At 46.9% G+C, this 60,948-nt stretch overlaps 1 protein-coding gene across 2 annotated transcripts; it reads left to right on the forward strand.

Moving 5' to 3' along the window:
- The first annotated feature begins 24,500 nt into the window (after nt 1–24,500).
- Nucleotides 24,501–57,193, forward strand: ILF3 (interleukin enhancer binding factor 3). 2 transcript variants are annotated; one of them, XM_069767111.1, is made up of 20 exons: nt 24,501–24,633; nt 35,179–35,245; nt 35,332–35,561; nt 35,663–35,849; nt 35,943–36,090; nt 37,302–37,393; nt 37,843–37,938; nt 39,001–39,112; nt 39,215–39,312; nt 39,431–39,542; nt 39,698–39,808; nt 41,488–41,687; nt 41,770–41,913; nt 41,996–42,133; nt 42,393–42,566; nt 42,655–42,778; nt 42,864–42,923; nt 55,754–56,164; nt 56,555–56,671; nt 56,786–57,193. In XM_069767111.1, the coding sequence occupies exons 2-20, from the start codon at nt 35,243–35,245 to the stop codon at nt 56,920–56,922; spliced, it is 2,694 nt and encodes an 897-aa protein (XP_069623212.1). In that variant the 5' UTR covers nt 24,501–24,633; nt 35,179–35,242; the 3' UTR covers nt 56,923–57,193. The 2 variants fall into 2 exon arrangements, with proteins under 2 accessions (XP_069623212.1, XP_069623213.1); XM_069767112.1 differs by lacking the exons at nt 55,754–56,164; nt 56,555–56,671; nt 56,786–57,193 and adding an exon at nt 44,125–44,630.
- The last annotated feature ends 3,755 nt before the right edge of the window (nt 57,194–60,948 follow it).

Genomic DNA, 60,948 nt, shown 5'->3' on the forward strand with positions numbered 1-60,948 from the left:
GCGTCACAGGTCGGATTGGCACCGACTTTCATGACGCATACGCTGTGTCACAGGTCGGGAAGGGGTTAAGATTTGACCAGCGATTTCTCATTTTTACAACGAAATTTACAAAACCATTTTTTTTAGGGACCACCTGACATTTGAAGTCACTTTGATGGGTCTATATGATAGAAAATACCCAAAAGTGACACCATTCTAAAAACTGCACCCCTCAAAACCGCATTCAAGATGTTTATTAACCCTTCAGGTGCTTCACAGGAATGTTTGGAATGTTTAAAAAAAAATGAACATATAACTTTTTTTCACAAAAAAATTTAATTCAGACCAATTTTTTTTATTTTACCAAGGGTAACAGGAGAAATTGGACCCTAAAGTTGTTTTGCAATTTTCCTGAGTACACTGATAAACCATATGTGGGGGTAATCTTCTGTTTGGGCGCATGGCAGAGCTCGGAAGGGAAGGAGCGCCGTTTGACTTTTCAATGGAAAATTGGCTGGAATTGAGATTGGATGCCCCTGATGTGCATAAAAAGTGGAAACCCTCCACAAGTGACTCTATCTTTAAAACTAGACCCCCCAAGGAACTTATCTAGAGGTGTGGTGAGCACTTTGAACCCCCAAGTGCTTCACAGAAGTTTATAACGTAGAGTTGTAAAAATAAAAAATCATAGTTTTTCCACAAAAGTGATATTTTTGCCCCCATTTTTTTATTTTACCAAGGGTAACAGGAGAAATTGGACCCCAAAAGTTATTATGCAATTTGTGCTGAGTACGCTGATACCCCATATGTGGGGATAAACCACTGTTTGGGCGCATGGCAGAGCTTGGAAGGGAAGGAGCGCCAGATTTTACTGTTATGGTTTGCAAGTGCCATGACCCACTGGGAGAGCCCATGAGGTGCCAAAACAGCAGAACCCCCCCCATAAGTGACCCCATTTTATGAACTACACCTGGATCGTCCCCACGTAAGGGCAACGGGGTACTCGGTACCGGGTCCTTCAGTTCCCTCAGAGAGGATGTCACGGTGGCCTGACCCGGACCGTGGCCCTATGAGGGGTGCCCAATAAAAGGCAGAGTTCATAGATAACGGTAGTGTTCATGACGCCACCTGTAGTATTCGGTCAGAGTGACCGACGCTGCTTAGGGGTCCGCTGGGGTGATGGAATGGCAGCTAGATGGTATACCTTCCCACAAGTGAAGTGTATCCCCAGGGCTTCCCAGAAGTGTAGATGATGATGGTGGATGGTGCAAGGCGCGGTGAATAACGAGGACACAATGGGTGCAGTCTCTTTACCTTTACTGAAGGCTTCAGCATCCACAGTCCAGAGTGCCGGATGACAGGGTAGGCAGGGACCGGCCGGTCTGATGGCAATTCCAGAGTCCCCTTATCCAGGTGGAAATCAGTAGCCTTCCTACTAGCGCTCGTGCGTTGTAGTACCCCCCCTGCTGAGCAACTCGGTAAGGTCCTCACAACTTTTGTGGATGTTATGTCTTTCTCTCTCTGTCCCCCAGATGGATAGGACAAACCCGTATGACGGTGGTGGCCTGAGGCTATTTTATAGGGACCTTAGAGACGCCCCTCCTCCGCAATTGCCACCGTGTCTGCTTAGGTGTTTAGGTCGGACAGCCAACTTGGAATTGACTGCCCTGCCGGTCTCTGAAGTAAAGCGTAGAGTCTATTACTCCCTCGGTGTTCCGGCCACCGGCCCGCGCTCCAGAAGGAGGCAGCCTCTCTTAGAACAGGACTCCTTCTGGTTTTTGTTCTCCTTTTTGCTGTGACTTCGTGGCTCACTCCCCACAACACAATTCTCTTTGTGTCCTTTCTTAGGATGCTGCCGCATGGGTTGCAGGCGCAGCTCCGTGTCTTTCTTTTTTAACCAATAAATTTTTATTGAGAAATTGCATGTCAAACAACATATCAGAAAACTTCAGAAAGAGGAAGGGGAGGGAGGGAGAGAAGGGAAAAAGGGAAGGGAAGGGGAACAAAGGGAAAAACCCAGTACATAATACTTGAAGACCACAGCATAATCAGTACAAAATACACAATTACAGTGCCAGATACAACAAAAAGTTAAAAAAAACCATGCGATTTAAATGAGGGCAAGAGCAGACTGAGAGATGTAGGTCGAGGACACCCAGGGGTCCCACCATGAGAGGACCTTAGTTTTCCTCGATAAACCCTGAGCCATAATAACCTCATAGCAAAAGTGTAGATCAATCTTGGAGATCAGTTCGGCTCTGGAAGGGAGATCCGAAGACTTTCAGTACTTCGCCATACATTGTCTGGCAGCAACTAGGACATTAGAGACTATGGGCCGGAGAGGGGAGGGGAGGTCAATAAGGGAAATGCCCAGGACAGCGAGCTGACCACTCAGCGCGAGGGGGAGACGAGTCAAATCAGCAATCAATGCCTCCACCCAGCGCCAAAAAGCCTGAACCTGCGGGCACGACCACCAGACATGAGAGGAGGACCCCATGGCGCCACACCCCTTCCAGCAAAGAGGAGAGGAAGACGGGGAGAACTTCGCCAAGTGGACAGGGGTAAGATACCAATGCAGCTGAATCTTTTTCACCTGTTCCAAGTGGCCAAGACACGAGGAGAACTTGGAGGGATGTACCATTGCAAACCGCCAGTCCTCCAGGGAGGCCTCAAAGCCCAGCGAGGACTCCCAGGAAGTCATAAAAGGAAACTTGTCAGTAGTACCATATGATATGAGGGCTTTATAAATAATGGAGATGCCATGGGGCAATATAGTGGCTGGTCTGAAGAACCTATGAGCCGGGTCTTCTGTCAAAGGCGGGGGTGCCCCGAACGACCGACGTGACCTGAGGAAGCTACGGAGCTGAAGGTATTGGAAAAAGTCAGTATTAGTAAGGGAGAATCTCCCTGAGAGGTCCTCAAATGACAGCAGGCCATCCGAGCCGAATAAGTCAGCTCCGTGTCTTTCTGTCTTACTGAGCCTCTGATGTTCTTCTTTACCCCTCTGTCTGCCTGACAGGTATTCCCTGGGCCGAGCCCAGTCTGCTTCTCTCCCTCTCCTTCTGACTAACTTCCTAACCAACCCACCAGTTTTACCCTGTGTGAGGAGTGGCCTAGTGGATAGAACCCTTAGCTCCCCCTCGTGGACTGGCGTGTGAAGTGTGCTGTGTGTTTTGTGATACCTGGCAGGGTGAACTCCTTTGGTGCCATGAGACGTAACATCACTCCCCCTTGGTGGACGACATTACTGCAACGACCAGGACTCTGGGGCGCTGCACACCTCTCAATGAATTTATCTAGGAGTGCAGTGATCATATTGACACCATGGGTGTGTCACACAATTTTATACCATTGGGAAGTGAGGACAAAATAACTACATTTTTACTACCAAAATTTTGTTTTAGCCAAAGATTTTACATTTTCGCACAATAAGTGGGTAAAAATGGCAACAAAATTTGTTCCACAATTTCTACTGAATGTGACAATACCCCATATGTGGCTGTACAGTGCTACTTAGCCATGCGGAGAGACTCGGGAGGAATGGAGCGCTATTTGCCTGTTCAAGTAAATGGGTCTTTGCACTTGTCAGTGTTTCCATGGACCGTGTGCCCATGGGCAAAACACACTGACATGTCCATTTTTTAATGTCAGCATGGGCCATAAAACGTCCCGCACACGTGACATGTGACACGCATCGGCGCCAGGGAAAAAGCGTTACAGTAAGCACTGTTACCCGGCGCCAGGTGCTGAACACGGCTCTCCTCATTCTTCTCTGGTCTGCTGGCGATTGGCAGGAGCAGGGGAGAATGATGAGAGTTACATCAGAGTAATAAAAGAGACAGCCAGCGGCGGCTGATGGGACTATTACTCCATCAGCCTATCCCTGCTGCTGCTAATAACAGTGACAGCTGGAACGACGGATGGGAGTATTCATCTGCCTCCTCACCTCGCCCCCTATCTGTCAGAGTCCCACAAGGTTCAGTTCTAGGACCCCATTTACACCTTTGGCCTGGGACAGCTCATAGAATCTCATGGCTTTCAGTATCACCTCTACGCTGATGACACACAGATCTACATCTCTGGACCAGATATCACCTCCCTACTAACCAGAATCCCTCAATGTCTGTCCGCTATTTCATCCTTCTTCTCCGCTAGATTTCTGAAACTTAACATGGACAAAACAGAATTCATCATCTTTCCCCCATCTCACGCGACCCCCCCCAACGAACCTATCCATTACAGTAAATGGCTGCCCACTCTCCCCAGTCCCACAAGCTCGCTGCCTCGGGGTAATCCTTGATGCTGATCTCTCCTTCAAACCACATATACAAGCCCTTTCCACTTCCTGCTGCCTTCAACTCAAAAATATTTCACGAATCCGTTCATTCCTCAACCAAGAATCTGCAAAAACCCTAGTCCATGCCCTCATCATCTCCCACCTCTACTACTGTAACCTCCTGCTCTGTGGCCTCCCCTCTAACACTCTTGCACCCCTCCAATCTATTCTAAACTCTGCTGTCCGACTAATCCACCTGCCCCCCCGCTATTCCCCAGCTTCTCCCCTCTGTCAATCCCTTCACTGGCTCCCCATTACCCAGAGACTCCAGTACAAAACCCTTACCATGACGTACAAAGCCATCCACAACCTGTGTCCTCCATACATCTGTGACCTCGTCTCCCGGTACTTACCTACCCGCACCCTCCGATCCTCACAAGATCTCCTTCTCTACTCCCCTCTTATCTCCTCTTCCCACAATCGCATACAAGATTTCTCTCGTGCATCACCCCTACTCTGGAACCCTCTACCACAACACATCAGACTCTCACCTACCATCGAAACCTTCAAAAAGAACCTGAAGACCTACCTCTTCCGACAAGCTTACAACCTGCTGTAATCACCGATCTACGAAACCACTGCATGACCAGCCCTACCTTCGCCTACTATATCCTCACCCATCCCTTGTAGATTGTGAGCCCTCGCGGGCAGGGTCCTCTCTCCTCCTGTACCAGTTGTGACTTGTATTCGTTAAGATTATTGTACTTGTTTTTATTATGTATACCCCTCCTCACATGTAAAGCGCCATGGAATAAACGGCGCTATAATAATAAATAATAATAATAATCAGCCGTTCCTGCGCTGTAAATAAATAAATAAGGTAATTTAAAACAAACCCGGCGTGGTTTCCCCCTATTTTTGATAACCAGCCAGACAAAACTCACTGCTGGGGGCTGCAACCCTCAGCTGTCAGCTTCAGCAAGGTTGGTTATCAAGAATAGAGAGGTTATCAAGAATAGAGGGGTTCCCACACCATATTTTTTAATTATTTAAATAGCTGAAAAAAAAACTGCGTGGGGTCCCCCCATTTTTTACAGCCAGCTTTGCTAAAACTGACAGCTGGGGGCTTGTATTCTTAGGCTGGTAAGGGGCCATGGATATTGACCCCCTGCAGCCTAAAAATAGCAGCCCGCAGCTACCCAGAAAAGGTGCATCTATTAGACGTGCCAATTCTGGCGCTTTGCCCGGCTCTTCCCACTTGCCCTGTAGCGGTGGCAAGTGGGATAATAGTAGTGGGGTTGATGTCAACTTTGTATTGTCAGGTGACATCAAGCCCAAGACTTAGTAATTGAGAGGCGTCTATAAGACACCCATCCATTACTAATCCTATTGTTGTATGCAAGTACGGACTGGGGCTGAAATTCTAGTCCTGGCGTTTGAAATCACACAGGCCCATGTTGTCCCCGTCTCCTAGAACCAGATGGGATATATTACTAATATTACCCTGGATAGAGGAATGGAATATTTTCTACAAAACCAATATTTTTAATGATACCAGAGGCCTGCAGGAATAAGTGACGGAGTCAGCGACTTTGTGCTCCGTCACAACTCTTAGCAGTATGAGTGTCTTGAGAACACCAATTCTATTAACAACATAGCAGACAAGGCAGCCCATGACCAGACAGGCCCTTCTGGCATTTGCCAGAATTTCCAGATGGCCAGTCCGGCCCTGGTTGTATGGTAAAGACACAGCCAGAATAAAGTCTTTTATTTGAAAAAAATGACACAGACACCTTTTATTATTTTTATTATTGTTAATTAAACCATACTTACTGCAACGCCTAATCCAAGCGGGATGACTTGACGTTTTTATTGGAATCATTTTCGGGCACACGACATTTTTTGATCGCTTTCTATTCCGGCAGCATGAACAAAAACCAGCAATTCATGAATTTCTTTTCGGGGGGGGGGGGGGGGGGGGAGGAGGCGTTTATACCGTTCCATGTGTGGTAAAATTGATAAAGCAGTTTTATTCTTCAGGTTAGTACGAAAGACGCACCCCAAATTTGGGGTGAAAATTGCATAAAAAAAGATTTTTTATAAGATGGGGGTCCGTCTTATTGTTCGAGTTTACAGTATCATACCTGAGGGCTGGCGGTGGCAGAGCAGGGTCACAAGAGGCATGGTGTCCGCAGAGGTTCGGTGATGCGGTGGGCGATATGGCGTGCACCTGAGCAGGGTCCCTTCCTGTTTAGGTGGGCGACGCCACGGCCTGGTGTCCATGGGGGGGGGGGTTGCAGCAGTGCTGTGGCGGCAGCAGAGGTGCGGGGATGATGAGGCGCAGTGAGCGGTATGGCGTGAGCAGGGTCCCTTCCAAAAGTGAGGTGACGCTGCGGCCCGGTATCCAAGGTAAGCAGCAGAGCCGGGTGAATAATGGCGTTATCGGTGGCGACGGCCATCTTCCTGAGGCCGCGCGTGCGCAGATGAAGTGCTCTGCTTCCCGGGGCTTCTGGAAAATGGTCGCTGGAGGCCACGCGTGTGCAGATGGAGATCGCGGCGGCCATTTTCCTGAAGCCGAGTACGCAGATTTAGATCTTGGTTTCAGGAAAATGGCCGCCGCGATCTCCATCTGCGCACGCGTGGCCTCCCGCGGCCATTTTCCTGAAGCCACGGGAAGCAGAGCACTCCATCTGCGCACGCGCGGCCTCAGGAAGATGGCCGCCGCCACCGATGAAGCCATGATTCACCCGGATCTGCTGCTTACCTTGGATACCGGGCCGCTGCGTCACCTCACCTGTGGCAGGGACCCTGCTCACGCCATACCGCTCACTGCGCCTCATCATCCCCGCACCTCTTCCGCCGACGCACCTCTGCCACCGCCACACCACTGCCGGTAAGCCTGCATTCCAACTATAAGACGCACCCCCCATTTTCCTTACATTTTTTTTGGGGGGGAAAGTGCGTCTTATAGTCCGAAAAATACGGTATATCATTTTTTATGTTTTGGCACTTTTATACAATAAAAACTATTTTATATAAAAAATAATTATTTGTGCATCTTTTTATTCTAAGAGTTATAACTTTTATATTTTTCTGGTGATGGAGCTGTATGGGGGCTAGTTTTTTGCGTGTTCGATCGCAGTATTTCAGGGGTTAAAGTGCCGTGAGCGGTCTGTGACTGCTCCTGGCAACTAGTACCGGGTGCCAGCTGTCAGAAGTGGTGATCCACACTAATCATGGAATCCATAGAAGTGTCCTCCTGTCACGCTGTGGCGGTCTTCTGTAAGGAAGATGGGCCTCAAACTGTTCCTAGAGCTGGGACCCTAACTATCCCTGTCCCGGGGGTACTCTTAAAGGTAGAGAGGCCTGAGTCTCCGACCTTTCTATGCTCCTGTAAAAACTTGAATCTGTCCCCTCCCCCACTCTATGAGGCGTGGGACAGGTATAAAAGGTAAACCAGAAAGAAACAAAAGACAGGGATAACAGAAAACCTCTAGCATAAAACAGCACTAACCAACAAAGAGAGGAATAGAGGAGGATAGGGTCAGGGAGGAATTAACTGAATGAGAAAAGGGAGGCCCCTTTCACACATCAGTTTTTTGCCATCAGTCACAATCTGTTGGATCGACGGATCAGTCGCAGATTGTGAAAAACTGATGCAACGGATCCGTTTTTTAATGGATCCGACTTACAGATCTGGCTAAATAAATCGGAGCATGCTCAGTTAAAAAAAACAGAATCCGCCGCCGGATTCTGTCATTTGATGGATCCGGCACCATAGGCTTCCATTCTGGCAAACGACGGACGGCGATGGATCCGTCGCTGTCCATTTTTTCAACGTACACAAAAAAACTTTACTTTGTCCGTTGGCCAGCGGACAAACAATTTTCGATGGATCCGGCAAACGACGGATGAAACGTGAGGCCATCTTTCGCAATCCGTCGCTAATACAAGTCTATGAGAAAAAATGGATCCGGCGGCATCAGGCGTATCAATACCGTGTGTTGCTTTTGGAAAGACAATTGCGTTGAACAATCTACAATTGGTAGCGAGGATGATGTCTCTGCTCTTCCAGACCTTGTACCTCCTGTCCAAGTGCTATGCGTCATTTTACTTCTGGTGTGCAGTCGCCATCGCAGTTAATCGTGGAGCCAAGGAACATGTAATCGTCAACCATTTTGATCTCCTCACTGTCCACCTTGATATTGATGTTAGCAGTTTAAGCTGTTGTCATGATTTTTGTTTTCTTCACGTTCAGATAGAATCCGAATTTCTCACTGTTTTCCTTAACCCGCAAAATAAACTTCTCCAAATCCTTACTGTTCTCTGCCAGCAGGGTCGTGTCGTCTAAATATCGTAGATTGTTGATGTTTCTACCATCGATCTTCACTCTGATGTTGCTCTCATCCAAGCCTACATTCCTCATGACCATTTTTTCGTATTTTGCTAGTGACAGAACGCAGCCTCGTCAGGCGCCTTTACCAGTGTCCAACCAATCTGTGTCTCCATATGTCATCGTTAGGCCACGTTCACACGTTCAGTATTTGTACGCCAAAACCAGGAGTGGGTGATATATACAGAAGTGTTGAATATGTTTCTATTAGACTTTTCCTCCGACTGTTTCATTCCTAATTTTGGCTTACAAATACTGAGGTAAAATACTGACCAAATTCTCAACGTGTGATCGTGGCCTAAGACGGACAAGGTGCAGCGCTGTCCAAATTACGTCCAGACATTTCCACAATTCGTCATGTTCAATTCTGTCAAAAGATGACTTCTTCTTGGTGTTGTAATTTCAATATTGAGCTTTTGAGTTTTCACATTTTTTTATCATCTTTGCCGGATGCCAGTAGATTAGGCTTTCATCATCTGGTCCCAGTCACAGCGCTACATCGCTCAGAAGAAGGGGCATAAGACAGGTCTCTCAATGTACTACTTGGGTGTATATATAGATATATATACGGTATATACACTGACAAGATCACCTCTGTTGTGAATTCTGTGGCTGAGTTCACTTCTGTGGTCACAAGTGGTATTGCAGTCTCTGGGCTTCCTCCCTCAGGTGTTTTGGTGAGCTCGTTGGCTGCCTTGCTATTTAGCTCCACCTGAGTCTGTCTTCCTTGCTCCTTGTCAATGTTCCAGTGTTGGATCTGAGCTACTGCATCTTTCCTTGGGCCTGCTGCTCTGCTAGATAAGTGCTTCTAGTTTGTTTTCTGTTTTTTTCTGTCCAGCTTGTTATTATCTTTTGCTGGAAGCTCTGAGAAGCAAAGGGGTGCACCGCCGTGCTGTTAGTTCGGCACGGTGGGTCTTTTTGCCCCTTTGCGTGGTTTTCGTTTTAGGGTTTTTTGTAGACTGCATAGTTCTCTTTGCTATCCTCGCTCTGTCTAGAATATCGGGCCTCACTTTGCTGAATCTATTTCATTCCTACGTTTGTCTTTTCATCTTGCTAACAGTCATTATATGTGGGGGCTGCCTATTCCTTTGGGGTATTTCTCTGAGGTAAGTCAGGCTTGTATTTCTATCTTCAGGCTAGTCAGCTCCTCAGGCAGTGCCGAGTTGCATAGGTAGTTGATAGGCGCAATCCACTGCTGCTTCCAGTTGTGTGAGGATAGATCAGGTACTGCAGTCTACAGAGATTCCACGTCTCAGAGCTCGTCCTATTGTTTTGGGTTATTGCCAGATCTCTGTATGTGCGCTGATTACTGCACGCTGTGTTGCCTGATTGCCAGCCATAACAGTACAAGGAGCCTTTCAATGATTTCCAATAGAGGGAAAAAAGAAATCCTGACATCATTTTTTTTTCTTAGCTCTGTCTTCAGTCTTTTTTTTCCCCTAGACATTAGAGTGCTTCAGGACACAGCTGTGGACATGGATATTCAGGCTCTGTGCTCCTCAATGGATAATCTCGTTGTAAATGTACAAAAGATTCAAGATACTATTGATCAGAAATCGATGCTAGAACCAAGAATTCCGATTCCTGATTTGTTTTTTGGTGACAGAACTAAGTTCCTGAGCTTCAGAAATAATTGTAAACTATTTTTGGCCTTGAAACCTCATTCTTCTGGTAATCCTATTCAACAGGTTTTGATTATTATTTCTTTTTTGCGCGGCGACCCACAGGACTGGGCGTTTTCTCTTGCACCAGGAGATTCTGCATTGAGTAATGTTGATGCATTTTTCCAGGCGCTGGGATTGCTTTACGATGAGCCTAATTCAGTGGATCAAGCTGAGAAAAATCTGCTGGCTTTATGCCAGGGTCAGGATGATGTAGAAGTATATTGTCAGAAATTTAGAAAATGGTCAGTACTCACTCTGTGGAATGAATCTGCACTAGCGGCTTTGTTCAGAAAGGGTCTCTCTGAAGCTCTTAAGGATGTAATGGTGGGATTTCCTATGCCTGCTGGTTTGAATGAGTCTATGTCCTTGGCCATTCAGATCGGTCGTCGCTTGCGCGAGCGTAAATCTGTGCACCATCTGGCGGTATTGTCTGAGAGTAAGCCTGAGCCTATGCAGTGCGACAGGACTATGACTAAAGTAGAACGGCACGAACACAGACGTCTGAACAGACTGTGTTTCTATTGTGGTGATTCTACTCATGCTATTTCTAATTGTCCTAAACGCACTAGGCGGTTCGATAGCTCTGCCGTTATTGGTACTATACAGTCCAAATTCCTTTTGTCCATTACCTTAATGTGCTCTTTGTCATCATATTCTGTCATGGCGTTTGTGGATTCAGGCGCTGCCCTGAATCTGATGGATTTGGATTATGCTAAACGTTGTGGATTTTTCTTGGAGCCTTTGCGGTGTCCTATTCCGTTGAGAGGAATTGATGCTACACCTCTGGCCAAGAATAAGCCTCAGTACTGGGCCCAGCTGACCATGTGCATGGCTCCTGCACATCAGGAAGTTATTCGCTTTTTGGTACTGCATAATTTGCATGATGTGGTCGTGTTGGGGTTGCCATGGCTACAAACCCATAATCCAGTATTGGATTGGAACTCTATGTCGGTAACCAGCTGGGGTTGTCAGGGAGTACATGGTGATGTTCCATTTTTGTCTATTTCGTCATCCATTCCTTCTGACATCCCAGAGTTCTTGTCGGACTTTCAGGATGTATTTGAAGAGTCCAAGTCTGATGCCCTTCCTCCGCATAGGAATTGTGATTGTGCTATCGATTTGATTCCTGGTAGTAAATTCCCTAAGGGTCGTTTATTTAATTTGTCCGTACCTGAACACACCGCTATGCGCAGTTATGTGAAGGAGTCCCTGGAGAAGGGACATATTCGCCCATCGTCGTCACCATTGGGAGCAGGGTTCTTTTTTGTAGCCAAGAAGGATGGTTCGCTAAGACCGTGTATTGATTACCGCCTTCTTAATAAGATCACTGTTAAGTTTCAGTATCCCTTGCCATTGATTTCTGACTTGTTTGCTCGGATTAAGGGGGCTAGTTGGTTTACTAAGATTGATCTTCGTGGTGCGTATAATCTGGTGAGAATCAGGCAGGGAGATGAATGGAAAACGGCATTTAATACGCCCGAGGGTCATTTTGAGTATCTGGTGATGCCGTTCGGACTTGCCAATGCTCCATCTGTTTTTCAGTCTTTTATGCATGACATTTTCCGTGAGTATCTGGATAAATTCTTGATTGTTTACTTGGATGACATTTTGATCTTCTCAGATGATTGGGAGTCTCATGTGAAGCAAGTCAGAATGGTTTTCCAGGTACTGCGTGCTAATTCCTTGTTCGTGAAGGGATCAAAGTGTCTCTTCGGTGTGCAGAAAGTTTCATTTTTGGGGTTCATCTTTTCCCCTTCTACTATCGAGATGGATCCGGTTAAGGTTCAGGCCATCCAGGATTGGACTCAGCCGACATCTCTAAAAAGTTTGCAGAAATTCCTGGGCTTTGCTAATTTTTATCGTCGCTTCATCTGTAATTTTTCTAGCATTGCCAGACCATTGACCGATTTGACCAAGAAGGGTGCTGATTTGGTTAATTGGTCTTCTGCTGCCGTGGAAGCTTTTCAGGAGTTGAAGCGTCGTTTTTGCTGTGCCCCTGTGTTGTGTCAACCTGATGTTTCTCTTCCGTTCCAGGTCGAGGTTGATGCTTCTGAGATTGGTGCAGGGGCGGTTTTGTCACAGAGAGGTTCTGGTTGCTCAGTGTTCAAACCATGTGCTTTCTTTTCCAGGAAATTTTCTGCTGCTGAGCGTAATTATGATGTGGGCAACCGAGAGTTGCTGGCCATGAAGTGGGCATTCGAGGAGTGGCGTCATTGGCTTGAGGGTGCTAAGCATCGCGTGGTGGTTTTGACTGATCATAAGAACCTTACTTATCTTGAGTCTGCCAAGCGCTTGAATCCTAGACAGGCCCGTTGGTCGTTATTTTTTGCTCGTTTTGATTTTGTGATTTCATACCTTCCGGGCTCTAAAAATGTGAAGGCGGATGCTCTGTCTAGGAGTTTTGTGCCCGACTCTCCGGGGTTATCTGAGCCGGCGAGTATCCTCAAGGAAGGAGTCATTGTGTCTGCCATCTCCCCTGATTTGCGGAGAGTGTTGCAGAAATTTCAGGCTAATAAACCTGATCGTTGTCCGGCCGAGAAACTGTTCGTCCCTGATAGGTGGACTAGTAAAGTTATCTCTGAACTTCATTGTTCGGTGCTGGCCGGTCATCCAGGAATCTTTGGTACCAGGGAGTTGGTTGCTAGATCCTTCTGGTGGCCATCTCTGTCACGGGATGTGCGTGCTTTTGTGCAGTCCTGTGGAATTTGTGCTAGGGCTAAGCCCTGCTGTTCACGTGCCAGTGGGTTGCTTTTGCCCTTGCCGGTCCCGAAGAGGCCTTGGACACATATTTCGATGGATTTCATTTCTGACCTTCCCGTTTCTCAAAAGATGTCTGTCATTTGGGTGGTCTGTGATCGCTTTTCTAAAATGGTCCATCTGGTGCCCTTGGTTAAATTGCCTTCCTCCTCTGATTTGGTGCCTTTGTTCTTCCAGCATGTGGTTCGTTTACATGGCATTCCTGAGAATATTGTTTCTGACAGAGGTTCCCAGTTTGTCTCGAGGTTCTGGCGAGCCTTTTGTGGTAGGATGGGCATTGACCTATCTTTTTCCTCGGCCTTCCATCCTCAGACTAATGGCCAGACCGAACGAACCAATCAGACCTTGGAAACATATCTGAGATGTTTTGTTTCCGCTGACCAGGATGATTGGGTGTCATTTTTGCCGTTGGCTGAGTTCGCCCTTAATAATCGGGCCAGCTCGGCTACCTTGGTCTCTCCATTTTTCTGCAATTCTGGGTTCCATCCTCGTTTCTCTTCAGGACAGGTTGAGTCTTCGGACTGTCCTGGTGTGGATTATGTGGTGGACAGGTTGCAGCAGATCTGGACTCAGGTGGTGGACAATTTGACCTTGTCCCAGGAGAAGGCTCAGCTGTTCGCTAATCGCAGACGCCGTGTGGGACCCCGACTTCGTGTTGGGGATCTGGTTTGGTTATCTTCTCGTCATATACCTATGAAGGTTTCCTCTCCTAAATTTAAACCTCGTTTTATTGGTCCGTATAGGATTTCTGAGATTCTCAATCCGGTGTCTTTTCGTCTGACCCTCCCAGACTCCTTTTCCATACATAATGTATTCCATAGGTCGTTGTTGAGGAGATACGTGGCACCTATGGTTCCATCTGTGGAGCCTCCTGCCCCTGTTTTGGTGGAGGGGGAATTGGAGTATATTGTGGAGAAGATTTTGGATTCTCGTGTCTCTAGACGGAAACTCCAGTATCTGGTCAAATGGAAGGGTTATGCTCAGGAAGATAATTCCTGGGTTTTTGCCTCTGATGTCCATGCCCCAGATCTTGTTCGTGCCTTTCATGTGGCTCATCCTGGTCGGCCTGGGGGTTCTGGTGAGGGTTCGGTGACCCCTCCTCAAGGGGGGGGTACTGTTGTGAATTCTGTGGCTGAGTTCACTTCTGTGGTCACAAGTGGTATTGCAGTCTCTGGGCTTCCTCCCTCAGGTGTTTTGGTGAGCTCGTTGGCTGCCTTGCTATTTAGCTCCACCTGAGTCTGTCTTCCTTGCTCCTTGTCAATGTTCCAGTGTTGGATCTGAGCTACTGCATCTTTCCTTGGGCCTGCTGCTCTGCTAGATAAGTGCTTCTAGTTTGTTTTCTGTTTTTTTCTGTCCAGCTTGTTATTATCTTTTGCTGGAAGCTCTGAGAAGCAAAGGGGTGCACCGCCGTGCTGTTAGTTCGGCACGGTGGGTCTTTTTGCCCCTTTGCGTGGTTTTCGTTTTAGGGTTTTTTGTAGACTGCATAGTTCTCTTTGCTATCCTCGCTCTGTCTAGAATATCGGGCCTCACTTTGCTGAATCTATTTCATTCCTACGTTTGTCTTTTCATCTTGCTAACAGTCATTATATGTGGGGGCTGCCTATTCCTTTGGGGTATTTCTCTGAGGTAAGTCAGGCTTGTATTTCTATCTTCAGGCTAGTCAGCTCCTCAGGCAGTGCCGAGTTGCATAGGTAGTTGATAGGCGCAATCCACTGCTGCTTCCAGTTGTGTGAGGATAGATCAGGTACTGCAGTCTACAGAGATTCCACGTCTCAGAGCTCGTCCTATTGTTTTGGGTTATTGCCAGATCTCTGTATGTGCGCTGATTACTGCACGCTGTGTTGCCTGATTGCCAGCCATAACACACCTCCAAGCTCCTCAATAACCACTATATATACAGTATATACACTGACAAGATCACCTCCAAGCTCCTCAATAACCACTATATATATACAGGATATACACTGACAAGATCACCACCAAGCTCCTCAATAACCACTATATATATACATTATATACACTGACAAGATCACCACCAAGCTCCTCAATAACCACTATATATATACATTATATACACTGACAAGATCACCACCAAGCTCCTCAATAACCACTATATATATACAGTATATACACTGACAAGATCACCACCAAGCTCCTCAATAACCACTATATATATATACCGTATATACACTGACAAGATCACCACCAAGCTCCTCAATAACCACTATATATATACAGTATATACACTGACAAGATCACCACCAAGCTCCTCAATAACCACTATATATATACAGTATATACACTGACAAGATCACCACCAAGCTCCTCAATAACCACTATATATATACAGTATATACACTGACAAGATCACCACCAAGCTCCTCAATAACCACTATATATATATACAGTATATACACTGACAAGATCATCACCAAGCTCCTCAATAACCACTATATATATATACAGTATATACACTGACAAGATCACCACCAAGCTCCTCAATAACCACTATATATATACAGTATATACACTGACAAGATCACCACCAAGCTCCTCAATAACCACTATATATATACAGTATATACACTGACAAGATCACCACCAAGCTCCTCAATAACCACTATATATATACAGTATATACACTGACAAGATCACCACCAAGCTCCTCAATAACCACTATATATATACAGCATATACACTGACAAGATCACCACCAAGCTCCTCAATAACCACTATATATATATACAGTATATACACTGACAAGATCATCACCAAGCTCCTCAATAACCACTATATATATATACAGTATATACACTGACAAGATCACCACCAAGCTCTCAATAACCACTATATATATACAGTATATACACTGACAAGATCACCACCAAGCTCCTCAATAACCACTATATATATACAGTATATACACTGACAAGATCACCACCAAGCTCCTCAATAACCACTATATATATACAGTATATACACTGACAAGATCACCACCAAGCTCCTCAATAACCACTATATATATACAGTATATACACTGACAAGATCACCACCAAGCTCCTCAATAACCACTATATATATACAGTATATACACTGACAAGATCACCACCAAGCTCCTCAATAACCACTATATATATATACAGTATATACACTGACAAGATCACCACCAAGCTCCTCAATAACCACTATATATATACAGTATATTGTTATGGCTGGCAATCAGGCAACACAGCGTGCAGTAATCAGCGCACATACAGAGATCTGGCAATAACCAAAAACAATAGGACGAGCTCTGAGATGTGGAATCTCTGTAGACTGCAGTACCTGATCTATCCTCACACAACTATAAGCAGCAGTGGATTGCGCCTAACACTACCTATGCAACTCGACACTGCCTGAGGAGCTGACTAGCCTGAAGATAGAAATACCAGCCTGACTTACCTCAGAGAAATACCCCAAAGGAATAGGCAGCCCCCACATATAATAACTGTTAGCAAGATGAAAAGACAAACGTAGGAATGAAATAGATTCAGCAAAGTGAGGCCCGATATTCTAGACAGAGCGAGGATAGCAAAGAGAACTATGCAGTCTACAAAAAACCCTAAAACGAAAACCACGCAAAGGGGCAAAAAGACCCACCGTGCCGAACTAACAGCACGGCGGTGCACCCCTTTGCTTCTCAGAGCTTCCAGCAAAAGTTAATAGCAAGCTGGACAGAAAAAAACAGAAAACAAACTAGAAGCACTTATCTAGCAGAGCAGCAGGCCCAAGGAAAGATGCAGTAGCTCAGATCCAACACTGGAACATTGACAAGGAGCAAGGAAGACAGACTCAGGTGGAGCTAAATAGCAAGGCAGCCAACGAGCTCACCAAAACACCTGAGGGAGGAAGCCCAGAGACTGCAATACCACTTGTGACCACAGAAGTGAACTCAGCCACAGAATTCACAACAGTACCCCCCCCTTGAGGAGGGGTCACCGAACCCTCACCAGAACCCCCAGGCCGACCAGGATGAGCCACATGAAAGGCACGAACAAGATCTGGGGCATGGACATCAGAGGCAAAAACCCAGGAATTATCTTCCTGAGCATAACCCTTCCATTTGACCAGATACTGGAGTTTCCGTCTAGAGACACGAGAATCCAAAATCTTCTCCACAATATACTCCAATTCCCCCTCCACCAAAACAGGGGCAGGAGGCTCCACAGATGGAACCATAGGTGCCACGTATCTCCTCAACAACGACCTATGGAATACATTATGTATGGAAAAGGAGTCTGGGAGGGTCAGACGAAAAGACACCGGATTGAGAATCTCAGAAATCCTATACGGACCAATAAAACGAGGTTTAAATTTAGGAGAGGAAACCTTCATAGGAATATGACGAGAAGATAACCAAACCAGATCCCCAACACGAAGTCGGGGTCCCACACGGCGTCTGCGATTAGCGAAAAGCTGAGCCTTCTCCTGGGACAAGGTCAAATTGTCCACTACCTGAGTCCAGATCTGCTGCAACCTGTCCACCACAGAATCCACACCAGGACAGTCCGAAGACTCAACCTGTCCTGAAGAGAAACGAGGATGGAACCCAGAATTGCAGAAAAATGGAGAGACCAAGGTAGCCGAGCTGGCCCGATTATTAAGGGCGAACTCAGCCAACGGCAAAAATGACACCCAATCATCCTGGTCAGCGGAAACAAAACATCTCAGATATGTTTCCAAGGTCTGATTGGTTCGTTCGGTCTGGCCATTAGTCTGAGGATGGAAGGCCGAGGAGAAAGATAGGTCAATGCCCATCCTACCACAAAAGGCTCGCCAGAACCTCGAGACAAACTGGGAACCTCTGTCAGAAACAATATTCTCAGGAATGCCATGTAAACGAACCACATGCTGGAAGAACAAAGGCACCAAATCAGAGGAGGAAGGCAATTTAACCAAGGGCACCAGATGGACCATTTTAGAAAAGCGATCACAGACCACCCAAATGACCGACATTTTTTGAGAAACGGGAAGGTCAGAAATGAAATCCATCGAAATATGTGTCCAAGGCCTCTTCGGGACCGGCAAGGGCAAAAGCAACCCACTGGCACGTGAACAGCAGGGCTTAGCCCTAGCACAAATTCCACAGGACTGCACAAAAGCACGCACATCCCGTGACAGAGATGGCCACCAGAAGGATCTAGCAACCAACTCCCTGGTACCAAAGATTCCTGGATGACCAGCCAGCACCGAACAATGAAGTTCAGAGATAACTTTACTAGTCCACCTATCAGGGACGAACAGTTTCTCGGCCGGACAACGATCAGGTTTATTAGCCTGAAATTTCTGCAACACTCTCCGCAAATCAGGGGAGATGGCAGACACAATGACTCCTTCCTTGAGGATACTCGCCGGCTCAGATAACCCCGGAGAGTCGGGCACAAAACTCCTAGACAGAGCATCCGCCTTCACATTTTTAGAGCCCGGAAGGTATGAAATCACAAAATCAAAACGAGCAAAAAATAACGACCAACGGGCCTGTCTAGGATTCAAGCGCTTGGCAGACTCAAGATAAGTAAGGTTCTTATGATCAGTCAAAACCACCACGCGATGCTTAGCACCCTCAAGCCAATGACGCCACTCCTCGAATGCCCACTTCATGGCCAGCAACTCTCGGTTGCCCACATCATAATTACGCTCAGCAGCAGAAAATTTCCTGGAAAAGAAAGCACATGGTTTGAACACTGAGCAACCAGAACCTCTCTGTGACAAAACCGCCCCTGCACCAATCTCAGAAGCATCAACCTCGACCTGGAACGGAAGAGAAACATCAGGTTGACACAACACAGGGGCACAGCAAAAACGACGCTTCAACTCCTGAAAAGCTTCCACGGCAGCAGAAGACCAATTAACCAAATCAGCACCCTTCTTGGTCAAATCGGTCAATGGTCTGGCAATGCTAGAAAAATTACAGATGAAGCGACGATAAAAATTAGCAAAGCCCAGGAATTTCTGCAGACTTTTTAGAGATGTCGGCTGAGTCCAATCCTGGATGGCCTGAACCTTAACCGGATCCATCTCGATAGTAGAAGGGGAAAAGATGAACCCCAAAAATGAAACTTTCTGCACACCGAAGAGACACTTTGATCCCTTCACGAACAAGGAATTAGCACGCAGTACCTGGAAAACCATTCTGACTTGCTTCACATGAGACTCCCAATCATCTGAGAAGATCAAAATGTCATCCAAGTAAACAATCAAGAATTTATCCAGATACTCACGGAAAATGTCATGCATAAAAGACTGAAAAACAGATGGAGCATTGGCAAGTCCGAACGGCATCACCAGATACTCAAAATGACCCTCGGGCGTATTAAATGCCGTTTTCCATTCATCTCCCTGCCTGATTCTCACCAGATTATACGCACCACGAAGATCAATCTTAGTAAACCAACTAGCCCCCTTAATCCGAGCAAACAAGTCAGAAATCAATGGCAAGGGATACTGAAACTTAACAGTGATCTTATTAAGAAGGCGATAATCAATACACGGTCTTAGCGAACCATCCTTCTTGGCTACAAAAAAGAACCCTGCTCCCAATGGTGACGACGATGGGCGAATATGTCCCTTCTCCAGGGACTCCTTCACATAACTGCGCATAGCGGTGTGTTCAGGTACGGACAAATTAAATAAACGACCCTTAGGGAATTTACTACCAGGAATCAAATCGATAGCACAATCACAATTCCTATGCGGAGGTAGGGCATCAGACTTGGACTCTTCAAATACATCCTGAAAGTCCGACAAGAACTCTGGGATGTCAGAAGGAATGGATGACGAAATTGACAAAATGGAACATCACCATGTACTCCCTGACAACCCCAGCTGGTTACCGACATAGAGTTCCAATCCAATACTGGATTATGGGTTTGTAGCCATGGCAACCCCAACACGACCACATCATGCAAATTATGCAGTACCAGAAAGCGAATAACTTCCTGATGTGCAGGAGCCATGCACATGGTCAGCTGGGCCCAGTACTGAGGCTTATTCTTGGCCAAAGGTGTAGCATCAATTCCTCTCAACGGAATAGGACACCGCAAAGGCTCCAAGAAAAATCCACAACGTTTAGCATAATCCAAATCCATCAGATTCAGGGCAGCGCCTGAATCCACAAACGCCATGACAGAATACGATGACAAAGAGCACATTAAGGTAATGGACAAAAGGAATTTGGACTGTACAGTACCAATAACGGCAGAGCTATCGAACCGCCTAGTGCGTTTAGGACAATTAGAAATAGCATGAGTAGAATCACCACAATAGAAACACAGTCTGTTCAGACGTCTGTGTTCTTGCCGTTCTACTTTAGTCATAGTCCTGTCGCACTGCATAGGCTCAGGTTTACTCTCAGACAATACCGCCAGATGGTGCACAGATTTACGCTCGCGCAAGCGACGACCGATCTGAATGGCCAAGGACATAGACTCATTCAAACCAGCAGGCATAGGAAATCCCACCATTACATCCTTAAGAGCTTCAGAGAGACCCTTTCTGAACAAGGCCGCTAGTGCAGATTCATTCCACAGAGTGAGTACTGACCACCTCCTAAATTTCTGACAATATACTTCTACATCATCCTGACCCTGGCATAAAGCCAGCAGATTTTTCTCAGCCTGATCCACTGAATTAGGCTCATCGTAAAGCAATCCCAGCGCCTGGAAAAATGCATCAACATTACTCAATGCAGAATCTCCTGGTGCAAGAGAAAACGCCCAGTCCTGTGGGTCGCCGCGCAAAAAAGAAATAATAATCAAAACCTGTTGAATAGGATTACCAGAAGAATGAGGTTTCAAGGCCAAAAATAGCTTACAATTATTTCTGAAGCTCAGGAACTTAGTTCTGTCACCAAAAAACAAATCAGGAATCGGAATTCTTGGTTCTAGCATCGATTTCTGATCAATAGTATCTTGAATCTTTTGTACATTTACAACGAGATTATCCATTGAGGAGCACAGAGCCTGAATATCCATGTCCACAGCTGTGTCCTGAAGCACTCTAATGTCTAGGGGAAAAAAAAGACTGAAGACAGAGCTAAGAAAAAAAAAATGATGTCAGGATTTCTTTTTTCCCTCTATTGGGAATCATTGGTGTGGCTCCTTGTACTGTTATGGCTGGCAATCAGGCAACACAGCGTGCAGTAATCAGCGCACATACAGAGATCTGGCAATAACCAAAAACAATAGGACGAGCTCTGAGACGTGGAATCTCTGTAGACTGCAGTACCTGATCTATCCTCACACAACTATAAGCAGCAGTGGATTGCGCCTAACAACTACCTATGCAACTCGACACTGCCTGAGGAGCTGACTAGCCTGAAGATAGAAATACCAGCCTGACTTACCTCAGAGAAATACCCCAAAGGAATAGGCAGCCCCCACATATAATAACTGTTAGCAAGATGAAAAGACAAACGTAGGAATGAAATAGATTCAGCAAAGTGAGGCCCGATATTCTAGACAGAGCGAGGATAGCAAAGAGAACTATGCAGTCTACAAAAAACCCTAAAACGAAAACCACGCAAAGGGGCAAAAAGACCCACCGTGCCGAACTAACAGCACGGCGGTGCACCCCTTTGCTTCTCAGAGCTTCCAGCAAAAGTTAATAGCAAGCTGGACAGAAAAAACAGAAAACAAACTAGAAGCACTTATCTAGCAGAGCAGCAGGCCCAAGGAAAGATGCAGTAGCTCAGATCCAACACTGGAACATTGACAAGGAGCAAGGAAGACAGACTCAGGTGGAGCTAAATAGCAAGGCAGCCAACGAGCTCACCAAAACACCTGAGGGAGGAAGCCCAGAGACTGCAATACCACTTGTGACCACAGAAGTGAACTCAGCCACAGAATTCACAACAGTATATACACTGACAAGATCACCTCCAAGCTCCTCAATAACCACTATATATATACAGTATATACACTGACAAGATCACCACCAAGCTCCTCAATAACCACTATATATATACAGTATATACACTGACAAGATCACCACCAAGCTCCTCAATAACCACTATATATATACAGTATATACACTGACAAGATCACCACCAAGCTCCTCAATAACCACTATATATATACAGTATATACACTGACAAGATCACCACCAAGCTCCTCAATAACCACTATATATATATACAGTATATACACTGACAAGATCACCACCAAGCTCCTCAATAACCACTATATATATATACAGTATATACACTGACAAGATCACCACCAAGCTCCTCAATAACCACTATATATATACAGTATATACACTGACAAGATCACCACCAAGCTCCTCAATAACCACTATATATATACATTATATACACTGACAAGATCACCACCAAGCTCCTCAATAACCACTATATATATACAGTATATACACTGACAAGATCATCACCAAGCTCCTCAATAACCACTATATATATACAGTATATACACTGACAAGATCACCACCAAGCTCCTCAATAACCACTATATATATACAGTATATACACTGACAAGATCACCACCAAGCTCCTCAATAACCACTATATATATATACAGTATATACACTGACAAGATCACCACCAAGCTCCTCAATAACCACTATGTATATACAGTATATACACTGACAAGATCACCACCAAGCTCCTCAATAACCACTATATATATACAGTATATACACTGACAAGATCACCACCAAGCTCCTCAATAACCACTATATATATACAGTATATACACTGACAAGATCACCACCAAGCTCCTCAATAACCACTATATATATACAGTATATACACTGACAAGATCACCACCAAGCTCCTCGATAACCACAATATATATACAGTATATACACTGACAAGATCACCACCAAGCTCCTCAATAACCACTATATATATACAGTATATACACTGACAAGATCACCACCAAGCTCCTCAATAACCACTATATATATACAGTATATACACTGACAAGATCACCTCCAAGCTCTTCGATCACCAAAGAAAACCTATCTACCACCACCAATCTTCTATTGCAGGCAGACTGGATGCCCGTTGCTGGTAACAATGAGCCTAGTGAAGCTTCATGGGTGCGGTTTATAGAGTAAAAGCCACAAAGCAAATTTTGCATACTTAGGCAGTGCTTATAAAAATATACAAAAGATGTTACAAAGTGGATAAGACAATAATACAGTATATACAGTCACATAGAAAATAAAAGGGATAAACAAAAGTAAGTTACTAGACCTGATGTCATAGGAATGGTGCAGATCTTGCGTGGGGGATACCTGTGTCTAGAAAATGGCGCAGACCTTACAGCTCGCTGTATCTCCCAGCACTGAACATGGGTTATGGGCCAGAACACGCTTTTATCAGATACCAGCCACTTCCACCTACCTCCCTGAGATGGGGGCTGATAAATAAGGTGAGGTCTTAGATATGAAAAGTGATGAGATCCCTGATGTTAAGGCTACCTGCCCCCCTGGAGGTCCTAGGCGGGAGATTCACAGTTCATAGTGGAGCCATGTTCCTTCGCCAGGCCTTGTGCCATCGGCGCCCTACAATGATGTTACGGGTGGGTGTCAGAGGGAAGATCTCCCATTTCCAAGCTCTTAAAGGGGGTGTCCATTACTTTTCTATCGATGGCCTCTATTTACGAGGCGCGGCACGTTTGCCAGTCATATGCTGGCAGTAACCGGATGTACTCGGCTGTATAATGGCCGCAGCGGGGAACTGCACATCGACCCCCTATTCAAATTAATAAAAAAAATATGGCGGAATTCCCATTTTTTTTTCACCATTTCGCCGCACTTACGATTTCTTTTGCAATTTTTCTGTACATTATATTGTATAATGAACGGTGTTGTTCAAAGCTACAACCTGTGGACCCATACGAGGAAGAAAATAGGAAGGACGCGCAAAAACGGAACGTTTGTTGCTTAGCAACAAAGGTTGTACGTTGTGGGTGACAACCCCCGAGCTTGTGCTCTGGTGGAGACCTTTTTAGTGTTTTTCTTTAATAATAATGAAAAAAAAAAAAAACATGCTGGGACTTGTAGTGCCACAATCAAAGTCTAATCTATATCATTCAAACGAAAGCCATTTTTGAACTAAATACTTTATTGTGTTTTTTTAATTTCTCCCAATTATCCCCCATGACACAGCTCTTTCCATTGAGAATTGACTGAATCCTCCGATCTCTATGGAAGCCTTCATTGTTCTCTTATTAGCCCGCACATCGTGATTGCTCGCCGCCATCTTGGCACGCAGCGTCACTCATCCTCTCATCCAATGAGCATCCTCCATGCGTTGCACGCCTCGACTGTGATTTCTTACCGACCAATAGGTGTTATCTACGTCATCGCTGCGGGGGCGGGGCCTAAACTTCTACTATATAGGCGCTCGCAGCCCGCCGCTTTCGGTCTAACCCACATTGCCGGGCGCTTCCATCCTTTCGCGCCAGTCGCTGGTGTCACGTGAGGGGGATTAGCCAATCACACTTCGGCTCCGCCTCTTTCCACCGACCGTTTAGCTGCGCAGTCAGGCCTCACATCGCCGGGTAAGTCTGAGCCGGTTTCCGGTGTTTTCTGACGGTAATTCACGAATTTCTGAGGTAAATACTGGTTTATTCTACAATAGGGACTAGTGAGTGCAGTCAGAGGTTTTTACAAATAGAATAAAAAATGCTGATAAAATGGCTGCCGCCATTTTCTCTTGTGAGGGGTCCGGCGCCATTTTGTCTTGTTCCGCGGGCATTGTTCTCTCCGGTGCTGGTTTAATCACGGTCTAATCTCCGTACTCGGGTACATGTAACCTCCCTGTTTTCTTCAGCATGGCTGCGGGTGCGGGGGGAGAAGGGAGTGAGGCGGCGCGGGGTTTCCGGCCCAGTCTGGCAGGGGCTTTGTCTCAGCCGCGGTGATCAGTAGCTTCCTGTTCACACGTGCGGCGCTATTGTGCGAGCTCTTAAAGGGACACGCACCCATTACTTCATCATTTCTCCCACTGCAGGTATGTACAACTTGTGATCCCTGCTACTCTCCTTGTGTCCATACCCTGGGGTGCTGACATTATTGACTTTTTTTTTTATTTTTTAAGGGCTTTGTTCCAACACTATTTTCCTCGGCATGAACAAATAAAAAAAATAAAGAAAAATAAATTCACTCCTTTTACTGTGTGCAGTAACCGCTCCAGTCTTGGATTGTTGCAGTGGGGACACCATTGCAACAACTAACATAACTGCTGCAGCCAATCAGAGATCTGCGTCTATGTTCCACATCAGCAGAGCTCTGGGATTGGCTGCAGCGGTCATCCTGCAATCAATCTCCCTGATGATTGGTGCAATAAAAGTCCCCCAAACAGCAATGAAGTGCAGGGAGGGAAGTGATGTCTGATCATTGCAGTCTTTTGACTTTAGTCCTCACCAGTGTTCGGCGGTGGGAAATATCACCGCTTATTGGGCAGGGAAGGTGGCTGCCGGATGTCTGGGATCGTCTCCCCTGTAAAATAGAAGGGATGGGGAGGACTACACCTGTCCATGGGATGGGGGGGACCCACTGCCAACTTTTTTTTTTTTTTTTTGTCAACCTATTGAAAAGATTGTCCAAATACTACTTAGTTGATGGTTGAGTCATCAGTGTCTGACCGTTTGGACCTGGCACCCTGCTGATCAGCTGTTATCGGTGTTGCAGACTGAAAATGCTCGGCTGCTGAGTGAGTTGCTCCGTTGTCTGATAGTGGCCGCTGCAGGATACGACTCATCCGCCTCATTGATTTGAATGGGAGGCGGATGTGTAGTACCCTGCCGCAGCCACTATTGGGGGGAGGCGGATGTGTAGTACCCTGCCGCAGCCATTATCGGGGGGGGGGGGGGAGGCGGATGTGTAGTACCCTGCCGCAGCCATTATCGGGGGGGAGGCGGATGTGTAGTACCCTGCCGCAGCCATTATCGGGGGGGGGGAGGCGGATGTGTAGTACCCTGCCGCAGCCACTATTGGGGGGAGGCGGATGTGTAGTACCCTGCCGCAGCCACTATCGGGGGGAGGCGGATGTGTAGTACCCTGCCGCAGCCACTATTGGGGGGAGGCGGATGTGTAGTACCCTGCCGCAGCCATTATCGGGGGGGGGGGAGGCGGATGTGTAGTACCCTGCCGCAGCCATTATCGGGGGGGAGGCGGATGTGTAGTACCCTGCCGCAGCCATTATCGGGGGGGGGGAGGCGGATGTGTAGTACCCTGCCGCAGCCACTATTGGGGGGAGGCGGATGTGTAGTACCCTGCCGCAGCCATTATCGGGGGGGGGGGGGGAGGCGGATGTGTAGTACCCTGCCGCAGCCATTATCGGGGGGGAGGCGGATGTGTAGTACCCTGCCGCAGCCACTATTGGGGGGAGGCGGATGTGTAGTACCCTGCCGCAGCCACTATTGGGGGGAGGCGGATGTGTAGTACCCTGCCGCAGCCACTATTGGGGGGAGGCGGATGTGTAGTACCCTGCCGCAGCCACTATTGGGGGGAGGCGGATGTGTAGTACCCTGCCGCAGCCATTATCGGGGGGGGGGGGGGGAGGCGGATGTGTAGTACCCTGCCGCAGCCATTATCGGGGGGGAGGCGGATGTGTAGTACCCTGCCGCAGCCATTATCGGGGGGGGGGGAGGCGGATGTGTAGTACCCTGCCGCAGCCATTATCGGGGGGGGGGAGGCGGATGTGTAGTACCCTGCCGCAGCCATTATCGGGGGGGGGGAGGCGGATGTGTAGTACCCTGCCGCAGCCATTATCGGGGGGGGGAGGCGGATGTGTAGTACCCTGCCGCAGCCATTATCGGGGGGGGGGGAGGCGGATGTGTAGTACCCTGCCGCAGCCATTATCGGGGGGGGGGGAGGCGGATGTGTAGTACCCTGCCGCAGCCATTATCGGGGGGGGGGGGAGGCGGATGTGTAGTACCCTGCCGCAGCCATTATCGGGGGGGGGGGGAGGCGGATGTGTAGTACCCTGCCGCAGCCATTATCGGGGGGGAGGCGGCTGTGTAGTACCCTGCCGCTGCCACTATCGGGGGGGGGGGGGGGGGAAGCGGATGTGTAGTACCCTGTTGCAGCCACTATCGGGGGGGGGGGGGGAGCAGATGTGTAGTACCCTGCCGCAGCCACTATCGGGGGGGGGGGGGGGAGCAGATGTGTAGTACCCTGCCGCAGCCACTATCGGGGGGGGGGGGGGGGAGGCGGATGTGTAGTACCCTGCCGCAGCCATTATCGGGGGGGGGGGGAGGCGGATGTGTAGTACCCTGCCGCAGCCATTATCGGGGGGGGGGAGGCGGATGTGTAGTACCCTGCCGCAGCCATTATCGGGGGGGGGGAGGCGGATGTGTAGTACCCTGCCGCAGCCATTATCGGGGGGGGGGAGGCGGATGTGTAGTACCCTGCCGCAGCCATTATCGGGGGGGGGAGGCGGATGTGTAGTACCCTGCCGCAGCCATTATCGGGGGGGGGGGAGGCGGATGTGTAGTACCCTGCCGCAGCCATTATCGGGGGGGGGGGAGGCGGATGTGTAGTACCCTGCCGCAGCCATTATCGGGGGGGGGGGAGGCGGATGTGTAGTACCCTGCCGCAGCCATTATCGGGGGGGGGGGAGGCGGATGTGTAGTACCCTGCCGCAGCCATTATCGGGGGGGAGGCGGCTGTGTAGTACCCTGCCGCTGCCACTATCGGGGGGGGGGGGGGGGGAAGCGGATGTGTAGTACCCTGTTGCAGCCACTATCGGGGGGGGGGGGGGAGCAGATGTGTAGTACCCTGCCGCAGCCACTATCGGGGGGGGGGGGGGGGGGAGCAGATGTGTAGTACCCTGCCGCAGCCACTATCGGGGGGGGGGGGGGGGAGCAGATGTGTAGTACCCTGCCGCAGCCATTATCGGGGGGGAGGCGGATGTGTAGTACCCTGCCGCAGCCATTATCGGGGGGGAGGCGGATGTGTAGTACCCTGCCGCAGCCATTATCGGGGGGGAGGCGGATGTGTAGTACCCTGCCGCAGCCATTATCGGGGGGGAGGCGGATGTGTAGTACCCTGCCGCAGCCATTATCGGGGGGGGGGGGAGGCGGATGTGTAGTACCCTGCCGCAGCCACTATCGGGGGGAGGCGGATGTGTAGTACCCTGCCGCAGCCACTATCGGGGGAGGAGGATGTGTAGTACCCTGCCGCAGCCACTATCGGGGGGGGGGGGGAGCAGATGTGTAGTACCCTGCCGCAGCCACTATCGGGGGGGGGGAGCAGATGTGTAGTACCCTGCCGCAGCCATTATCGGGGGGGAGGCGGATGTGTAGTACCCTGCCGCAGCCATTATCGGGGGGGAGGCGGATGTGTAGTACCCTGCCGCAGCCATTATCGGGGGGGGAGGCGGATGTGTAGTACCCTGCCGCAGCCATTATCGGGGGGGGGGGGGGAGGCGGATGTGTAGTACCCTGCCGCAGCCATTATCGGGGGGAGGCGGATGTGTAGTACCCTGCCGCAGCCATTATCGGGGGGGAGGCGGATGTGTAGTACCCTGCCGCAGCCATTATCGGGGGGGGGGGGGAGGCGGCTGTGTAGTACCCTGCCGCAGCAATTATCGGGGGGGAGGCGGATGTGTAGTACCCTGCCGCAGCCATTATCGGGGGGGGTGGGGGGAGGCGGATGTGTAGTACCCTGCCGCAGCCACTATCGGGGGAGGCGGATGTGTAGTACCCTGCCGCTGCCACTATCGGGGGGGGGGGGGGAAGCGGATGTGTAGTACCCTGTTGCAGCCACTATCGGGGGGGGGGGGGGGGAGCAGATGTGTAGTACCCTGCCGCAGCCACTATCGGGGGGGGGGGGGGAGCAGATGTGTAGTACCCTGCCGCAGCCACTATCGGGGGGGGGGGGGGGGGGAGCAGATGTGTAGTACCCTGCCGCAGCCATTATCGGGGGGGAGGCGGATGTGTAGTACCCTGCCGCAGCCATTATCGGGGGGGAGGCGGATGTGTAGTACCCTGCCGCAGCCATTATCGGGGGGGAGGCGGATGTGTAGTACCCTGCCGCAGCCATTATCGGGGGGGAGGCGGATGTGTAGTACCCTGCCGCAGCCATTATCGGGGGGGGGGGGAGGCGGATGTGTAGTACCCTGCCGCAGCCACTATCGGGGGGAGGCGGATGTGTAGTACCCTGCCGCAGCCACTATCGGGGGAGGAGGATGTGTAGTACCCTGCCGCAGCCACTATCGGGGGGGGGGGGGAGCAGATGTGTAGTACCCTGCCGCAGCCACTATCGGGGGGGGGGGGGAGCAGATGTGTAGTACCCTGCCGCAGCCATTATCGGGGGGGAGGCGGATGTGTAGTACCCTGCCGCAGCCATTATCGGGGGGGAGGCGGATGTGTAGTACCCTGCCGCAGCCATTATCGGGGGGGGGGGGGAGGCGGATGTGTAGTACCCTGCCGCAGCCATTATCGGGGGGAGGCGGATGTGTAGTACCCTGCCGCAGCCATTATCGGGGGGGAGGCGGATGTGTAGTACCCTGCCGCAGCCATTATCGGGGGGGGGGGGGGAGGCGGATGTGTAGTACCCTGCCGCAGCCATTATCGGGGGGGGGGGGGGGGAGGCGGATGTGTAGTACCCTGCCGCAGCCATTATCGGGGGGGGGGGAGGCGGATGTGTAGTACCCTGCCGCAGCCATTATCGGGGGGGGGGGGGGGGAGGCGGATGTGTAGTACCCTGCCGCAGCCATTATCGGGGGGGGGGGAGGCGGATGTGTAGTACCCTGCCGCAGCCATTATCGGGGGGGGGGGGGGGGGGGGAGGCGGATGTGTAGTACCCTGCCGCAGCCATTATCGGGGGGAGGCGGATGTGTAGTACCCTGCCGCAGCCACTATCGGGGGAGGAGGATGTGTAGTACCCTGCCGCTGCCACTATCGGGGGGGGAAGCGGATGTGTAGTACCCTGTTGCAGCCACTATCGGGGGGGGGGGGGAGGCGGATGTGTAGTACCCTGCCGCAGCCACTATACGGGGGGGCGGATGTGTAGTACCCTGCCGCAGCCACTATACGGGGGGGCGGATGTGTAGTACCCTGTTGCAGCCACTATCGGGGGGTGGGGGGGAGCAGATGTGTAGTACCCTGTTGCAGCCACTATCGGGGGGGGGGGGAGGCGGATGTGTAGTACCCTGTTGCAGCCACTATCGGGGGGGGAGGCGGATGTGTAGTACCCTGCCGCAGCCACTATCAGGGGGTGGGGAGGCGGATGTGCAGTACTCTTATTATACTCACATGCAGGGCCATTCTGTCTGGGGGGTCTCTGGTCTTGGTCCGGCACCTCTTTTCTTGCTATGCCGTCCTCCTTCTTGCTTCGTGTGGATGACTTGTACGTCATCCAGTCTCCTCCACATCGTTCCCCTGCACAGGCGTACTTCTCTTCCTTGACTAAGGCAGGGTAAGGTATTGCGCTGGCATCGGGGCTCTTTGACCTTTCCCGGCACATACGTACTGCAGTACTTTCCTTTGCCCTCAATAAGGCAGAGAAGTACTCCTGCACGATGACACGGGGATGCTGGGAAAGTTTAAGGGACATATTCATCCCATGTATACACCAGTCATGATGTAGAGTAATGGGCACCAAATGAGTCTGTTGCTGGGTAAAAAAGCTTTGTGATGCCCAGGTGTGGATGGGACGGCACATGTTGCGGCACCAGCAGCAGCTTCCTCACTAGTGAATCCGCCCCTAAGCGTCTGATCACTGTGTAATGCCTGGGGCTTACTCTACAACAAAACTCACTTGTAACACGTGCAGTTCTCGTGAGTCAAATGTTTCCATTCATACAGTAAGCTGACCATCTTGTATGAAAACTGCCCCCACAACCACTAAAGGGTGCAAACTATTGCTGTAAACACTTGCATAGGGTTGGTTCCCTCCACTAAAAGCCAAGTGTCCATGGAGTTGGAGCTAGTTGTTAAAGGAAACCTATCACCCCCCAAAATCGATGGTGAGGTAAGCTTGCTGTCATCAGGGGCTTATCTACAGCATTCTGTAATGCTGTAGATAAGCCGCTGATGTTACCTGAAAAAGGAGAAAGAGGTTAGATTATACTCACCCAGGGGTGGTCCCGCTCCGATGGGTGTCTCAGGTCCGCACCGGCGCCTCCCATCTTCATTCCATGACGTCCTCTTCTGGTCTTCATGCTGTGGCTCCGGCTCACTTTGTCTGCCCTGTTAAAGGCAGAGCAAAGTACTGCAGTGCGCAGGCGCCGGGAAAGGTCAGAGGCCCAGCACCTGTGCACTGCAGTACTTTGCTCTGCCCTCAACAGGGCAAAGTGCGCTGGAGCCGCGGCGTGAAGACCAGAAGAGGATGTCATGGAATGAAGATAAGAGGCGCCGGAGTGGACCTGAGACACCCATTTGACCAGACCGCAGCAGGACTGTCCCTGGGTGCATATAATCTAATCTTTTTCTCCTTTCAGGTTACATTGGGGGCTTATCTACAGCATTCCGTAATGCTGTAGGTAAGCCCCTGATGACGGTGAGCTTACCTCACCTTCGATTTTGGGGGTGACAGGTTCCCTTTAAACACCTCTTCAACTCTATTAGAAAGCACAAGAATCTGCCCATTACAGTATGGTGGCCCTCTAGAGGAGATAGGGGCTAGACCAAGCAGCAAAAGATGTGGCTTAATCTCGGGCATATGTTAGCTGTTGGGGCTTACTTACACGTAAATCGTTTTATTCTCACGCCTCAAGGGTTGTCCTGTTTGACCCCGATAAATTAAAAACTTTTACTCTGCTCCCATGCTGTTGGCAGTCCAGCAGGTTCGGCACCAAATCAGCGCCAGTTACTGTCCCCTCCTTGGTATGAATTGAACATGAAGAGGCCATAGCTGTATCTCACTTCATGTGCAATCTGTACGAAGGCAGGGACACTGATGCCAGTGCTGATAGGTTGCTGGGTACCACGTGTCATAACGGGACAAGAGCCACCACTAGGCTAGAACAGTGCCCAGGAGATGGTGGTTTTTTTTTTTAAAGGGAACCTGTCACCCCCAAAATCGACAGAGCTAAGGCTTCTTTCACACTAGGGTCGGCCCGTCGCAGTGCGTCGGGGCGAGGTTACCGACGCTAGCGTTGTAAGCGCCGCACAACGGGTGCAGCAGATGCTGATTTTCATCGGACCCGCTGCCCCATTGTGAGGTGCGGGGAGTTGGGGGAGGAGTTCCGGCCGCGCATGCGCGGTCGGAAAAAGCGGTCCGTCGACAGCGAAAAAAGTTACATGTAGCGTTTTTTGTGCCGACGGTCCGCCAAAGCACGACGCATCCGTCGCACGACAGATGCGACGTGTGGCAATCCGTCGCAATGCGTCAATACAAGTCTATGGGAAAAAACGCATCCTGCAAGCACTTTTGCAGGATGCGTTTTTTTCTGCAAAATGACGCATTGTGACGGATTGCAGTTAGCGCTAGTGTGAAAGTAGCCTAAGCCCATCAGCATCAGTGGCTTATCTACAGAATTCCCCCCCATGTACCCTGAAAGATGAGAAAAAGAGGTTAGATTATACTCACCCAGGGGCGGTCCAGTCCAATGGGTGTCGGCCTTCTACATCAGATGACGTTCTCTTCACGTTGTGGCTCCAGTGCAGGCGTACTGTGACCTGTTGAGGACAGAGCAAAGTACTGAAGTGCGCAGGTGCCGGGTCTTTCTGAATTACAGAATGCTGTAGATAAGCCCCTGATGCCGGTGGGCTTAGCTCATCTTCGATTTTGGGGTTGACAGGTTCCCTTTAACTGGGCCAAACATTCATAAGAAGGGGGTTGTCCTAGTAGTGGACAATCCTTGCTCCACTGGCTGGTGTAGTCGTATGCCTCCTAACTTGGTGGCTATTGGGGCTATCTTGATTGGTGTCTGCTGTGAGCTGGCGTACGTGTCTTTTATAATTTACACCAGTTTTTGTTAACAAGCATGAGAATTTTTAGGGCTCAGTAACTATGTTCCTTTCACATAGGTGTATCCACAAAAAGTAGCTTGCTCAAAAATACATGGCCCTTTCTATACAAATCTATCACCCCCCCCCTTTTTTTTTTTTTCTTTTTTTTTTTTTTTTATAACCAGACATTGAACTGCAGTCTGCTGATTTTTCTACTGATGCTATTGTCAGGCAGCCCTATATAAGAGATGTGACCCATCTATGTTGGCACTAGTGGTTGGGTATACTGGATTATATCTTGCGTGACTGTTTTGTTTTTGAGATGGGCAGTCACTCGGTTTGTCGGTCATCTGCTTTGCTGTGTATAGACCTTTCGGCTGCACGCACATCTTTAGTGGTGGGAGATGGGAAGATTGAGCTGCTGATATGTAGTGTCCCATCTTTCCTTAAATCCCTGCAGATTTTTACTTTCCTCTTGATGATGGGGCGGTGTATCATCTGAATGGCCTTTGTTCTGTGATATTATAGTGCGGGTAAACATACCTTGCCTGTGTCCTGGCCTGGTATCTCCCCTGCAGTGAGCACTGCAGTACTGCTTATCCTGCGTGTGCACAGGGCTCTGAGATCCTTCACATCAGCCCGGCTTCGGGGCTTTGCCTATGTCTGGCTGCTTGTCTGGTTTGTCTCCCTAGTTAGTAGATTAATTTCTTCACCTTCATCATCGTCCTACAGATAAATGTGTCTGATTCTGGTAATCACCTTATATTCTAGCAGGGTATTATTTTCACCCGTGCACACAGAGCTCTGGAGGTCACAGCAGCTTTGTAATGTGTAGATCAGTGAAGCATGTACATTCACACCAATGGATTACTGCATGCTAACAAATGTCTCGGAACAAAGACGTCATCTTGGGCACACTGGCAGTGGTGTATTGCTAGGATGCCCACCAGTTGTGCTGTCACTGTCCCCTTCTGAAAGATGCGTTTCAACCCAATGACCAATCTGCTTTGTGTGCTGCCTATTATGCAGGTTGTTTGCAAATAATAATTTTTAACCCGGTTGTAAGCAATGTCCAGTCCCTGTCTGATAATATTATCATGCCATTTATTACATGGCGCTTTACATGTGAGGGGTATACATAATAAAAACTGGTACAATAATCTTGAACAATAAGTCACAACTGGTACAGGAGGAGAGGACCCTGCCTGCGAGAGCTCACAATCTACAAGGGATGGGTGAGGATACAGTAGGTGAGGGTAGAGCTGGTCATGCAGCGGTTTGGTCGATCAGTGGTTACTGCAGGTTGTAGACTTGTCGGAAGAGGTAGGTCTTCAGGTTCTCTTTGAAGGTTTCGATGATAGGCGAAAGTCTGATGTGTTGTGGTAGAGGGTTCCAGAGTAGGGGTGATACGCGAGAGAAATCTTGTATACGATTGTGGGAAGAGGAGATAAGAGGGGAGTAGAGAAGGAGATCTTGTGAGGATCGGAGGTTGCGTGCAGGAAAGTACCGGGAGACGAGGTCACATGTATGGAGGAGACAGGTTGTGGATGGCTTTGTATGTCATGGTTAGGGTTTTGTACTGGAGTCTCTGGGTAATGGGGAGCCAGTGCAGGGATTGACAGAGGGGAGAGGCCGGGGAATAGCGGGGGGACAGGTGGATTAGTCGGGCGGCTGAGTTTAGAATAGATTGGAGGGGTGCGAGAGTCTTCGAGGGGAGGCCACAGAGCAGGAGGTTACAGTAGTCGAGGCAGGAGATGATGAGGGCATGGACTAGGGTTTTTGCAGATCCTTGGTTTAAGAATGTACGGATCTGTGAAATATTTTTGAGTTGAAGTCGGCAGGAAGTGAAAAGGGATTGTATATGTGGTTTGAAGGAGAGATCAGTGTCAAGGATTACCCCGAGGCAGCGAGCTTGTGGGACTGGGGAGAGTGGGCAGCCGTTTACTGTAATGGATAGGTTCGTTGGGGGGGTCGTGTGAGATGGGGGGGGGGGGGGTTGGGAAGACTATGAATTCTGTTTTGTCCATGTTAAGTTTTAGAAAAGTCTAGCGGAGAAGGATGAAATAGCGGATAGACTGTTGCCTGACATTGGGCACAAAGGGACAGTGGCACCCTGTGTGGTGCTGGGTGGCCAGGACAATCCCTGTGGAAGTATAAGTAGATATTTCTGTGATCCAATTTAGAGCCTTTATTTGATCATTTCAGATCTGTGAACCACCTTGTAAAGGATCCTGTTAACTCCTCTTTCCCATCTACCAAGGCTGCTACAATGGTAAGTGGTCATACACAGCAGTGACTTGCCATGAGGATCTGTAACACCCCGGATGTGCTCCTAACTTCTTGCCTTCACACTTTCAGCGTCCCATGCGCATCTTTATGAATGATGACCGCCATGTCATGGCCAAACACTGCGTGGTGTATCCAACCCAAGAGGAGCTGGAGGCGGTGCAGAACATGGTTTCTCACACAGAGAGGGCTCTGAAGGCCGTGTCAGACTGGATCGACGTGCAAGAAAAGGTGATCACTGGTGACGCTGTTCAGCCAGAACCTGTTCCTGCTGAGGAACCAACAGAAGAGGGCAAGGAAGGGTAAATGTCCTCTCCCACTCTATCTACTGACAGCAGGCTCAGTTGTTGCAATATATATTTGATCTGTAAACTTACTCTCTCTCCCCCCCCCCCCCCTCCAGCAATAATGAATCTAAAGCCGCCGAGAACTCCACAAGGACGCTTCGTGGTGTGATGAGGGTAGGACTTGTTGCCAAAGGCCTACTCTTGAAGGGGGACCTCGATCTGGAACTGGTTCTCCTATGCAAGGACAAGCCCACCATCTCTCTCCTGAAGAAAGTCTCGGACAACCTTGTTGTGCAGTTCGCTGTAAGCCAGTCTATTGTTTCCTTGGCAACGTAAGTCCTTCATCTTTGCCGCAGACCGGGTGGGGGCTGACCTGTGGTTTGGTTTTATTTATAGACTGTTTCCGAGGAGAAATATGACGTTCTGCCCAACATCAGAGAGGCGTCTATTGTCATTAAGAACACCAAGGAGCCGCAGCTGACTCTTAACATCCGCCTGACTTCCACTCTGGTCCGTGAGGAGGTGGAGAAGCAGAGCGCAGGAGGTACGAATGGTAGAGAAATGGCTGGAACCCAACACTTATTACCCCCTTACAAAACCCACACTCTTCCTTTCCTGTCGTGCCCATCCTCCTCTTACCTCTCCAGACCCATGTAATGTGCTGTACCCTTCCACATAATCAGTTTTGATTGCATCTGATTAATTTATAACCGCGTTAGCTGATCAGCATCTATACTGTAATACTCCCCCCTCTTCTGGGCCTTGCTGTCAAGTGTGTTGTAACTTAGTTGTGCCCTCAGTGGATATTAGTCTCTTGCATACAGTGGTGACAGGGTCTGCCTTAACTTATGATCTGTAGGCCCAGTTGATGCTGTATCCAGTTATAGTTGAGGATGTATTTCTAGTTATTGCATGTTTTATATATGGGCTGTGTGTGTTGCAGCAGGAATACCCAAAGGAGTCTCTCTCCATCCAGAGAGACTACTTTACGTGTTTAAATCCAGCAGGTATTTGAGTTTTTGGACAAAGTTTAAAAACAAACAAGTGTGGGTCCTATATGAAGACGTTCCCAGTAAATGGGCTAGCCTTATCTAAACTCTGGTGTTATGACATGGTCTTGCTGCAGCACAGACAGCTTACGACATGATGTTCTTGTATATTGCTATGTGGTTCTGACATTTGATCACGTATCAAGACTTCTAGTTTGTCGATTTTTAGGGACGCTGGACCTTTGACCAACAGGACTCTCTCTGTCATGGGCTGTGGCCAGGGCAGTCGAGCTGGGTGGAAGGTTTAGTTTAGTTCCTGCAGTCAGCCAGCGGCCGAATTCTTGCCTTTTTTTTTTTTTCTTTTTAATCTCTCTTAATTTATTTTCTTCATCTATCCCTCTCGTTGCTTTAAAGCAGCATTCTGACATTGTTGCACCTTTTCGGCACCAAAGTAAACCGCAAAGTGTCGGCCGAAAAACTCAGATTTGACTCTAACGCTCCTCTGATTTTCAGTTGTGTTTTTAGCTTTTGCTCTGATCATATGCAGACTGCTGCTTTATTGCATTAGGCATGTTATTACTAGTTAGTTGGAAAGCAGGAGACGAGGGATGCCCGAACTCCTCTTCTGTTAGCGCAGGTCACTATGGTATTATGTCAGCAGTAGTACAGAGAAGCCCCACTGCCCTCTGGAAGCTGCCTCATCCCCTGTCCACGTGACAGACAACCCCTTGGTCAAACCGTGCCTTGTCTTCTTATCCATGAATAGAAACGCTATCAATCAGCGATCCTCCGGACGTTCTGGACAGGCAGAAATGCCTTGCTGCATTGGCGTCACTCCGACACGCCAAGTGGTTCCAGGTTTGCATTTTATTATTTCTGTCTTAAAAGTAGTACCTTGCCATTTTATTTTTTTTGTATACCATTTTATTTTATTTTTACGTAAAGCAGCTCACATGTTTTGATTTTTTTTAGATGATATTATAAGCAAACACCAGAGCAGTAGCTGTGCCAAAATGGCTCCTGTCACCTCACAGGACAGCCATCCAGGAGCGCAGTGACCACTATTACACTCACAAGGATACATAATGCTTAGATATTAGTTGCTGCTTTGTTCTAAGAGTAATCTTGCCATAGCTACACTGTAATTGCTAATGTAACATACATAAGGCTTATCCTTTTTTTTAAACATAGCTTACATTTACCCTTGACAAAGTAGCACTATATGTCTTTAATATATTTTTATTTTATTTTTTTCTGGCTTGTACTGGTGTAACTTTGAATACTAACCGGCATCTTCCTTGTCCCAGGCTAGGGCAAATGGGCTTAAATCCTGCGTTGTTGTTATCCGTGTGCTGAGAGACTTGTGCACTCGTGTACCAACCTGGGAACCTTTAAGAGGATGGGTATGTATGACAATAGCGGATGTATTATAGCGCCATTTATTCCATGGCACTTTTACATGTGGGGTATACTTAATAAAAACAAGTACAATAATCTTAAACAATACAAGAAATGACTGGTACAGGAGGAGAGGTACATTAAAGGTACCTTCACACATAACTATTTAGTTAACTATATCGTTGCAACGTCACGCTTTTGGTGACGTAGCAATGATCCCGCTAGCGATCTCGTTATTTGTGACAGCGACCCAACGATGCAGCCCCTGCTGGGAGATCGTTGGCCGCTGGGGAATGATCAGGACCTTTTTTGGTCGCTGTCGTCGCTGGATCGGCGTGTGACGCCGATCCAGCGATGTGTTCACTTGTAATCAGGGTAAATATCGGGGACGTGACAGACATCGGAATGTGAGTATGTACTGTTTTTTTTTTTTTTTTTTTTTAACTTTTACTATGGTAACCAGGGTAAATATTGGGTTACTAAGCGTGGCCCTGCACTTAGTAACCCGATGTTTACCCTGGTTACCCGGGTGCTGCAGGGGAACTTCGGCATCATTGAAGACAGTTTCAATGATGCTGAAGTCTTTCCCCTGATCGTTGGTCGCTGGAGAGAGCTGTCTGTGTGACAGCTTCCCAACGACTTACCAACGATCATGGCCAGGTCGTATCGCTGGTCGTGATCGTTGGTAAGTCGTTTAGTGTAACTGTACCTCTAGATAGTCACCAAGCTGTGGTCTTCAGCTTCCAGCTCTGGTCCCTTCTTGGTCATGTTGCTCTCCCAACTTGCCCAATCACATTGGGGTTTGTGTGATCCAAAAATTACTTTTACACTTTAACTATAAATAATGAAACAAAGGCTGCAAAGGCTTCCATTGTTAAAGACTTGGACCTCTGTGTGATCTGGTCATGTCAGAATCAAGGGGCATGGACCAAGGCACAGAGCGGTGCTGGAAAGCAGATGGTGTCCCTTAGCTTTTGTGATGTCTGCATATAACCTGTGTGTTTTCACTGACTTTGATCAATTGAGGTTTTATGTAATCTGACTTTTTGTATACATTTTCCTCTTAGCCTCTTGAGTTGCTTTGTGAAAAGGCTATTGGAACAGCCAACAGGCCAATGGGTGCGGGTGAAGCCTTCAGGAGAGTCCTCGAATGTCTTAGCTCTGGAATATTAATGCCAGGTTAGTGTGTGTGTATAATTTTTTTTCCCCCAATGCCTGCTGAACAGCACATATATAGTTAAGTGATGTTGACTAAATGCATTAATGGCCCTGTGTCTGCAGACGGTCCTGGATTACACGATCCCTGTGAAAAAGAAGCTACAGATGCTCTTGGACACCTAGAAAGACAACAGCGGGAGGACATAACTCATAGTGCACAGGTATGGGGATCGTCTTCCTTGGGGCATCGGTGCTTGACTGCAGTAGTGGAGATGAGGGTTTTCCTTCTGTAGTTTTGTGCTTAGTTTCACTTGTATCCATTTTACTTTTCCACTATAGCATGCCCTCAGGCTCTCAGCATTTGGCCAATTGCACAAAGTTCTGGGGATGGACTCTCTGCCCTCAAAGTTGTCTAAAAAGTCAAAACCAGAGCCTGTCATTGACTACACAGGTGCGTATCTAGTATCCTTAGCTTGGACTTGCTTGCAGTTTGTCCGAAATCACTCGGCCATGGTGTAAACTGCAGATGACTCCGATCATTTCATTGCTTTTCAATAGTTTCTGCCATCTGCTTTTATTGATGTGGTTTCATGCTTTACGTTACAGTCCAGATTCCTCCCAGCACCACTTATGTTATTCCAGCCCTAAAACGACCCATAGAGGAGGACGGAGATGACAAATCGCCAAGTAAGAAGAAAAAGAAGATTCTGAAGAAAGGTATTTGAGGGGTGTTAGGCAGGGTGCTACCAGTGCTATGTACCTTGTACCTCTGGGTCAGGAGATTTCAACTCCACACCTCACTAGCTCCAGCAGGAAACTTGGTATTAAGATCTAGGAAGTACTCTAGCTTTTCTTGGCATATTTACAGTGTAGCTTTTTTAACATTTTTGGCAGGCTTTTTTCATTAGTATGTACATGCATTCCCCCCCAGAAGTACTATGGCATGCAGCTTAGAACTTCCTCAATCTTAATTTTTATATTAATTCAGTGTCAAACCTGAGACTCGCCCACTGATCACAGGTGATCATGTATCCTAGTTATACAGGTCCTTCTCAAAAAATTAGCATAAAGTGTTAAATTTCATTATTTACCATAATGTAATGATTACAATTAAACTTTCATATATTATAGATTCATTATCCACCAACTGAAATTTGTCAGGTCTTTTATTGTTTTAATACTGATGATTTTGGCATACAACTCCTGATAACCCAAAAAAGCTGTCTCAATAAATTAGCATATTTCACCCATCCAATCAAATAAAAGTGTTTTTTTAATAACAAACAAAAAAACCAACAAAAAATAATGTTCAGTTATGCACTCAATACTTGGTCGGGAATCCTTTGGCAGAAATGACTGCTTCAATGCGGCGTGGCATGGAGGCAATCAGCCTGTGACACTGCTGAGATGTTATGGAGGCCCAGGATGCTTCAATAGCGGCCTTAAGCTCATCCAGAGTTTTGGGTCTTGCGTCTCTCAACTTCTCTCAACTGACGTCACCGCTCTGCTTTCCGGCTCCCAGACAGTACAGGAGGAGAGCAGAGAAGCAGAGCGCAGCGCTGGAGGACAGACGGCTGTAGGTAAGTATGTAGTGTTTGGTTTTTTTTACTTTTAGCATGGTAACCAGGGTAAACATCGGGTTACTAAGCGCGGCCCTGCGCTTAGTTACCCGATGTTTACCCTGGTTACCGGCATCGTTGGTCGCTGGAGAGCGGTCTGTGTGACAGCTCTCCAGCGACCAAACAGCGACGCTGCAGCGATTCGGATCGTTGTCTGTATCGCTGCAGCGTCGCTAAATGTGAAGGGGCCTTTACCCATGATGGGGGTTTTGAGTAATGAACCAGGCAGGGAGTTTATAAAAGCCTCAGGTATCTTTTGCATGTGTTTAGAGTTAATTAGTTGATTCAGAAGATTAGGGTAATAGGTCGTTTAGAGAACCTTTTCTTGATATGCTAATTTATTGAGACAGGTTTTTTGGGTTATCAGGAGTTGTATGCCAAAATCATCAGTATTAAAACAATAAAAGACCTGACAATCTTCAGTTGGTGGATAATGAATCTATAATATATGAAAGTTTAATTGTAATCATTACATTATGGTAAATAATGAAATTTAACACTATATGCTAATTTTTTGAGAAGGACCTGTACAGCGATATTTAAGACGAGGATGTGCCTTAAATCAATTGGCCTTCCTTTTAATATAGGCTAATGAATTTGGTTTTCCACTGTAATTTCTAGACGTTTTGTGAAGATGTCTGATCCATTTACAGATATGAGGATTAGGCTGTTGGGTTAATGATCAGAGCAGATTGAAATGGTTGTCTCAGAAGTTGGGTGATGTTGGGATGTGGGCACTGCAGTGAGAAGCTGAGGTAAACATGTCCTTCTGTACAGATGACAAGAACGAGCCACCTCAAGTTATGAATGCCCTGATGAGACTGAACCAGCTGAAGCCAGGCCTACAGTATAAACTGATTTCCCAAACCGGCCCTGTCCACGCTCCCGTCTTCACAATGTCTGTGGAAGTGGAAGACAAGAACTTCGAGGCCTCAGGGCCATCGAAGAAAACTGCAAAGCTTCACGTAGCCGTGAAGGTATGTGCGGGCGTGTGGGGCTTCGGGGCTGTCTGTTTCTACTTGGGTGGGTGGTGTGAATGATTATATAACTTAATTTTAGGTTTTGCAAGACATGGGACTTCCTACAGGGATGGAAGAAAAAGATGAGGGGTCTGAGGAGACAGAGCAGAAACCAGTGGTCCAGACTCAGGCTCAGAATGACTCTGCTCAGGGGGATGGTGCTTCCCCTACAGACCAAAGCGAGGTAGGGTGTCTTGCCTGTAAGCTGTTTGCTTGGGGGTTTGCTGTTAGTTTGGATGCTAAATTTGTATGTGATGCCTCTTTAGAGTGCGAAACAGCAAGGACCTATACTCACAAAGCATGGAAAGAATCCAGTCATGGAGCTTAATGAAAAGAGACGTGGCCTAAAGTACGAGCTTATATCTGAGACTGGAGGCAGCCACGACAAGCGATTTGTCATGGAGGTAAAGTTTACACTTGTGGTTAATTTAAAATAAATAAATTAAATAAATCTACATAATAGAGGCACCATCTATCTTACATGTCACACATGGAATTTACATCACCGCTAACAGACTATATCTGTGTGCCCTGTATTATGTACAACTTGGCAGACCATGGAGTCTATGTCTGTACAAGGTCTACTGTTAAAGTTAGTGGCATACTTTTTTTTCTTTTTTTAAATCCAATTTATTTTATTTATATTTTTTTTTATTTCTAAAGGTGGAAGTAGATAATGTGAAATTCCAAGGCTCCGGCTCCAACAAGAAGGTGGCCAAAGCCTATGCTGCACTGGCTGCTCTGGACAAACTCTTCCCGGACTACAATACATACGCCGAAGCTCCCAAGAAGAAGAGGCCTCCAATGATGCCCAGGGGAGGTCCCAGAGGAGGAAAGGTAAGATGCACAGGATTAACTTAATCTCTCAACATAATATTTCTCGTGGGTTTTTTTTTTAAAACTTTTTTGCCCACCTAATAACCAGGGCTTTAACATGATGTACAATGAAGTGCCCCCACCTCAGGGCATGCGAGGACGAGGCAGAGGGATGAATCGTGGCAGAGGAAGGGGACGTGGCTTCGGAGGCAATCATGGCTACATGAATTCCGGTAATTGAAGAGGCTGCTTTCAGATATCTTAATAGTTGGATGTCTCTGTGGGTGACAATGGCTTATTATAAAAATCTGTTTTCAGGTGGTTATGGCAGCTATGGAGGAAACTACAACTATCAAACTTCTGCAACAGCCGGATACAGTAAGTATCTTGTGATTGTCAAACTGGTAAAATTGTTTACTTTTCTGTGAAGGCGTGTGACTGTTATTGCCCCTATTTGCCACTTTGAGTCCTGATCACCTGCTTTGTCAACAATAGTAGTTTTTAGGTTTTTTTTTTTTCTTCCCCCTCTCCCTGCTGGTCTTATTGAAAAACTTCCCAATGGCTCTCCTTACACCTACCATACTGACTCATGAACTTGGTGGAAAGTAGGAGCGTTCTCTGTCCACTTCACTCCCATATACTTTATATTTTTTTTTTTTTTTTTCCCCCTCACGATGTATGCCTCTAATTGGAGAGGACCGGAATCCTTCTGGAAAGGCCACTTCTGTCATGGCATTTAGAGCCTGTTTTGTCCTGAAAGTAGACGCGTTACTGCACTTTATTACACCGGATGTTATGGCTACACTATTAACCTCCTGTTTTCACTTTGCATATTTGGCTGTTCTAAAACTCTGCCCTTTATGGAAAGTGTAAAACTGGCTAAAATAAGCTGCTTTTACTGTGAATGGTTTGACATTTTTTTTGGCACAATCTTCTGATGTCATCATTATGTGGTTGCTTTGTTTGCATTTGACCGTTCTTTGTCCTCTCTGTAGTGCACAACATGGCTTCTCTGTGCAAATGCAACCTCCATACTGTGACATACGAAGCTTCTGTCACCATATCCATGTCTTACAAATGCTACAGAAATCATATAAGGAGCAGCTTATGTGTTGGTTGGCTTTCAGTCTGCCCTCTGCCTTCACATCTGAGAAGCAGTCCTAGTGTTTTAGCTTGTCCTTCCACCAGTGACTGCTGCTGGTAGAACTGGCCTGCATCATGTTCACACTGGTGCAGCCCTAGTCACAACTGCTTCTTTGGTGTGCAGGTGGGGTGGGTGTATTCAGTAATAATGTGCGTTAATTCTGTCAAACCACCTCTTCCTTTTTTTACATTTCTCTGCTTTGGTTTAATAGTGTGAGAAATCTCTCCTCACACTCCTGAATATAGAAATACAAAGCTTTCCTCCATCCCCGTCACCATCTGGAGGAGCCCCCCACATAAGACTTTTTCTTTTCTTATGGGGGGAGACAGAAGCAGAGAAATCTAAAACAAATGAAAACATAAATTATCTGGCACTATGGCCGATCTACAGAGGATTCTAATTTTATTTCTCTCTGCTGTCTCCCCCTTTTTGTAGGTGACTTTTTCACAGACTGCTACGGTTATCATGATTTTGCATCTGCTTAGACCATCTATAGCGTATTGCACCCACCCTCTCAAAAACCCACAAACCAGCTCATTAATTACGACTGTCTTGAGCTCCAAGATGAAAAGCTCTGCTGTGGCTTTTTTTTTTTTTTTTTAATTTTCACATGAATTTATTTGGGGACTGTTCACTTCAAGCTTACAGACCGTAGCCTGCGACTTCCTAAAATTGTGCAGTTTTGAGCCTTTTTTTTTTTTCTCGAACTTTAATCACAAGTGGAACTTGCTTTGTTCAAGTCGGCGGTTGAAGTGTCTCTTGGCCAGTCATTTCTCTGTACCTTCATGATCGGATGTTGACCCCACATAATTACTGGAGATCCCCCTCCCATCCCCTGCCCCCAGGCAAATATAATTTTTGCGTAGTGGTTTTTATTGTCAGAAATTTGCAGTTTTTTATTTTGCGTGTTCATAATGTTTTAATAAATCTTGTATAAACTAGTGTGGAAATTGCAATGTCATTAAGATGAAGTGATGTGAGATTAATTGACACTAACCTGTGATACTTTATTGGGGAGGAACCTTTTAAGAAGGCGGCTCCAGTCCTGCTGCCATACTGCTGGCATCAATGTGTGGCAGGTGGGTGTCATACAGCTGCTGCCTTCTCCATCCAAAACAGGATTTCAATATTCTAATATACAGAATGAGAAACTGGCGACAACTGATGCAGTCATCAACCGATGGGATGTCCCACACCCAATGTTGATGGCAGCTGTCCAGTAAACACAGCTGAGGGCAGCAGTGCAGTTTGTTTTTTTTCCTCGTGCTCTCCCAAGCTTCGAAGAATTTTATCAACAGCAATTGTAATTTAATTTTTTTTCCCATGAATTAGGCTACATTCACATTAGCGTTGTGCGGGGCAGCGTCGGGCGCAGCCGCGGCGACATATGCGGCATGCGCCCCTATATTTAACATGGGGGGCCGCATGGACATGCATTGTCTTGCGTTTTGACGCATGCGTCATTTTGGCGCAACTGTCAGGGTGCAGAGGACTCTGCATGATGCAGTTTTCTGCGCCAAAAATCATGCAAAAATGAATGCATGCGTCGCAAAAAGCTGCGTTGTGCATGCGTATTTGCATGCGTTGTGTCGGCGATGCTGCCCTGCACAACGCTAATGTGAACATAGCCTTAAGCATTTTGAGAATGATCAGTCTTGGCAGAGAAGCAGGTTTCCCTGATAAGTACAGAGTACAATTACTCTGTTAAACCCAAATATAATTCTAGTACTGTATATACTCTAGTATAAAGTGAGACCCCCCTAATTTTTCCACAAAAAAACTGAGAGCACTTAATGACTTGAGTATAAGCCTAAGGTGGGAAATGCAGCAGCTACTGGTATTTAAAAAATAATAATAAATAAATAAAAATGGATACCAATTAAAGTAAAATTGAGACCTCAGCAGATTAAGTGTTTTTGAATATCCATATTGAATTAGGATCCCCATATAATGCTCCATAAAGTTCATGGGCCTCATAAGATTCTCCAGAAAAAATGTGCCCCACATAATGCTGCACACAGGTTGATTATGGCCCCATAAGATGCTCCATCGAAACATTTGCCCCATATGCTGCTGCGATAAAAAAAACCAAAACCCTCCCCTCTTGTCCTGAGCAGGTGGGGACACCGGCACTTGCAATATTCACCTGTCCCCGTTCCACCGTCGCTCTTCCGTCTCTCTGCAGTGACTGTTCAGGCAGAGGGCGGTGCGCGCACTAGACACGTCATCGCACCCTCTGACCTGAACGTCACTACAGAGGATGTGGAAGAGTGAGTGGTGGTGGCTCACCTCCCCGTTATACTCGCCCTCCTGGCGCGGTCCCTGCTTCTCCGATCGATGGCGCCGGCAGCTTGTTCCTGTGTTCAACGGTCACTGGTACCGCTCATTAAAGTAATGAATATGTGCTGCACCTCTATGGGAGTGGAGTCGTGTCCATATTCATTACTTTAATGAGCGGTACCACGTGACCGCTGAACACAGGAAGAGCTGCGGGCGCCGGGGAAGTAGGGACATGCAGAGACGTGCAAGTGAGTATGATACAGCTGCTGCTTCCCCCGACCCCCTGGGACAATGACTCGAGTATAAGCTGAGAAAGGCACTTCCAGCTTAAAAAAATGGGCTTCCAATCTCTGCTTATACTTGAGTATATAAGGTTTTGTTTTTTAATTACCGATCACTTAACCAACTTTAAAACCATTTCATCTGCTGCCCCACAATTAAGATATTTTTGCCATTTTAACTTTTATTCTCTTCATATTAAACTTTCATGGTCTGTGGTCATATCAACTGAGCTCAGTGGTAAACTTTCTTGGATATAACAAGCTCACTGAGGATTCTGGGTAAAGATCAGCCATTGTCTTAGTGCAGCTTTCATCATACATTAGTTGTGTATGGGCAGCGTTGCTAGTCAGTCTGTGAAGAGGGCTGCATGAACTAGACAGTATCTGACCTGTGAGATTTAGGAACACTTGTAGCTTTTCTTCTCTCCTTTTTTGGCTTCTTAGCTGATATATCACCACATACTAATCTGCAGTAATGTTCAATTAAATGGTATAGCATCTCCAGAGCTGATTATTCACTCTGCAGACATATAGTTTGTAAACCTTTAGTTATTAGTGATGCACTCAACTGGCTTGTGTTACCAGAGATTTCTCTTTGGGACTTTGTAAATCAGTGCTTTTCTTTCCCCTTGACTGACACGCATAATCTTGTGGCAGGGTATAGACTTGCTGAATGCCATTACAAACTGGTCTGCCGCTGCAGCTCTGTCCTCCCCACACTGACTGCCATGAAAGCAGATCTGGAAAGTGTTTAATCCGCCTCTGTGCCACTCTATACACTACAGAAGCTGCAGAGATCAAAAAGTGGAGAATAGGAATAAGGGTGTGAGAACCAACTGAAATCAGGGCTGTTTTTCCCTTTAAGATTTGTACTTGTAAGCAACTTTAGTTTACCTGTTTAACTCCTTTCTGCAATCGGACGGCATAGTACATCCCATGGCAGAACCCCCGCTTTGATGCAAGCTCCGGTGGTGAGCCCGCATCAAAGCCAGGATGTCGGCTGTTTTGAACAGATAACATGCACCAGCAGTAAGCGCGGGTGGAATCACAATCCACCCGCACCTATTGTCTAGTTAAATTCCGCTGTCACTCTTGACAGCGGCATTTAACAAGTGCATCTGGCAGGAAATGCATGCACCCCCCCATCACATGATAGGGAGGTAATCGGTGCTTTGGCATGACAACCAGAGGTCTCCTGAAGACCTCTATGGTGGTTGATGCCAGATTGCTATGAGTGCCACCCTGTGGTTGGCACTCATAGCCTCTATGTAGTAGAATTACTGCATTGCTATCTGAACATCGCCTCTATGCAGCAGAGGCAATAGTTGTGGCAGTTTCTTGTCTGCTATAGAGGCTATTGAAGCATGCCAAAATTAAAGTTTTTAAAAATATGAAAAAATGGTTAAATTCACCCCCTCTTTTGCCCCATTCAAAATAAAACATTAAAATCAAACCTACACATTTTTTTTTAATTTGTTTATTAAACATCAAAAGAACAAAGGACAATAAGACATACATGTTGCTTGCAACCAAGCCAGTACAAATGTATAGCACAAGTCATATCGGCACATATCTTGGTACATAGACCTAGTCTCAGAAAACTTAACGTACCGTATATACCAGAGTATTAGCTTCCCCCCCCCCCCTCTAATTTTGCCACAAAAAACTGAAAACTTAATGACTCGAGTATAAGCCTAGGGTGGAAAATGCAGCAGCTACCGGTAAATTTTAAAAATAAAGATACCAATAAAAGTAAAATTAATTGAGACATCAGTAGGGGAATTGTTTTTGAATATCCATATTGAATCAGGAGCCGCATATAATGCTCCATACAGTTTGATGGGCTCCATAAGATGCTCCATATTAAAATATGCCCCATATAATGCTGCACAAATGTTGATTGACTCCTTAAGATGCTCCATAGAGACATTTGCCCCGTATAATGCTCCACAAATGTTGATTATGACCCCATAAGATACACCATACAGATATTTGCCCCCATATAATTCTGCACGTGGCCACATAAGATGCTCCATACAGATATTTGCCCCCATATAATTCTGCACATGGCCACATAAGATGCTCCATACAGATATTTGCCCCATATGCTGTTGCTGCGATTAAAAAAAAATTACATACTCGCCTCTCAGGTCCCCGGCACTTGCTATACTCGCCTTTCCCGTTACACCGCTGACTGCCGCTGTCTTCCCATCCTCTGTGCAGACGTTCAGGAAGAGGGCGGCATGCACTAATCACGTCACCGCACCCTCTGACCTAAGCGTCACTGTGGAAGACACAGCGGCGCCGACGGTGGAACGAGGAGCAGGTGAGTATCACGCACTGCCCTGTCATACTTGCCTGCTCCTGGCGCCGTCGCTTCACGTATGTTCCCCGGTGCCGCATTTTCTTCCTGTAGTGAGCGGTTACCGCTCATTACAGTAATGAATATTCGGCTCCACCTCTATATTAGTGTAATGAGCGGTACCATGTGACCGCTCGCTACAGGAAGAAGCTGCAGCGCTGGAAGAAGCAGGGACCTGCAGGGACTGCGCCAGGAGTAGGTAAGTATAATTAGACAGCCCCCGCTCCCCCTCCCCTGCCGACCCCCAGGTATGACTCGAGTATAAGCTGAGGGGGACTTTCAGACCAAAAAAGTTGGCTGAAAATCTTGGCTTATACTCGAGTATATACGGTAATACAGTATATCTAAGGATCTGTAATAAAACTCTAAAAATTAAACCTACACATTTGGTATCGCCACATTCAGAATCGCCCGATCTAGCAATAAAAAAATTAACCAGAATTATTTTTTTTTTTGGCGTTGCAGCATTGCATTAACGTGCTTATCAAAAACTTATCTGCACCAAAATGTTATCATTAAAACGTCAGCTTGGCACACAAAAAAAATGAGCCCTCACCCAACCCCAGATCATGAAAAAAGGAGACGCTACTGGTATCGGAAAAATTTTTTTTTTTTTTTTTTTTTTTAAGTTTAGAAATTTTTTTTCACCGCTTGGATTTAAAAAAATAACCTAGACATGTTTGGTGTCTATGAACTTGTAATGACCTGGAGAATCGTAATGGCAGGTCAGTTTTAGCATTTAGTGAACCTAGCAAAAAAGCCAAACAAAAAGTGTGGGATTGCACTTTTTTTTTTTTTTTTAGCAATTTCACCGCACTTGGAACTTTTTTACCTGTTTTCTAGTACACGACATGCTAAAACCAATGGTGTCATTCAAAAGTACAACTTGTCCTGCAAAAAATAAGCCCTCATATGGCCATAGTGACGGAAAAATAAGTTAAGGCTCTGGGAAGGAGGGGAGCGAAAGATCACAACTCAAAACCAAAAAAAGCTCCTTGGGTTAAGGTGTTAAAGTCCAGATATAGAGGATAGTTCACTTTCCTGCCTGACATGGTTATTTTTCATTTTCCGTGATCTCTTCCCAGAGATCCTTAAACAGTTGTGTGAACTGAAAGTATTAGGCTATGTGCACACGTAAGAAAAGAGGTGCAGAATTTTCTGCACAAAATCCGCATCTCATGGCAGAATCCGCAGCTGCGGTTTTTATGCGTAATTGCTGCAAATTTTGCCACCGCAGATTTCTAACATGGAGGGGTGCAGAAATGCTGCAGATCCGCACAAAAGTGACATGCACTTCTTTGAAATCCACAGCAATTCTGCACAGCTTTCTTTTCCCCATAGAATAACATTATACTGTACATCAGAGTGCAGATCTGTAGCGTTTCTGCGCAAAAAAATCCGCTGCAAATCCGCATCGTGTGCACATAGCCTTAGGTTATGTGCACACGCTGTAGATCCGCAGCGGTTTCCCATGAGTTTACAGTACCATGTTAACCTATGGGAAACTAATTCCGCAGTGCACATGCGGAAAAAACACACGGAAACGCAGCAGTTTACTTTCCGCAGCATGTCAATTTTGTGTGGATTCCGCTGCGGTTTTGCACCTGCTCCAATAGAAAACTGCAGGTGTAAAGCCGCAGTAGAAACCGCGATAAATCCACAGGAAAAACCGCAGTGGTTTTGCACTGCGGTTTTCCGAAACCGCTGCAGAAAAATCCGCAGTCCTCCAGAATACATGTGCACATACCCTTAGGGTATGTGCACACGTAGAAAGCTCCTCTGCGGTTTTTATTGCGGATTCCGCTGCGGTTTTACATCTGCAGTTTTCTATTAAAGCAGGTGTAAAAACGCTGCGGATTCCGCACAAAGAATTGACATGCTGCGGAAAATAAAACTAGTTTCCGAGTGTTTTTTTCCGCAGCATGTGCACTGCGGATTTCGTTTCCCATAGGTTTACATTGTACTGTAACTCATGGGGAAACTGCTGCGGATCCGCAGCAAATCCGCATAGTGTGCACATAGCCTTAGAGTACTTTAATAGAGAATCCATCCCCAGGTTTTTGCTGCCTTACCTGAGATGTAGGAACAAATGTATGACTTTTTAGATATCAGCAGAGCTGGAAAGCTGACCCTGCCCACACCGCAGCAGCTCGTGTACATTGAGTTGCTAGTCACAGGAGTGGGCATGGTCAGACTCTAAGCATTGATGTCCTGGTGATAAAACATTCATTGTAAGTAAATGGCACACAAACTTAATTCAGCGATGTGTCACTTATCAGGCTATCATCTGCGTCCTGCTGCCCTCCGATAACATGGCAAAAACATGTTATTACAGCACACGGTAAACTTGGCTGCAAACAGGTACCCAGCCATTTGGCTATAAGGTAAGTGCACACGTTGCGGATCCGCAGCGTTTTTTGAGGTGCAGAAACGCTGCAGATCCGCAATTGATTTACAGTACAATGTAAATCAATGAGAAAAAAAATGCTGTGCACACTTTACGGAAAATCCGCTGCGGTTTAAAAGTACCATGTCACTACTTTTTTGTGAATCTGCAGCGTTTTTGTACCCATTCCATTATAAAAAAAAAAAAAAAAACTGCAGCAAAAACACACAAATGCTGCAGAACAGCACAAAAAACGCTGTGGAACCGCAGGTGCGTTTTCTGCCAGGAGAATCCGCACCAGAAATTCCTAGGCCTAATGCCTTAAACTTCACTGATTGCATACTAGTACAGCTTGAAAGCTTCCACTTGCATTAAAATATTCCATCAAGGGGGAAATAAAACTCATTTCAGACATGAATGTCCTCAGCCATGGTCATAGTTTATCTGTACCTGCTGTTTTCAGTGTCACGATTGCTGATTCTAAATAATTGACATGTGTAATGGTCTGTCAGGAACAGGTTCATTGTAGTGTAGACTGCAGGTGATCTATCTGCGGTGCCGGGTTTCCTAGGTGTGAGGAGCCCTGTGCTTACAAGCTCTGCTCCCTAGCTGGCTAGATCACTGGATCCGGTCAGCCTTAATGCCTCCTCTGCTGGTAACATGGGGGAGGGCACAGTTTGCACCAGTAGCTCACCAGTGCTTCTAGTCCTAGCTGTCAATTTTAGAAGTATGCTCTTAATCTCTTAATGATGGAGCCCATTTTTTAATTTTTTTTTTCCTCTTCCCAGAGCCATACTTTCCCAATTTTGGGGAATTTTTATTTATGGTGTACAGCTTGTAGTAAAGATGACCATGCTTTGGTTCTCCTCATCATAAGTAATATTATGGCACTACCAAATGTCCATTTTTATCTTTTATTTTTTTTTGTTTAGTGGTGGGGAAAAAAAATCTGAAGTTTGCAACAACAAAAAAAATTGCAGTTGTCACCATTCTCTGAGATCTGTAACTTTTTTTTTTTATTCGATGAAGCTGTATGACAACTTACTTTATTCTTTTTTTGTGGGGCGAGACAACCTTTTTATTAGTACCATTTAGGGATAGATGTGACTTTTTGACTGCCTGTTACAGCATTTTCTTTATGTAATTGTGGCAATCAAAGGACAACAAACAATCTTGGCATTCTTGAATATTTTTTTTTTTTTCCTTTTACTGGTTTAATTGTTTCTATATTTTGATTGGAGAGATACGGCCATCACCTTTCAGGGCTGACATACAGCTTTCTGTAATGCTGTGTATTTGCCACTGACCTGTTAGGCTATGTGCACACGTTGCAGATTATTTGCGGTTTTTTAGCGTTTTTGCGCTATAAAACCGCAAATCTGCATACATTAAGCATCCTATCATTTTTAATGAAATCCGCAATTTCTGTGCACATGATGTGCGTTTTTCCACATGAAAAACGCATTGCGGAAAAATAATGAACCTGCTCATTAATTTTGCGTTTTTTTTTTCCCCCGCTGTTTTCCCACTGTTTAATGCATTGGGAAATGTCTGGGGAAAAAAACGCGCAAAAGCCATGCAAAAAACGCACAAAAAAACGCATGTGGATTTCATGCGGAAATCTGGCAGAAATGTACATAGCCTAAAAGAGGAAAATAACTTGCTATACTCACCTGGGGGGTTGGCGGTCTGGTCCGATGGTTGTGGCTAGTCTTGGTCCTGAACCTCCCATCATCTTACGATCCCCGTCCTCTTGCTTGCTTCATGTGGAAGACGTGTCCCTTCATCATCCAGTCTCTGCAGCACAGTGCTCCTGCGCAGGTGTACTTATCTGTCCTGTTGAGGGAAGAGCAAAGTACTGCAGTGCGCTGGTGCCGGGAAGGGTCAGAGGCCCGGTGCCTGCACACTGCAATACTTTGCTGTCCCCTCAACAGGGCAGAGAAGTACTGTCCCCTCAACAGGGCAGAGAAATACGCCTGCGCCGGAGTGCAATGCCGGGGTAACACAACATCCACACGAAGCAAGCAGGAGGGTGGCTTCGCAAGAAGGGAGGTGCCGGACCAGGAAGAGCGACACCCCTTGGACCAGACCGCCCCCCAGGTGAGTAACTTATTTTTCTTCTCTTGCAGGTCCGGTTGGGGGCAGATATACAGCATTATACAATACTGTATATCGGCCCTGAAAGGTGATGGCCGTATCTCTTATTGGCCAAAACCTGCTAACTGGTTCCCTTTAATCTCTCCTGGAAGGAACATAACTGCAGGCAGCACTCTGCCTGGATGTAGAGGCTGGCCTCCATGGAAACTAGTTCTGCACTATAGAAGACAAAGGCTTATTCATTAAACAATTTCACCAGAATTCTCGAGAGAATTGCTTTGAAAAGTCACAATTTTAATGCAGCTCTTGCACTGATTTTGTGAATTGATGTTTTTACTCCAGTTTCTCCCAGTTTTGCCAAAATGGGCTGAGCCGGGGAGCGAGAGGGGCATGACTAGGGCAGCTCATCTAATTTGTGTCTAGCTGTGCCAATCTCTACTACAGAAATCCTAAGGTACCGTCACATTTAGCGATGCTGCAGCGATATAGACAACGATGCCGATTGCTGCAGTGTCGCTGTTTAGGTCACTGGAGAGCTGTCACACAGACAGCTCTCCAGCGACCAACGATGCCGAAGTCCCCCGGGTAACCAGGGTAAACATCGGGTTACTAAGCGCAGGGCAGCGCTTAGTAACCCGATGTTTACCCTGGTTACCATTGTAAAAGTTAAAAAAAAGTACATACTTACATCCCGGTGTCTGTCACGTCCCCCGGCGTCAGCTTCCCTGCACTGTCAGCGCCGGCCGTAAAGCAGAGCACAGCGGTGACGTCACCGCTGTGCTCTGCTTTACGGCCGGCGCTGACAGTCAGTGCAGGGAAGCTGATGCCGGGGGACGTGACTTACACCGGAATGTGAGTATGTACTGTTTGTTTTTTTTTTCAACTTTTACAATGGTAACCAGGGTAAACATCGGGTTACTAAGCGCAGCCCTGCGCTTAGTAACCCGATATTTACCCTGGTTACCAGTGAACACATCGCTGGATCGGTGTCACACACGCCGATACAGCGGGTGATCAGCGTCCAAAAAAAAGTCCTGATCATTCCCCAACGATCTCCCAGCAGGGGCCTGATCGTTGGTCGCTGTCACGCATAACTATTTCGTTAACGATATCGTTGCTACGTCACAAAAAGCAACGATATCGTTAACTAAATCGTTGTGTGAAGGTACCTTTACTCCAATCATTGACAAGTGGAAGACTTCTGGTGTGGCGCACACCACTCATCAGATGCTCCCAATTCTTCAAGAATCGGGAGCATTTGACTCCTTCCATGACGCTCCATCAACATTAGTGAGAATCACCTGTCTTAATGAATTTGTGCCAAAAGCAGGAGAATGATAATGGTAGAAAAAGCAAGTCAGTTACTTTTAGTTGGATAGCAGTGAAAATAAACAAGTTAGCAATTTTAGAACCAGAGAAAACCCTTTTTAAGCTCTTCTGTATATTCAGCTGGGCAGAATTCAAGTGGGGAAGCGTTTGCTTTGTATTACTAGGCTACAATTTGCTGTAACACATTGGCTCGGCATGCACCTTTAACACCTAATCCCAAAGATGGACAGGGTGAGTGGCCAATATTCCCCACACTGATTGAAATGCAGTTATTATACCTTTTCATAGCGCCATTTATTCCATGACGCTTTACATGTGGGGCAAATATAGACAAATACAATAAACATGAGCAAAAAACAAGGCACACAGGTACATAAGGTTGGAGGACCCTGCCCGCGAGGGTTCGCAGTTTGCAGGGGATGGGTGAGGATACACTAGGAGAGGGTAGAGCTGGTTGTGCGGCGATTGAGTAGGTTGAGGATCACTGCAGGCTGTAGGCTTTTCAGAAGAGGTCGGTCTTCAGGTTCTTTGAAGGTTTCTATGGTAGGCAGTCTGATGTGTTGGGGTAGAGAGTTCCAGAGTGTGGGGGAAGCATGGGAGAAGTCTTGTATACGATTGTGGGAAGAATAGATAAGAGGGGAGTAGAGAAGGAGATCTTGAGGATCGGAGGTTGCATGCAGGAAAGTACCGGGAGACGAGGTCACAGATGTATGGAGGAGACAGGTTGTGGATGGCTTTGTATGTCATAGTTAGGGTTTTGAACATGAGTTTCTGGGCGATAGGAAGCCAGTGAAGGGCTTGGCATAAAGAGGCTGGGGAATAGCGGGGAGACGGGTACATTAGTCAGGCAGCAGAATGTAGGATGGATTGGAGCAGTTCTAGAGGGGGAGGCCAGAGATTAGGAGGTTGCAGTAGTCAAGGCAGGAGATGAGGGCATGTACTAGTGTTTTTGTGGTGTCGTGGTCAAGGAATGCACGGATCCGGGAAATAATTTTGAGTTTAAGACTGCAGGAGGAAGCAAGGGCTTGGGACATGTGGCTTGAAAGAGAGGGCAGTCCTGGGTCATGTGTAACTCTGTGAAGTGAGTCTGTACAGACAGGTTTTGCCTCCAGGCATCCTGCCCATGAGATCTAGCTTCTGATTTAAGTACCTGCAGCAATTTGGATGTGCCACCTTTTGGCTGGATCGGTGCCTATTAAAGTTTAGGCACTGTGTAAGTATATAATTTTTTTTCATTACTATGCACGCTTGTATGGAGGATTGAAGATATTGTGTTGTGCTGTCAGGCGTTTTACCTCCTAAGCATTTAATAATTTTTATTCTCTGCAGGCCAATTCTACAGCAATGGGAGTGGCTCTAGCAATACCAGTGGCGGAGCTGGCTCTGGTGGCTACAGCTCCTATTACCAAGGAGACAGTTACTCTGCACCTGCTCCCTCCAAACCCTATGTGCCCAAGAAACCTCCAGCCCAGCAGCAACAGCAGCATCAACCACCACCTCAACAGCAGCCGCCACCACCGCAGCATAGTCAACCACCACCGCAGCCCAAACAGTCTTACAACCAGGGCTATCAGTCACACCAGACGCAGTCTCAGCAGGGTTACAACCAGGGCCAGTATGGAAGCTACGGAACGCCACCCAAGCAAAAGGGCTACAACCAAGCGTCCCAAGGAGGAGGTGGTGGCGGCAGTGGCTCTTATTCTGGTTACTCAAACTCTTACAGTGGTGCATCGGCCTCAGGTATGTAGAGTGGGTTCCTAATGCTGCTGTACTTAGCCCACTTCCTCACTGAAGTACACGGACTCCCTCCTAGGCTGTGCAACTAGTGATGAGCAAGTATACTCGTTGCTCGAGTGGTCTCAGAGTATTTGTGAGTGCTCGGAGATTGTTTTTGTGGACACAGCTGCATGATTTGCAGCTGCTAGACAGCTTGAATACATGTGGGGATTCCCTAGCAACCAGGCAACCCACATGTTCCCAGGCTGTTTAGCAGCCGTAAATTATGCAGCTGCGTCGATAAACTAAATCTCCGAGCACTCACAAATTCTTGGGAGACCACCCGAGTATACTCATCACTGCAACCTTTCATAACATTACTTGTCACATTGATGGTTACATCCTTTCCCCCAGGCTATTCTGGTGGAGAAAGCAGTGGTGGAAGAGGTGGCAGTTCCTACACACCTCAGAGTACCGGCGGCTACAATGCAGGAGCCAGCTATGGTGGTGCCAGCAATACCTCATACCAAGGTACGTAGTCTTAGCCTTTTTATTGCACTAATGTAAATGTGAAAAAGGAGTCGGCGCATTAATAGAAAGGGGGAAAAAAAGAGGACTGTCTAACCTATAACTGTTTCTTTTTAGGATACACACAGACCAGTTACAATCAAGGTCCTGGACAGAACTACAGCGCTCCTGGCTCCTACCAGCAGCCACCCCAAGGAGGCACTGGCAGCTATGGCAGGGGTGCTGATCACAGCATGAATTACCAGTACAGATAGACTCTTCCCCCTCTAAACAGCCCCCTAGCCCCAATTCTGTGAAGTGACTTAACAAGCTTTATGTATTTTAATGAGTTAGTGTTTTCAACTTCATGTTGCTTTTTTTTTTTCATTTGGTTTTTTTCTTATTTTGGTTCCTGTTTTATAAGTGAAGATTTTATTTCAAGACTGGGAGGTGTCCAAGGAGGGTTTTTGGTATGTCTCGTTTCATTCAGATGTTATCTGGAGTGAGTCGACACATAATTAAAATAAAAACAAAAACGTTAAACTAGTTTCAAGTTACTGGTGGTGTCCATTTTGCCATCTATTGACTGCTAGCTGGTCCCAAAGCTCCCAGCATGTCCTGGCAGGTTTCATGGTACGCTGGGAGTTGTAGTATGTACTGTATCTCAAGACTGTGTTCTGGTTGCATCACTCTTGCAGTGGGCCGGAGCGCTCTTCCATCAGCACACCATGGCCCTGGAACCTGAACCAAGATCAACAAAGATGTCATACCTCTGAGAAAATATAATATATGTAGTTATTACTTCTGTTGGGAAGTAGCCAGATAATTTGAGCAATGGAGTACCTCCAGTCCAATGGAAAGTTCACATTACCGTATAGTTTAAATGAGGATCACAATGCTCGTACTGGCTCTCAACCCAATTGTGATAGCACGTATTTCTAGGCATCGGTCATGGTCAGGAGAGCAGACGAGTCTGAACATCGTTGCCATCCTAGTTTGCGTTATACAGCAGTATGGCTCTTCCTGTCAGGAGACCTTACTCAGATGTGTCGGCCTCATCTTCCGATGATTATAAACATTGGTCACGTTTTCTTATTGGCATACGTACAAGCTAGCCAAAGCAGTGAGAGATCCACAATAAAAATATAAAGGAATCCTAAAAGCATGCAAGATATGTTTGGATGTAAGCAAAAATTATATTTACCTACTCGCAAAAGTATGTCCTCTAATCAAGAGTAGAATAGGTTAATGCCTAAGGGATTGAAAAAAAAAAAAGGCCTTTTCAGACTCATTTTGAGGTTTGGGGCAAGCGCCAAAGATCGATAGGGTGTCTCAAGTCGTCTTTGCCATTTGATGCAGGTCTTCTAAGAGACCCATTACATGGGAAGGGGGCTGGCTTCCCAAGATCGTTGGGGTCAGCAATATTCATTCCTAATAGCTGCATTGTGTACAGCAAGATCTTCAATTGTGTGGCTTACAGTTGCAGATTTTTTTTTTTTGGCTGATGCGTCAGCCGATGTGGTGAGACTTGCGGCACGCCCTTGTTCCCTGCCAATTTGAGCCTGTTTGGGTGAAGAATTGGTAAGAGATTTTGGCTAAAAGCACCTGATGGAAAAGAATCCCACCTACAAGTGTCACTTTATGTAGTAATAACTCCGGAGCGCTTCAACATATCCCAGTGATTTTGAGATTGTTTTTTTCTTTGTGGAACTTGATAATTTATGATAAGTTTAGATATGTTTTGGTTAAAAAAAAAAAAAAATCCGGAAACTTGACAAAAGTAAAAAAAATAGCAATTTTTGAACTTTTAATGATCCCTTTAATCCAGATAGTCATGCTACACAAAAACATTAATAAATAGCATTTCCCTCATGTCTGCTTTAAATCAGCACCATTTGTAAAATTTTGATTTATTTTGTTACCGGTTTAAGGCTTTGTTCCCATTGCGTTAATGGGAAAGCGCTAACGGACAGCGTTGCACGGCGAAATTAACGCCGTGCAACGCGTCCGTTAGCGCGCCCATTCACGGCAATGGGAACGCGCAGCACTAGCGTGTGCCATGTTCGGCACGCGCTAGCGACACGCCAGTGTTTCCTGGCGCGCCGCGGACGCTGCTCGCAGCGTCCGAGGCGTGCCCGCGGTCCGTTCCCCGCTCTCGCAAATCAGGGACGCGGCCACATTAAAAACATTGCGTTAGTGCAACCCGTTTAGCGCTAGCGGGTTGCGCTAACTCAATGTGACCCTAGCCTAAGAGGTTTAAAAATGTAGCGGCAATTCTTCATATTTTTTTTTTTTCATGGAAATTTACAAAATGTATGTATTTTATTTTATTTTTTTAGGGACCTCTCCAGGTTTTGAATTAACTTTAGGGATCTTAAATATTGGGAAACCTCCCAAAAGTGATAAAATTTTAAAAACACCCCCTGACCTTCCGAAAACTGCTGTCAGGTAGTTTACCCCTTCGGGTGCTTTTCAGGAGTTAATACAAAGTGGCATGATGGGAATGAAAATGGGTTTTTATTTTACCACCTAAAATGTCGCTAACTTTTGAACAGGCTACTTACTGTAGGCAGCAGATTCTTAAGGCCGATATTTGGCCGTGAACTGCCATGGCAAACATCAGGACCCCAGTCGTGATTTCAGGGAGCCAATGGGTATAAAGAGGAAGCTCCCATGCACTTTTAACCATTTATATGATGGTCATTGTGGACAGCAGCATCTAAGGGGTTATTTATATAGCAGCATTTATTCCATGGTTCTGTACATTAGACAGGGTTACATCAAATACAAATATCACTTACAGTAAACAAAACTAACAATGGCAGACTGGTACAGAGGGGTGAGGACCCTGCCCTTGCGGGCTTACATTCTACAGGATGGTGGGGAAGGAGACAGTAGGTCGGGGGTTGCAGTAACTCTGATGGTGTTGAGGTGGCCATGTGGTCATTACAGGTTGTAAGCTTCTTTGAAGACATGGGTTTTCAGGTTTCTTTTGAAGGATCCAAATGTGTTGGATAACCGGATGTGTTGGGGCACAGAATTCCAGAGGATGGGGATATTTGGGAGAAGTCTTGGAGGCGATTGGGTGAGAAGCGAATAAGCATGGAGGAGAGGAGGAGGTCATGGGAGGACTGGAGATTATGTGAGAGAAGATTAGTTTGGAAATATACAGAGGAGAAAAGTTATAGATGGCTTTGTTGGTCAGTGTTAGTAGTTTAAACTGGATACGCTGGGCAATTGGGAGCCAGTGAAGGGGTTTGCAAAGAAGGGAAGCAGGAGTGCAGCGAGGAGAGAGATTAATTAGTCGGGCAGCAGAGATGAGGACGGACTGGAGGGGTGCGAGAGTGTTAGCAGGGAGGCCACAGAGAAGGATGTTGCAGTAGTCGAGGCGGGAGATGATTAGGGCATGCACAAGCATTTTGGTAGAGTGAGGGTTGAGGAAAGGAAGGATTCTGGAAATATTTTTGAGCTGGAGGTGGCAAGAGCTTTGGATGTGCGGTTTGAAGGACAGGGCAGAGTCAAGGGTTACTCCGAGGCAGCGGATTACCACCGGGACAGGGGAAAGTGTGAATTCATTTCTTGCGATAGAGAGATCAGCTAATCCCATGATCCGACATATAAATGGCAGTAGCACTTCAAATATACATAAATACCAAAGTTTACCTAATTAAGGTAAGAAGTGACGCAAGAAATAGTAAAATAAAACAATTTTATAAAAAAGACAGGGAGATGACAAAGAAATTGTAGGCCCTCCAAAAAACTAATCGGGACGTGACACAAGAAGATGGTAATTTTTCGATAATATGTCTGCTCCCGGAAAGTGTTCTCCGAAGGAGGTTGAAAAGGTATATCTCAAAAAAGTGATGGATGCCGAGGCATCTCAGAAGTTTCACCTTATAGTCCTCTATCCCACGGACAACAAGAACCAGGAAAAGCCTAACACCACAGGTATGCAATAAAATTCGCTGGAAAACCGCTCACAAAAAAAGACTGAAGCGAATCAGTGTCTATATTAGAGCATTTAACCACCGATCGACCAAACCACTGCACGACCAGCTCTATCCTCACCTACTGTATCCTCACCCATCCCTTGTAGATTGTGAGCCCTCGCGGGCAGGGTTCTCTCTTCTCCTGTACCAGTAATGACTTGTATTGTTCAAGATTATTGTACTTGTTTTTATTATGTATACCCCTCCTCACATGTAAATCGCCATGGAATAAATGGCGCTATAATAATATCCGATGGACTGTCGCTTACACGAGCAACCACCAGATGGCAGGCACGTATAGGATAATATGCT

This window comes from Ranitomeya imitator, chromosome 4, assembly GCF_032444005.1.
Source record: "Ranitomeya imitator isolate aRanImi1 chromosome 4, aRanImi1.pri, whole genome shotgun sequence".
Classification (NCBI taxonomy): Eukaryota; Metazoa; Chordata; class Amphibia; order Anura; family Dendrobatidae; genus Ranitomeya; species Ranitomeya imitator.

Excerpts from the sequence above, each read along its gene's own strand:
- ILF3 (XM_069767111.1), top strand. Across the intron at positions 37,394-37,842 it reads GACACGCCAAGTGGTTCCAG|GCTAGGGCAAATGGGCTTAA; the intron begins GTTTGCATTTTA and ends TCCTTGTCCCAG. Across the intron at positions 41,688-41,769 it reads AGCTTCACGTAGCCGTGAAG|GTTTTGCAAGACATGGGACT; the intron begins GTATGTGCGGGC and ends ACTTAATTTTAG.